The following is a 72,089-nucleotide window of genomic DNA, read 5'->3' on the forward strand; positions in this document are numbered from 1 at the left end:
TTCTCTGTCTAGAGTAATCATTACTTATTAAAAGGTTTATAGATGCACATGGAGAATAAAGCATGGCCAGTGTGGTGTGATACAACAAATTATTAAAGTTCAAATTGCTGCAGACGTTAATGGTAGTTCTGGTAGAACAGTGTCACAATATAAAATGGTTGTTGCATGCTGTGTATGGGGCTCCATAAAGGGAACAGTACAATATTAGACAGGTTGTCACTGATTGGTGTATGTTCCACCAGTTGAGATGATTATCGTGGTTGGTTGCAAGTTGGATCATAACTGTTTAAAAAGATCTATAATGTTGACATTTCTTCAGTATGTGTAGTAGTTTGACTTTCATAGATAGCTTATGAAAAGCGAAATTCACAACTATTGTTCCGACATTCATTTCGGATTAAGTTGATAGCACAAATCAGAGCCTACAGGTAGTTGTGGAGAGTGGAATATAGCAGAGAATTGGTAAGGCTTGTTCATCTTCTTAGCCTTGACGTGTTCCACCTCAAGTTAATATTAGCTCCAGAGTGTGAGTGCACATCTTACAGAGAAGTCAACACAAAACATTTACCGTAATTGCAAAAATGTATCTGTTTTAAATATAACACATATAACAGTGAAAATAATGTAATAGAGCTTTTTTTGTCGGTGATAAATCAACTGTTGCTGAAATCCAAACAATTTTAACTTGACTGTTCAAATATCTCAATTTCTCCCACAATTATAGCAAGGAGAACAACCAGACTATGAGCGCAATCTGAAGATGTATGCATATTTTGTTGTTTTTATCATATTTGGAGCCTTCTTCACTCTCAATCTCTTCATTGGTGTCATCATAGATAATTTCAATCAGCAAAAGAAAAAGATAAGTATTACAACCACATTCAACACTATTTGAGACATTTGGACTTGCGTTATTTAGCTGTGATTTAACATGCTGCTCATGCCCTCTTTACTTAGGAGGTCAGGACATCTTTATGACAGAAGAACAGAAGAAATACTACAATGCCATGAAAAAGCTTGGCTCAAAAAAACCACAAAAACCAATTCCCAGACCATCGGTATGTAACCTGAACTATAACTGCATCTGTTTTCTATGCGTGTGATTTTTATTTTTTTTTTAAGTATCTGAAATTTGTTTGTTTTTTATCTTTTTCAGAACAAGATTCAAGGATACATTTTTGATTTCACTGCAAAACAAGCATTCGAAATTGTAATTATGGTTCTGATATCACTTAATATGGTTGTCATGATGGTGGAAACGGCTGACCAGTCTGATGAAAAGAGCAAGGTCCTCGGCAAGATCAATGTTGTGTTCATTGTCGTCTTCACTGGAGAGTGCCTGTTAAAGATGATCTCGCTTCGCCAGTACTACTTCACAAATGGATGGAATGTGTTTGATTTCATCGTAGTTGTTCTCTCAATCATTGGTATGTCCTACCTGTATTTATTATTTAGATTTTTTTAATTGTTCAATTTGTCTGGCTGCCTCTCTTGTGACATGTTTGTTTGTTTGTTTGTTTTTTCTTTCAGGGATGTCGCTCTCAGAGCTGATAAAGCAGTATTTTGTTTCGCCAACCTTGTTCAGAGTCATTCGATTGGCTCGGATTGGCCGTATTCTTCGCCTTATCAAAAGTGCCAAAGGAATTCGCACACTATTGTTTGCCTTGATGATGTCACTTCCTGCCTTGTTCAACATTGGTCTCTTGCTGTTCTTGGTGATGTTCATCTATGCCATCTTCGGCATGTCAAACTTTGCTTATGTCAAGCGGGAAAGGGGCATTGATGACCTTTTTAATTTCGAGACTTTTGGCAACAGCATGATCTGTTTGTTCCAGATCACAACGTCAGGAGGTTGGGATACCCTGTTATCTCCCATTCTTAACAGACACGAAGATGATTGTAACGCTAAACTGGAACATCCTGGCAGTTCTGTTAAAGGGAACTGTGGGAATCCTCCAGTGGGCATCGCCTTCTTCGTGAGCTACATCATCATCTGTTTCCTCATTGTGATAAACATGTATATTGCAGTCATCCTGGAGAACTTTGGTGTGGCCACTGAGGAGAGCGCTGACCCGTTGAGCGAGGATGATTTTGAGATGTTTTATGAGGTGTGGGAAAAGTTTGATCCTCATGCAACACAGTTCATGGAGTACAGTAAGCTTGCAGATTTTGCAGATGCGTTGGACCCGCCACTACGCATCGCCAAGCCTAACAAGATTGAACTGATCTCTATGGATTTACCGATGGTGAGCGGTGAACGCATCCATTGCCTAGACATCCTGTTTGCATTCACGAAACGTGTTTTGGGCGAGGGTGGAGAGATGGACATCTTGAGAGCGCAGATGGAGGAGCGTTTCATGGCTTCAAATCCTTCAAAAGTATCTTATGAACCCATAACCACCACCCTCCGTCGTAAACAGGAGGACTTGTCTGCTTTTATCATCCAGAGAGCTTTCAGAGAGTATGCAAAGCAAAATCTTGGAAAGGCCATCAGGCACTGTGAAACATCCAGTGTTGACATTCAAAGGAATGAAAATCACAGTGACAAAGAAGACCTTGTCACAGAGAAACTTAAAGAAGTTTCTTCTGCTGATAAAAGTGAACTGACCCCTTCAACGGCTTTGCACCCTGAAATCAACAGTGCCGCAACAAATGGTGACAACAAATATGAAAAAGACAAAAGCGAAAAGGAGGTTGTGACCAAAGATGTCAAAGAGCAAGATAATTAAACAGAAGTTCAAGAGGCAACAACAGACATTTTAACCAATGGCAAAATGTTTACAACTTTTGAAAGTGACTATGAGATCCATTGGACTCCACCGATATGGATAACTATGCCAAACTGACCGTGCTTACTTGATTCTCGAGGTTGGTGCCGACATTGGAAAAGCGGGTCATTCACGCTGTTGTGCAAAGCAAGGATCTCCTTCGGGTGTGTGGAGATGGACAACGTTATTCAAAGTGTTCTGAAAGACACAGTAGTTGATGCTTTAACTTCTATTGCAGCTAGTTCTGCTATCCAGTGTCTTTAATTATTGTTATATCACTATTGTATTACTTAACCTAATTATTTTTCACAAAACATATTTGTGGTTATTTCTTTAAGAATTTATAGTTTGATTAATTGACTTTTTATACATTTTTTTACTCTTCAAAAGGGGTCGTTCCTTCAGGTATAAAAAGCTGCACAGCGTAGAGGCTAGCCTTGCTAACTAGTTTAGCAAATCCCGGAAACCATGCCACATTATTGGTTGATTAGAGATGTAAATCTGCATGAATGTCTCCATGATTATGCATGTAAGAGTGTGCTATTTCCAAAATGCTCTCTTCTCATCCAAAATGTTTAATGATGCAAAGTATAGTCATGATATGGCTGATTCTAATGCTTTACAGTAAAATCACCTCAACCTACAACCATTTGAACAAATACAGCCAAGAGTGCTGATTATGTTGATCAGTGTCAGGGCAGTAACCTTGGCGGAAACAATTTGCACATTGTTGAATCACCAAACCCTTCACACATGTCACGTCAGTCTCCTGCATCCCACCCGTGTGCCATTTACAGCACTCCTTAATATGTTCAAACTTTTATCAGCGAGACTTTCCAAACTTAAGACTCTAAAAAGTGGGATTTGCACACTGGAAATAGTGACTCCAACATAAGGTTAGGAGTACTGTGTCTTTGGGAGACGGAAGCATCCATTCAAGTTGAATAGTTCTGCAAAGTTCACCACTTCTGTTATTCTTTTTTTTTTTTCTTTCTTCCATGTTTATTTGTCATTGTTGGTATTTTATAAAGAAATTGTGACATATACTGGGCAATTCATTTCAATACTGGTTATTCAAAAGAAAAATTACCGTACCAACTGTGTTCGGGTGTACTGAGGAGACAGTAAAATAATACATCCGGCAAAGTCTGCATTTGAAAATGTCCATTAAGACTACAGCATTAATGGTAATATTAGTTCAGAGTAGACAGCCCTATGTTAGACTACTGGTGATAGTTATGATTTATGTATTTGGGAAATAATGACGAAAGGATTAGATTTCTGTGCTCTGTAAACTGCTGTTTCACAGTTTACAATTTATTCATTTTATTTATCATGACAAATATCTTGGATGGGTGAACAATGGTTTTCAACACTCGAGTGATCTCAAGGATATGGCATCACACATCTCATGTGCCCTTTGCTATTTCCTAATTCTGTTTACATTTTCTATTGTTGTGATATTTGTCTCAGTTCACTCACTTCCTACAAGGCCCACCCCAGACTGTGTCACAGCTGTATCTGTCGATCCATGTTATAGGAGTGTAATTCCATTCATGTAACTCTATTTTGCATGTAATTAAAACGTTCAGTAGCTATTCTGTACTTTATACATAATGAAAGAATGTTTTGATTACAAAGACTTTAACATCTTCCAACATTTATATGCATAATGCTTGTAGTGTATGACAAAGTGCATGAGAGACACTGCTATAATCAACTTCACTGAAAACCTGAAAAATAAAGATGTGCATCAAGCATGCCTATAACATTCATTCATTTCAACATTAAAACAGTCATGCATGTATGCATCTTAAATACAGCAAAAATATCAGTATCGCAACCTGGTCACTCTTTTTTATAACCTTTCGAGAGAAAAAAAGTCTTTCCTTTAGCATTTGCCATTGTTTTCTTTCACAGTGTTATTTAACACTTTCAGTCTCTTTAAAACTTTGTTGTGAGCAACAAACCATTTTCTTATGCCGTCTGCAAGTTGCGGTTTTCAGAAATGTCCATTTGTATTTGTTTTGTTTGTTTGTGATGTTTGTTTCATGTTCAAACACTAAAATGTGTGTAATGAAACGTGTGTAGTATTCTAGTTACAGAGCAGCGAGCCAGTAGGAAGTGGTGTTCTTTCATTCTCTCAATGCTGATTATATGTTCAGGACTCGTACTGCTGCATTTGACAAAGAGCGTGTGTAGCTCCCCTCAAGTTTAATCACGGACGACAAGGTGTTCCCTTTCATACAGACATTTATTCCAGGCGTCAGGTTGAAGTGACGAAATGCCGATGTCAATGCCGTGAGAACTGAATAAATAAATCTACAAACATACACGAGTTTAAACACATATTCAGAAAATGACAATTACAAGAAATGCGTAATAAACAAAACAGCACAATATAAACATAGGCAGAAGTTTCATACCTCATTGGCCGCATAAACTTGGGGAAGAAAACTTCCAAAGGAAAATATGCACTCTTCTTCAGCACTCTTAGTCTTTCATCGTGTAAACAGATACGCTGCTCCATGCGGTGACTGATATAGTGCATCTCACATAAATCACCTGACCACAACAAGGTAACATTTGTTCCACAGAAAGGTTCCACTTCAAACAATATTCACCTTTGTGCTTCTTAACCTTTTTAACATATTTATAAAACAAATATAATTTTATGAACTAAATTATTCCTGTTTTTAACTCAAAAGCAATTAAATGAACTTAAATTGCATAACTGACTTTGATGACAGCTACAGCGTGCGTGTGTGGGTTGGTCAGCTGAGATCCAGCCGTCATACCACCCTGAATTGAATAGAACTTCATGAATAGTTTTTGCTCTCATTTGTATTTGATTCATTGTTATGTTCATTTGCCCTGAACATAGTTTCAAAAACATGAATGCCTTGAGAGAGATTTACTTGAGATGCAATTTTTAGCTTGCAGTCTTCTACATTTTTTTAACTTGTTCATGTAAAAATGCTGCCATCATGTAAGAGCGGATTCTTGCTCATTGAGTGAATTTAATGAGCAGCGAGACATCCGATGGCATTAAAAATTGATCTAAAGTGCCACATGACTCAGAAGCATAAAGCACCAGCGTTTACAGTAATAAGCTGTAGGACTGTTACAATGCTGATAGCAAGCAAACCATAATCAGCATTATGGTCACTTCAGCATCTGTAAAATGTTGAAGTTACCAGTGTCCATTCATAAAATGTAATGAACACTCACACTGTAAATGGTTACACTTCTGTTAATGTATTCTATCCCTTGGGATACTGACAGCATTTGTGAATGGCTTTCAGTAAATATGTGAGAGTGACATGACTGTACACTGTGTGTAAACACTTCCTCAGAATGCATCTGTCACATGTGGTCTGAGGAGAGCTCCAATACTTGGAAATATGTGCTCGTTTGAGGTTTGTTTTTTTTCCTTCTCTTCATTGTCCATCCTTTTTCAGCAAAGATCTGCAAAAGAAAATAATATCTTGATTCTGAGTGCGCTTTGTGGCTTCCGGAAACTATTAGTATCTTTAGTGGATGGAACATTTTATTAATTATTAATAATTCTAAGATTCATTATAGTCCAGCATTGCTTTTGTGCATCGTTTCTGCTGAATACTGAGGGCAGTAAACAAGAGCCAAAGTGCTGATTATTCCTGCTGTTCCTTCTCAAACATGATGTGATGAGATTATCACAATCCACCCCACCCACTGGCAGTACCCTATTACTCATGTAGTTTCCTGACAGAGCCATCAAAACAACAACTGAGCAGTGTGAATAATGTTACGACACGGCTCTGCTAGGAGAAGGTGTGGGAAATAACAACCACCTTGAGCATTTGGGTGAATTCAGGGTTTTATTGTTAGTACTTAGGTTTACAATACTCAAACAGAAACCCAGGACACATACAACAACAATACAATGAATGAAGGCCAAACATTTGCTGCTCAACAAAAATGGAAAATGGGAGAGGCATTATCTGATCGTGAACTATACAATGATGGGTTTAATATAACAAGGCAGCTTCTTCTTTAGAATTCCATTCACTAAAACAAAAACGCAGCTTCTTCCCTCGAAGGTTGTTAAAGTTTCAAACAACACAAATTTACTAAATACCTAATTAACTCAAAACTAACACCTGGTACCTTCAAAAAACTGTTTGACATTGGGTCAAGTTGATGAATTGATAAACACAATTCAAACACTCAAAGGTCAGAGTGGAGCCAGATTCAACAGTTCACACAAACTAGTCCAAACACATACCAAGGCTCCTCAAGGCAGACTGAGCAGACATTTCCCACATCAGCTGCCTTGAGGATTCTGCTGGAGCTGTTAAGTGGCATCAGCTGGTGGGCGGAGCTGAGCCAATCAGCCGTCATCCTCCAATCCAAGTGCTCCAACTCAGGACAGGAGGGGGAGGAAGTTGGTGAGGGTACCTCCTGTCAAACAGCACCCTTTAACACACACACACACACACACACACACACACACACACACACACACACACACACACACACACACAAGATTCCTGTTCTATATTTTTGCCCATAGTCATCCATCACCTGATGTAGGAGTCAATGCGTCATGAAATGTAGCCTGTGACTGAAATCAGCACACAGCTTCAACGTTGGCAACATGTGGGGTTACAAACCCTCTGTTTTAATGACCAGTAAATCAAAGAGTGATTCTGCAGATTCTCCTCACCAGTTGCCCAGCAACGTGACATCAAGCTCCTTCGTTGGAGTGCATTAGTGTGGAAGGTCGGAAGTTGATCTCCCTTTCCCATCGCAGGAGTCTAACAAGCTGGCCTCTAGCATGCTCAATGCAAAAGGATGTATTTGTGCCTGTTCACATGTCTTTAGGGCTCGCCACTTGTAATTGGATCACCTGAAATGCATGTTTTGTTGTTGTTGTTTTCTTCTTTATCTTAGACACCTCAGTTTCACATATCCATTGCGTTGAGAGCTCAAAGCATCAGTGATCATCATGGGTGAAAACTACATAGTTTCAGTGTTTCTGTGAAAATGGACGTTATCAGAATGTTGCTGCATAACCGCAAAACCTTTCTAAAACTAAAACACAAAAAAACGATGCTTTTGTAGGTTGCCGTGGAAATGGGGCCTAAAAGATGGCGCGTCACTTAATATGTGTGAAAGCTGGAGAAATACACTTGAACTTCAATGATTTCATGAAGTAAACAATCAATGGACTAATTGAAGCTAATTGGATGCTTCTGCTCTCATATTTTTGAAAATCATAACTTCATATTACAAGCTATGAGGTGCAACACAGGTCCCAATCCTGTGTCATGTCCTCAAGTCAACAAACCCTCATCTGTGTGTTTTTCTCACAGTGTAAAAGCATTAACATGTGCAGTTACACAAATACAAAGTTACGGTTAAAAGCGTCAGACCACACTATTTCAACTTCTCCTCTTCATGTGGAACTGTGGTGGAAGACAAGTAAAGAGTCTTTCTCACATATTTATGTCAAATAATTGTTGGCATTAGAAAGAGTTGGACAGCAAAGAGACATAAAAACTAAGAATAAAAGACTTGTTTTATATGTGATAGTTATTATACCTTACTTCTTTAAATTGGCTTGACCATTTCAGGTCAGTGGGTTTATTTCATGTTTAATTAGTGTACAGCTATTGAAGACCACTTACTGATTAATCAGCTGTTTGGAAAAACAGCCAAACTGTCGGACGAGAGAGAATAACATTATAAAGACTACGGTCTACAGCCAGGCCCAATGCCTGCATGAAATGACTGAGTAGACTGTTTAAAACCCCTAGGGAGCAATTATGTACCCATCCATCCATCCATCCATCCATCCATCCATCCATCCATCCATCCATCCATGTTCTATACCACTTCATCCTATGTGGGGTCGTGGTCACTGGAGCCAATCTCAGCTTAGCACAGAGTACACGCTGGACAGATGGCTAGCCCATCACAGGACAAACACAGAGAAAGACAACACACACAAACATTCACATCAATGAGCAATTTCAAGTCACCAATTAAAATTGGATACATGTGTTTGGACTGTGAGAGGAAACCAAGAGTACCCGTGTACACTGATGACATTTAGGTATTACATATGAAGTGCTTTACTGCAACATCACTGTCCCAGGATGCTCTCTTGATGCATGCTATACACACACTATAAAGCCTTTGTGGTCAGATGCATCCCTGATCACCCCAGGAAGCGGTTGGAGTGAAAGCACATGGGTGCCTGTTCACACTTGTCTTTGGGGCTTGCCACATGTGATCAGATCACCCAAAACACATTTTGATGTAAGGTCTGAATGGGAACAATGATTTGCTTGGAATCTTGCCACCGGTATGCACTAAGGGGTGAAAAAAAGGCTTCAGAGAGAAATCTGAGAATGCTACCTATAACAGCTCTGTAATATTATTTGCTGCAGATAAATGGGTAGAAAATCTCATTAGGTTAGGTGGTGGTGAGTTCCCCCTTACGTTACCAATGCGCTAATAGACACCCCCCCCCCCCCCCCCCCCCCCCCCACACACACACACACACACAGACAGCACTGTTTCAAGCGATCCACTCCATGTGTCACTCAAAACAACACCTTCAAATTCATTCAAATACTTCATCTTACAGACAAGAACTTGAAAAGGAAACAAACAACAAGACCAAACAATTTCTCGTTTCATGAGTTATCAGTTACATTACATTTAGAAACCATAATCTGTGAAATACTGTAAACATGTATATGCATGAAGATCTGCAATAAAGTGCACATTAATGATATCTGAAGCAACTGCATATTTACACATATAGAAAAGGAAATAAAAGAGTTCATTAGCGAGTGAGCTGCTTGTATTATTGGGCATGGCACTTTGATCAATAATGGTCTGTACAAACCACAATGGATATAGCCATTAGAATGCTATAGCAATATATCCCAGAGGGACCATATTCCATCGTCTTCCTCTAATAGGTTTTCAGATGCATTCTTTGAAAGTGCAACAACACATGAAGTATTTATTGCTTTTTGCTGAGTACAACACCTCAGTTGTCTGCAAAGTCACTGCTCTGGTAGAATATTATGGAAGGAATCATTTACATATTTTATTTGGTTTAAAGAGGAACAAAAACCCTTAGTTTTTGCTTCTTCTTTTTGTTTAGTCATTCATAATTACAAGATCACAAATTCAGATTGTTTTTTTTTGTTTGAAACTGAATGCAACACATAGACATTTCCCATTTCTGCACATACAGAGAGCTCAATACCAACCTGATTTACTCTTCCATTGATGTGTGCTGCAGAGAGTAATGATTATGTGCCAGAGTTGGCGCTAAATAGTATCTGACAAGGCATGGAAAGGTCTCTCCTGGAACAGTTGCACCCATGGCTGCTCCTGCACACTGTAGACATCATAAGAACAGTCAATGCATGGTGTTGCATAACATCAGATCACCAATTAACAGTGGCTGAACAGAAACACTGTACATTTCCATTGCACAAGTGTTAATTTGCGAGAATGATCACAAACATGCATGTTTCAAAAAGGAGAGATATAATAAAGCTTATATCAGATGCATTCTTATAAAACTCGATTGGTTGTCAGTGGTTTTGGTTTGTTTATTTTTTTTTCATTGGAGATGGCAAATTGTAGAGGTATGACAATCAGAAGTCCTACAAAAAGCCAACCACATTATTCCAATCTTCGTGAGAGCACCACTGAGCTGGCGCAGGACATTTCCATTTATTCAAAATGTGTTAAACCTACTATGACCTTTGACATGTATTTGTCTTTTTGCTGCACCAAGATAGGAACAATGGAAGAAATCCTCAAATGTATGAATCAATGTTTATATTCATATCATTCTATGGATTCAAAATTGTTGATAAAGCAATAACACACCTATATGTCTTTTTCCTGTTTTCAGTTCAGTTTCAATTAAGCAGTATTTGTAATAAGAATAAGAATAAAGTATTATTATTGTTATTACTAGTAGTAGTAGTAGTAGTAGTAGTAGTAGTAATAGTAATATAGTAGTAGTATAATAGTATAAGAGTTGTAATAAAATGCGTTTTGAGAGCTGCACCTGACGGGTTACATATACAATAAAGAGATTATGAATTGTATATCACTTATATTACTATTATTATACATATGGAATACGTGATACGGTTCAGTATATTTTCACGTTGTGTCTAAAGCCGCTGGAACAGAACGGGCGTCTCAAGCGACAGGCAGGCAGTGTGCGCTCCCATGGACGGGAATCAATTGTTTGCAGGGAATCACTTTTTGGCATAACACCGGCATGTTGAATTACAATGTATTAAAAAACAAAAAAGGACGGTTGCGCCCTCTACAGGAGTAAAGACGAAAGTAGCTCAACTCAAATATAAAGCCTTGCAGCTCGAGAGTGTGTTTTTTTTCACTGTGCATTGTTTCTCGGGCTTCTCGTCTCACTGGAACCACTGTGCTGCTCTGCAATTCGTCGTCCAACGCGCTTTACCAAGCATATATTCAACATTTTAAGCATATTCGTGAATCATATTTAAATTCTGACCAAAAGGTATATGTGGAGAGATTAGAAGTACATACTAACCCTAACCCTAACCGGTTCATTCATTTTAATTCATTCAGTAGCCTCTTTTCATTTGATTTCAATTAAAACTTTGTGATATTTGACATTATATCAGCGTTTAGAAGCACAGGGGAACGTGAACGATGCGCCTTTTGTAGTCCATTTTCAGGTATTTGTAGTTTGTTCCACCACGGAAACGTCACCAATCTGCGCAGCCGTCGCATGATTATTACGTCACCTAGTGAAAACGCTGTCCGACGGTCGCTAAGGACTTGGTGCAAGATGGCGACGTGACAACAAAAACTACAACTATATCACCTTTATTCTCGATAACAGAGTAAAAACGTGCTACTGACCAAACATTTACATTAGTGACAGTTTGCCGGCGTCGCAGAAAATTGTATTATCCAATATGGGTGACGAAGACACAACCCTGGTAAGCGGCCACTTTAGCAAAGGCGATGCTGCGAAAGCTGCACAATAGTAATAAAAAAAACCAACAAAACAAAACTTTAAAGTAAAATCATTAGTTACTGTTGTAAAATAACGTAGTGGATTGGTGGTTTGGTGTGTTATTAATGTGCTGGCTGAGGCGACACCTTGTGCGTCGTGTCGTTTACAAGCCAACATTGTTGTTTCATTGTGTCTCCTCAATGTCTTCCCCAGGCTTTGATCAGGCACTATTGCTACGAAAAGTATTATAACCACGCAGTCAATGCTGCAGTAGCTGCTCAGAAAACGTACAGCAGTGATCCCGTCTACAGCTTTTTCCACGCATATGGCAACCTCATGCAAGGTACGCTTTCCATCTGAGACATTGCTGATTACTTGCTGGACACTAGGCGATTTTGTGTCACGAATATTAAATCAGTTGTTTTCAGTCTCACATAAAAAAGTCACAAAAATGGTACAACTCTCCTCGTCTGTTTATAAAGATGTCTTCGTGTGTTTTTCATTCGTATTTCATCTCAGGTTGTGTGAGATGTTGCCATATATTAGTTCCATTTTAATTTTAATGTTTGCATTTTTTGTTGATTTACACACATTACATTAACTATACAACCACAAATGTAATTAAAAAAAATATGTTTTGAAACTTGACCTGTGTTGTTATGCCACCTGTCATTATTTCACTCTTTTTTTTTTTTTTTTTTAATCACAGATCAAATTCATGAAGCTATGATGGAGTTGGATACCATCAGAGATCATCCAGATGTGTCTCTCTGCACTTTAATGGCTCTTGTCTATGCAGAGAAAAAAAAGACACACCCAGGTAATCCACTCCTGTGCTTTTATTCATCCTAAGAAGATTATTATTCAACAATTAGTGGGCTTTTTTGTGCACTGCGTGGCTCTCAATCACTTTTTCTAGTTTCTTAGTTTTTACCAAGAAATTTAGCAGAGGTCAATTTTCCTAATTTCACTGGAATTACAGAATTATTTGTTCCATTTATTTGGAGTTTTTTGTAACTGCGTAGCTTGTTAACAACTTTGGTATTTTTTTAGGTTTTAGGTTTTTCACTGAAATATGACAAGTGTAAGTTGTAGTATTTGCCAAAGCATTTTCTACTGACACATGTTCACAAAGTCCTCCATGCCATTTGCACCGACAGACAGAGAAGTTATCCAGGGACTTGATGCTAAGGTCAAAGAGGATCGGAAAAGTGCACCACCAAAACGTTTGTACTATGCTGGCACATTTCTCTGGCTCATCGGTCGAAACGATAAGGCAAGAGAGTACATCGACAGAATGATCAAACTCTCTAATGGCTCTCGTGAGGTAAGGTTAATATTTGAATCACATCACTGCAAAATGCATAGATGAGTATACAAAAGGCTTTGAGTAAATGACACTATTTTCAGGGGATCGTCCTTAAAGGCTGGATAGATGTGACATCTGGAAAAGATGCCTATGCCAGAAAGGCTGGAAAATACTTTGATGAGGCACTGAAGGAACGCGCAGATGTGTTTGCCCTGATGGGAAAGGTAACATGGGAAATGCGGATCGATACGAAATAGCCTGCCTCAGGCACAGCTGCAAATGCTGTGATCCTATAATTTTCACGTTTGTGGCACATCCTTCACCTTCTAATTTAACTTAAGTTTAGTTTGAATTTTCTTTTAAAGATGTTTTTTTCCAATGCACATCATTTCTATAGTAGTAATAATGTAAATACTGCTTCCATTTGTGTCTAGGCTAGATCTACAGTCTCAAAACATTGTCATGTTTATTCACTGTTACAGTAATAAGCTTTTATATATTTCTTATGGCTTTGGGTGTCCTGCAATTTCAGTGGTATTTCATCTATTCCAGGCACAATACTATGAATATCGTCAAAACTACTCTGGAGCATTAGAGATGGTTAATCAAGCCATTGTGAGTTTCCCCACCTTTTTACCTGCTCTTGTCAAGAAAATGAAACTGTTACTGAGTCTTCAAGACTGGGATCAAACCACCGATGCGGCATACAGGTAACCTCTCATTGGTGTCAGTGATGTTTCCTTAGTCATACACAGATTTGTACCTTTTCTTTTTTTTTTAAGAAAACCATATTTTGAGGTCAGTTCCCCAGACTCAGAATTTTAAGTAACGGTAACAATGTCTCTGAAGAGGTCAGAAAGTGCAGAAACATTTAAAATCACCACCAGGCATACAAGGAAAGGAAGAAGAAGAAAAAAAAAACACAGTCCGCCTTTACAAACAACCCAGCATTCAAGTGCAAATGAAACACCAACGTGATGCCTCAAACCAGTGCATACTGACTAAGCCATTGTTTGTGCTCGCCACTCTGGATCTTCGCCAGTACCAGACAGCATAAAAAGGCCTTTGAGCCAAAGTGCTGGGATCACATACAATCCCAAGGAGGTGCAATTGCAGGTTCGCTGAACATTAGGAAGGCCCGATTCCTCAGATTGCAACACGTTCAGATCCGCTGTGGTTCCCTCACTGTGACGTTGAGGATCGAGAGGGGGTGCAAACTGTATTCCTTTCAATGCCTTCACTATTCCTTTTAGTTTTGATGTAATTTGTCTGGAAGCTCAACACGCTGCTGCAGAAGTATCAGATTTTATATTACTATCAATAAAAGAAATTCCAGCGTATTAACTGTGGGAGATTGACTTTGTTCACTGCATCTTGTGTGTCATGTTTCAGGCTTTTACAGAAAGATAAAAATAACCTTGAGGCACTGCAGATGCTGGCTATACATTCTATATGCAGAGATGGGAATATCAGTGAGGTAAAGTTCACTAAAGACAACTCGGCATCAATCACAATCCAATTAATTCAGGATAGAGGTGTGGCGAAATGTGGCAACAGTTAAATGATCTATTTCGATATTCCCTTGTCCCTTGTTAAGTGTGTGAAGCAACTCTCCAGCCTCATCAGCAGCTTGGAGATTGAAGAGCCGCACAACCCAGATCTTCTCTACAGGATGTCTCTGGCCTTCACCCGTGTTGTATGACAATTCTCAGTTTCCTTTCGAAATTTGCCACGGAATTGGTCCTCTATAAATTCTTCACTGGCACAGGAATACAACATTTCCGGTCTCTTTACAGTGCGGACGAAATGAAAAAGTGATTGAACAGACATTCAGAATGGTGGACCGAGCATTTTCCTTGGCATCATGGGACTCTGATTTAGCCACAGAGTTGGGCTACCAGATGGTCCTTCAGGGGAGGATCAAGGAAGCGATGAAGTGGTACAAGACTGCCATCTCCAGCAAAGAAAAGACAAGTGTTTCAGCTTTGACAGGTGACATGTTTTGTTTTTTTTAATAATTATACTTTAAGTTTATGTGTGGCATTTGTAAAAAAAAAAAAAAATCTTCAGGAATATATATTGTTTTTTGTTTTGTTTTGTTTGTTTTACTTAACCCAGGAATGATTCGCTGCCAGCTGATAGAGGGACATCTTGAAGATGCAGAACAACAGTTGGAGTTTCTCACAGAGATTCAACAGTCCATTGGAAAATCGGGGGTAAGGCCCTTTCAGAGGAGCATGCTAGAGGGAGAAGCTTTTTATAATTTAGAGCTGTTTGTGAAGCATTAGACGAGAGCTCAAGCAGGATAAGCAGCAACTGTTCCAGTAGGTCTTCGGCATTTTCTCCTCATTTCTTCTTCGTAGGTGACTCGATTTAATGGTGGTGCCTGTGATTTTTCTTCTCGTCGACATTTACACAACACTCTTATTTAATTAGTTTTTATCTCAGCCTTCTGGTAGTGGTCGGAATTTTCACATTCGTTTTCTGCTTTAACAGGAATTGCTCTACCTACGTGCTGTGCTGGCTCTGAAAAAGCGCCAGCCCCAAGAAGACGTGACGAATCTGCTGAACGATGCAGTGGACACTCATTTCTCATCACTGCAGGGCCTTCCCCTTGGAGTGGAGTATCTGGAGAAGCTGAATCCCGATTTTCTTCTGGAGATCGTCAAAGAGTATCTTGCCTTGTGTCCCGCTAAGGTACTAATGCAAGCATCATTAGTGTCATTGTGCTGGTCCATCAAGTTGTTGAAGGAAAATCATAGCCTTATTTATGACTAAATAACTCCTATGTGTGAATGTGGGTGTCTTTTGGTTTTCCCTGTGATGATGGACAAACAACCTGCCTTCACACATAGAAGGTTCCTAGTTACAGCAACCCGAAGCTAAATATAGGGGATTCAGGATGTATTGTCAACATCTGCTAATGAGAGTTATGTTTGAAAAGACTAAACACAACCACTTTTCCTCTTCGTGATGATTCAGCCTCCTGCTGAAGGTCAGCCTCCCGCTCCTCAGCTCCAGCACTGTGCCACCTTGTTGGATACCGTAGTAAAGATTGTACCTGGTCTGCTTCAGGGGGTTTTCCTCCTGGCCAAAGTCAGATATCAGTCTGGTGAGTGCTGCTGTAGAAATGAGGTCGGTTTATTATGAAAACAGTGTGGTTTCATGTGATTGCATGTGTTTTGATTCAGGTGACATTGATGCTGCTCAGAGTAGTCTAAACCATTGCCTGGACCAGTGTCCTTCTCATGCAGATGGTCATCTGCTCATGGCACAGATCCATCTGCTGCAGGGAAACGTGACCTTGTGCTCACAGTCTCTCGAACTCTGCCTCAGTCATAACTTTGCGGTAAGCACACCGTGGAATGTATTATGGGTTGCGGATTTAACATTTTGTTTTTTGGTTCTTATTCATCATACTGTCGGACTCAATATTATCTATTTCTGCAAGATTGAGCACATTAGTATGAACATCGAAATAGTACAATGAGCATAAAAGCAGTGACACTATATAAGGGTAGCCGTTTTTTTGCACAGATTTTCGATGTGTAGACTACTATTAAGAATGGTTCCAAATTTGTTGTTGATTTCAGATTCGGGAGCATCCAGTGTACCACCTGATTAATGCTCAGGCTAAAAAGAAAATGGGCGAGCTTACAGAGGCAATACAGACTTTGCAGATGGCTATGAGTCTCCCAGGCGTTCGCAGAGCTGGATCCTCATCCAAGTCCAAAAGCAAGAGGTCTGACGTGAGCTCTGCTGACTGCGTGTCTGTCTTTCTTGAGTTAGCTGAGGCTCTGTGGCTTAATGGAGAACAGGTCAGAACTGAAAAGGCTTTTCATGCTTTCACATGCGTCTCGCCTTAGAGGAATAAGCACAGTGATCTTTATGAACATGTTTAATGTTTCAGCATGAAGCAGCAAAAGTGATGCAAGATGCCATAAACGAGTTCTCAGGGACACCCGAGGAGCTGCGTGTCACTATCGCGAATGCAGATCTGGCTCTGCTGCGTGGTGATACCGAACTGGCACTGAGCATGCTCCGAAACATTACCCCCGAGCAGCCCTACTATATCCAAGCCAAGGAGAAGATGGCCGACATATATCTGAATCACAGGAAGGAAAAACGCCTGTTTGCAAGCTGTTATAGGTGAGCAGTTTGATCTGTCTTTCCCAACAGCACGTCGTACAGTACAAACATATTCTGTCTGAATGTCACTGTGTTTATCAGGATAGAAATGGCTAAATGTTAATGCAATACATAACCCTAGAATCTTCAGTCCTTGTGCGCCCACAAGTCATCCGGTTAAATCTCTTGGAGAGTTTTGGAGACCACATGGTTAAGGCAAATGTGTCTGATGTTACTAGTTACTTACAATTGAGACCTTGTGAAGACCAGCAGAGACACACTGTATGTCTCCATATTGATGTAAACCATATGTGATATGAGCTCTCTATCTTTTCTTTAGAGAAATGGTGGAGAAGCTGCCCAGCCCTCACACATATCTGCTCCTCGGTGATGCCTACATGAAAATCCAAGAAGTAAGGGTATTTTTTAAATAAAAAAAAAAAAAAGTTGGGGACAAAATAAGCTTAACAAAAGTGAAAAATAAACCAGCCCTTTTATTTCCAACCTGTACACCTTATCTGGCATGTGTAGTTCTCATAACCATAAATCTCAAACTTTTAATCGTGACAGTTTTTTTCTAAGTACCAAAAGGTAATGAATTTGAACTATTAACTCATGTGTCAGTCATTATTGTGGCCACAGGAATTTTGCAACATAATTAGTCACAGGCGAGATTCACCAGTGTGTAACACATTTGTGTTTGTAATTTCACAGCAGTGAAATAAACAGGTATCCTGAGTACAATTATATAATTACATTTATTATACGTAAAAGTGGGGAAACAGCACATGTTTAACACATAAGCAACACTGTCACATTTCTATGCAAATATGTCCAACAGGGAATTTTCTGGGTTTTTAATCTGTTAAGTGTGTGGGCAGATGTTTGACAGCATCAATAAAGAGTAAAAACTGAATGTAAGAAGGAGTCACGTATTGCAAGTTTCTCACAATTCTATGCCTTAAAACTCTTTCCTCTTGGCTAATCGTGATTAGTATCTGAAATGAGCCACTGGATATGCTTCTTGTAACCTTCACCTAAGACTTTATAACCGTAAGATGGAATGTTTTCGATGTGGCTCTGTTTAAAGCTGGATGTCCTGCAGCTACTCAGTACAAGTTATTATAATCAGATATGATACATCAGAGGGAGAGTGGGTGTAAATATTCGGCACTCTTACTGGAACTTAGTAAGCAAATGTATTTTGCCCTTCGCATTGAGTGAAAAGGGATTTAGATCATGCACTCAATAGCTTGTATTTAGAGCTCACCCAATTTTGTTCCATTTCACTTGGATCGGTGGTAACACAGGCATTGATGATCCGTCGTCTTGTCCCTCTGCTGGGAAGAGAAATGCCGGTTGAAGTATGAGATGAGCAGCTGTAACCTGAATAAAGTGCTTCCGTCATTTTTAATCACAAATAACATTGCTTTACTAACAAAAATCAAGCTAAAGGAATAGCAAACGTATACAGTATTTTTTATAACTTAAAAATGGAAACATGGAGAATGTTTTCGTAAAATGGAACGAAACCTGGTGTTGTCACCTGCACATGGTTCCTGAGTTTCCTGAGGATGAGTCATGTTGACACATACCTTAGTTGTGATGATTTGTTGAATGACGTTATTCAAGACCACAAATAGAACCTCCAGATCTGACTATTGGACATTTGGACCTACATTAAAGCTCTTAGTAGCTTTAAATTGTTTAAAACACATTCACAACTATTCATAATATTTACAAAGAATTGTGACCTCATTGTTTTGTGTTTATCTTCAGCCTGAGAAAGCCATTGAGGTGTATGAGCAAGCTCTGAAGAAAAACCCCAGAGAAGGTGTTCTCGCCAGCAAGATTGGAAAAGCCCTGATCAAGACTCATAATTACATCAAGGTTTGTCTGGGCACTCATTTAAAGATGAAACACAGGTTAGGGGCAGACAGAATTGTGAACCCAGTCTGGTGTTACGCAGGCGATCAATTACTATGAAGCGGCTCTGAAGACGGAGCAGCAGAACTTCCTGCGCTATGACCTGGCCGAGCTCCTGATGAAAATGAAGCAGTACGAGCACTGTGAGAGAGTTTTGCTTGATGCTCTTGCTCATGAACCAGGTACTTCAGATGTCTCTATCTCATCATGTTGTGGTGATTGCACATGGTGACAAGATACTATGCTACCTGCTTTGATTCAATATGAATATCTGACTGTGATTAAGGATGTAAACACAGTTTTAAAGCACCTCAGTTTTTTGGGGGGGATAAAAAGATTTGTTTTGTTTTTTTTGGTATGTTTATTGTGCTGCGATGATTCTAACCAACGTTTTGTTTTTGTTTTTTTCACTCAGTGAATGAGCTTCCTGTGCTCTCTGATGACTGTCGTTATCTCGTGCTTTTGGCAAAGGTCCAAAATAAAGTGGGCAAAAATGAGGCCGCATCACTTTCCCTACAAAGAGTAAGCAGTTTCAGTTATTTGGTTCCCTGACATGTGATTTCACTGAAATGAAATAAGCGTACTGGTATATGTGTAGGATTCTCTTTGGCTGACAAAACAGCCCTGATCTTCCAGGCATGGATTCCTTTAGATCTCTCAAATATTCCCAAAATGTGAGCAGGAGATGTATTGATGTCCTCTGACTTGCTCTGACTACCCATGACCCTGATGCCTTTTTATCTTTTACCATTTACCAATTCGAACAGATAGAAATAGATAGAAAATGACCTCTGCCGACTATAAAATCCCCACAAGATTCATTCCTCATCAAACTAATTGACAGAATAATTGACTGGTCCCGCTAGTGGTCAGAATGTTCTGTCTAATCAATGTATATTTTCCATTCCTAGGCTCGAGATGTGCAGGCGAAGGTGCTGAAGCGGGTGCAGTTGGAGCAGCCCGACGCCGTCCCCATACAGAAGCAACTTGCTGCTGAGATCTGTGCCGAGATCGCCAAACACTACACAAGTCAGAGGGGCTATGAGAGAGCAGTGAAATTCTACAAAGAAGCTCTTGTGTATTGTGAGACAGATCGCAAGGTCAGTGCAGCCGAATCAAAAACCTTCTGTGTATTTACTGCAGCTGTGGTTAAACAAGCACTCGTATCTCTTTGAATCTAACTCCCGTGTTCTTAATATTTTTGCGATCTTAGTTGTGGATAGCCCATTTCAAACACAAGCCCTTAATTATCTATGTTACATAATTGTCTTGTAGGTGATGCTGGAGTTGGCACGTCTGTATCTTACACTGGATGAGGTGGAGGCATGCCAGGAGCAGTGCAGCGTCATTTTAAAGACTGACCAGTTCAATGAAGATGCTACTCTGGTTTGTTCCTTCCGCCAACCCAATTTTGACTATAGCTTAATTAACTAATACACCAAACTCACTTATATTACACATTTCTTGTGTTAGATGATGGCAGACATCATGTTCAGGAAGCAGGACTACGAACAGGCAGTTTTCCATTTTGAACAACTCTTGGAGCGCAAACCAGGTACAGCATCTTTTATTAAACAATGAATAGGATTGGCGAAATGTAGAGAAATGATTTCAAGTTCACCAATATATTATCTAATGTAGAGCCAAATTAATTTCATTCATGGAATTGAAAATTCTAAAATGAACCCATATTGTTTTTCAGACAACTACCCAACTCTGTCACGTCTTATTGACTTGTTGAGAAGAGCAGGGAAGTTGGAAGAAATCCCCAGATTCCTTGATGTGGCAGAAAAACATTCCTCCAGAAGCAAACTGGACCCTGGATTTCACTACTGTAAAGGACTTTACCTGTGGTGAGTTAACAACGTGGCCTTTGAAGCTAATTGAAGGTGTTTGTTTAAAGGTGCAATATGTTAAATGTCAGCAAAGCCACTTTTGTGCATTGGGTGGCAGTAGTGAATCACTGCTGCATCCAGCATGCCCACAATTCACTTCTGAAAGTTTTGAGAGCTTTTCTTTGTCCTTACTTCTTGGACTGTTCAGCACTGACTGAATGCTAGAGAAACATATGAACCTTTCCTATGATGCAAAGCAATGTTCCACGACGAGAAAGATTGGGGCTTGTCATTATATTCAATCCACGTCAATGTTGGTAGAATATAGTTAGTTGAAAAGATTCGATACAGTACTTTTAAAAAAACATGTGTACTAATTTTAGTTTTCTAATCAGGCACACAGGAGACCCAAATGAAGCTCTTCAACACTTCAATAAGGCACGGAAAGACAACAATTGGGGTCAAAACGCTGTGTATAACATGATCGAAATCTCCCTCAACCCAGACAATGACATCATGGGAGGTGAAGTATTTGAGAATTTGGATGGTGAAGTTGTGTAAGTGAGCTTCTCCAGAATTCCCCGCAATATTCAACGATAACGGGCATGTTCGAAGCCCACAGTTCACTGCCTCCTTGCTTCTGATTCACACACTCCTCGTCTTTTCTCTCCAGGAACTCCACAAAGAGGCAGGAGTCAGAGCAGCGTGCTGTAGGAACGGCTGAGAACCTGCTGAGAGAGTTAAAACCTCAGACACCAGGCGGACACGTTCAGCTCCGCATCCTGGAGAACTACTGCTTGCTCGCAACCAAACAGAAGGCCAATGTAGAGAAAGCCCTGGGTGTTTTCACAGAGATTGCAAACAATGAGGTAGGTAAACTCCAGATGGTGCCCATGAGTTACATCACTCTCCTGTGTAAACGAACCAAAAACTAGGAACCGTGCATTATTTTAGTCTCTCTCTCTCTCTCTCGCTCTCTCTCTCTCTCTCTCTCTCTCTCTCCCCCTCTCTCTCTCTCTCTCTCTGTGTGTGTCACACAAACCATTTGACTTGGAACTACATATTAGTGTCTGAGCTTTGATGGACTATATGCACCGTTTATAAACCCAGGTGTAAAATTACAATGCACTGAGGTAATTGTATGGTGCTGGTTTAGACAAGTATTATGGCTTCAGCAGATTCCTTTTATCTCTGATTTTAGAAAGACCACGTGCCGGCTCTGTTAGCCATGGCCACAGCCTACATGATGCTGAAACTGACCCCCCAAGCCAGAAACCAGCTGAAACGCATAGCGAAGATGAACTGGAGCATTATTGACGCGGATGAGTTTGAGAAGAGCTGGCTGCTCCTGGCAGACATCTACATCCATTCGGGGAAATTCGACATGGCTGGAGACCTGTTGCAGAGATGCCTCAATCATAACAAGGTCAGCCAGGGAAAAAAAAAAGAAGTCACTGATTGACTATAACAGGAACTCCCATTTCTGTGTATGTTTTTTGAGTTGTTTTTTTATTTGACACTATGCGACACTTTCCAGTGCAGAAACTAACATCAATATATTTGTAATAATAACAATTTGTAACTTTTTCCCAGTCTTGCTGTAAAGCGTATGAATATCGGGGCTACATAATGGAAAAAGAGCAGGCGTTCCGTGATGCAGCTTTGAGCTACGAGATGGCGTGGAAATTTGGAAATCGCACAAACCCAACCATTGGTATGGCCACTGAACTCATGTCGTCCAGTTTTTTAAATAACACAAAGACCATCACGAGTAATACATTTCAAATATCTGTTTTCATTTCAGGGTACAAGCTTGCTTTCAACTACCTTAAAGCAAAGAGGCACGTCGACGCCATAGACGTGTGTCATAAGGTATGGCTCTTGTGGATATTCACATTTTAATTTCTTTTTAGGGGTTTTGATTTTGCTTTGTTTTTGTTAATCACCTTCATCTCTGTCCACAGGTCCTGGCTGCTCGCCCAGATTATCCACGGATGAGAAAGGACATCCTGGACAAAGCTCGCACTGCACTGAGATCTTAGTGATGTGTGTGTGTGTGCATGTTGGCAAAGTTTGAACTTTCATTCATTCATTTACTGGGTCAGTTTATACAGTCAGATATAAACCGGGACAGTGTGGCTTCCAATGGAGTGACAGCACCTTGCATGGCAGCAGCCTCCATTGGTGTGTGAATGTAATTAACGATGTAAAGAGCTTTGAGACTTTTCACACAGTTGAAAAGTGAGTGTAATATTAATATTTTTGCTGGCTATTCAAAAAGTCCAAATACATTTGTCTCACAACTACAAAACACATTTTTTTAAACCACAAAAAGAAGCTAATAAGTGGGACTTTAGGCTTTATTTATATATATGTTTCAAATCAAGTCTATTTCTATTTTTTCATATACTTTTTTCAAGTCCCAAACTGATTGATTGTCTTGTCAATACTTTCTTCCGATAATGTTAATAGTTTATGTTTTCATATGTATTAACTATATATATATATGGTTGTGTGTGTTTTTCCCCCCACAATAAATAAACGTATTTTAAAGGACGTTGGCGTTGGTTTTCTCCTCAAAGTTTATATGACGTGTGAAGAAGCCCGTGCAGCCGTGATAGAGGAGGATCACACCGCGTCTGCAGACGCTTCACATCATCAGTATCCACACAGACAAACGGTTACAAGCGTGACTGGAATCAAATGTGGGACACACACCAAGCATTTCAACGGACACAATAAAGTGGACGCCTGCCGTGGATAGGAAGCGGTGGGGAACACAGTCGCTACAGATGGATGTCACTGTGCGAGTCAAAGGCAGAGAGACTTCAAACCGGGCAGCAGGGAGAGCAGGCTCCCTGCGGCTCCGCTCCCACAAGCATCCAACTCTTTTATCAACTCCATCCGTTTGTGGGGAAAACCCTGGACGCTTCAAGGAATAGATTAAAAAAAAAAAAAATGCACACAGCCGCGGTGAGTGCCAGCTTTTCTTTTCTTTTCTCTTTTTTTTTTTTTACTACTTTTTATTATCAGTAGAAACGAGCGATCTGGTTAATCATTCACTCGCAGCACGCTGAACGAACGCGTAACTTTTCCCAAAAAAATTCCAGTCAGGACCAGGCGCGCGTTTATTTAGTTTCTTCTGAGTTTATGGGTTGAATCTGCAACGTATGAGATGAGTTTCTCAGGGAACCTGGTAGGAGGCAGTGGTGTGGATCGCGTTCCTCTTTCATTTGTAACCCAGCAACTGCCCCATGAATGACCAGTTGAACAAATCCTATTAATGACACCAATACTGAATGTGAGCGACTCCGGAGCAACAATATTCCTCCAGACGCCTTAACGCTCGCATCTAAAGAGTTCGATTTGAACTCAGATGTACTGTTTTAAACCAGCTTTTTTTTTTTTTTTATTAATCCCATTTCTTCCAGGTTCGGGTTTTGCTTGTGGAAGTGTTATTCTGACGCGCAACACAACTCCGCTCTGCGCAAGCGCGCCGGCGCGTCATCGCCGTCTACCTGAGGAGCTCCGCACACCTGGATCCAACGAGACGGAAGTCACAGCAAATCTTTGTGTGTCTCTCCACCAAAAGTTTCTCTGGTCTCCAAAGACATGAACTGTGACGGTCCTCGGCTCAAGCAGGATGTGTGCTCCTGAGATATCGAGAGCAATTTAAAGGACTTTACCTGCAGTGCAGCGACGCATGGTACGTGTTCTTTGCAGGAATCAGAGCCGTGTGAGCATTTCATGAGCTTATTTTGAACACGAGATTTGTAAATCATAACAGAGGTCTTTGAAGTTTTGTAGTAATAACCATGACGTTCCTGTTTTAGGTCCTAAATATATATATATTAAAAAAACAAAAAACAAGCAAAGGACATTATGTGTATAGTACAACAGTGCTGTAATGTTGTATATGACCTTGTAATTTTCAATGTATTATTAATGCATAGTTAAACTGTATGGCCTTAGTTTTGTTTTTCACTTATAAACAATGACAAATAGAGAATATTTTATGTTATTATTGTGGACCCATGTCACAATCGTGACATATACTGTCTCAGGCAAAACAAATATTCAGGTGAAAGAATGACTCCCTTGAGGAAGTTGTCAAAACGTCAGTTTTCCCTCATTTAACTGTTGAATCTATGCATTTATTACAGCTGAATCTCAGTCCAGAGTCGGCCTGCCTTCCTCTCAAGGAGAATGACAGCTCTTCGCCGGTTGCTCCGAAGGCGGCTGCACCCACTGAATCTGGTCATAGTGGTCCTCATCTTTGTCACCTTCTTGTTCTTCATACAATGGGAAGTGGGAAGTCAGACCCAACAGGAGGACCCCTGGCTGAAAGAGATGGCTGTGAAGCGGGATGCCATGCTGGGCATGGTCATCGGAGCTGTCAATAACTTCAGGGATGCGATGCCAAAGTTGCAGATCAGAGCTCCCGTACGTCAGCCGGATAAAGCAGATGACACATCTTGCCTGCCGGGTCACTACACCGCTGCTGAGCTCCGGCCGGCTCTGGAGCGCCCACCCCAGAACCATCTTGCTCCCGGAGCTGCCGGGAAACCTTTCCACACAGACTCGCTGAGCCCAGAAGAACAGAAGGAGAAGGAGCGGGGTGAAGAGAAACACTGCTTTAACTTGTATGCAAGTGACCGCATCTCTTTGAGCAGAGATCTGGGGGCAGATACAAGACCGCCAGAGTATGTCAAGAGTTTGATAAAGATATACAAAGTGTTTCCTGTTTACTAAACTGTACACTCACAATGAAAGCACATAGGTGATGAAATGTTGTTCATTTTATGAAATGGATGGATGGATGCGTTCAGAAGAGAAACATGTAGTTGCACCACCTGGTGGATATAAATGCAGATCTCTACATGCCCTAATCTGTTACAGGAATAGATGCATTGAACCAACAGTCAGCATAAAGTTATGCTTTACTGACAATATCACCAAAATAAATGGGGGTTATGCAAAACTTACACCCTAATCCAAAAAAACAATTCCTCACATTTGTTTAATGCAACTGGGGGAATGTGGAAACCGCAGAGATGATTGCTTCAGCATGCCCAGCCAACTTCATGAAAGAACACAGTTTCGTTTCTCTAATTACAGTTCATCTCAGTACCTGAGTGTCCAAGTAAAGAGCCAGGACACAACACAGACACAAAGCCTGCCCATGTACTGACCATCTCATTTGGATGAATAACAAAGTCTCTCCTCCGCTAATATGGCAGGTGTTTCAAAGGCCACCACACATGCAGTGTCACTGCTGAAACGGACTCCCCACAGGGGAGAACCTGCAGATGTAATAACCACACTGTTGTGCCACTCAGGAACGATACAGGATAGTCAAATCTTTGTGTTCTTTTTTTTTCTTCCCCTCCCTCTTTGACGCAGATGCATTGAGAAAACTTACAGGCGATGCCCCCCTTTGCCGACCACCAGTGTGATAATTGTGTTCCACAATGAGGCTTGGAGCACTCTGCTGAGGACAGTATACAGTGTCCTCCACACCTCCCCTGCCATTCTCCTCAAGGAGATCATCTTGGTGGACGACGCGAGCGTGGACGGTAAAACTCAATAGGGCCCTTCAGATCGGCTCTTCTCACTTCTGGGTTTGATTTCATGCAGCGTGATGGGTGGGCAGTTCTTTGTGTGCCACGAAGCATTCGGAGAGAAGCTCTGTACTCCTTCTGTGGCCCATGAAGGGAGTTATGACAGGAAGCAAGGGGCTGCTTGTGAATACTTTCCTGAGAAGAGTTAGCCGTAGTTGTGCTTCGACGTGAGTCAGAGTTAACGCTTGTAAATAGGTCAGATGTAAGAAAAGGAACAAAATGCTGGAGAGGACCGAGGTTTCAAGGGAATGCAGTTATTTGTTGAAAGCAGACCACAAATGTCCAACATGTTTTCTGACCGTCAGCTCATCTGAAGATATTGTGTTTTTAATGATTTTAAGATGTCTTCCAGACGGAGAGCTCTAAATGTGTTCTGTTTATCATTCTGTCCCTTAACTATTTACTGCATTCAACAGATGCTTTTATCTCTAACCGGGACTGTATTTCTGACGGATGCTTTCAGATGTGCTGAAGGATGAGCTGGATGAGTATTTGAAGCGGCTGAGCATCGTGCAAGTCGTCCGCCAGCGTGAGAGGAAAGGACTCATCACTGCTCGGCTGCTGGGCGCCTCCGTGGCCACCGGCGACACCCTTACCTTTCTGGATGCGCACTGTGAGTCAACACTACCGACGTCACTCGTAATATTAAAGCAACTGGACACGCCCGCCCACGGCTTTGCGAAACAATGTGTGCTTTTCCTGTTTGTCTAGGAGTGGATATAGATTCTAAAATGAGGTATTAATTATATACAGAATACTCTTATGTACAGTGATGCAGCGTCCTTTGCCGATGTGTCAACAGGTGAATGTTTTCACGGATGGCTCGAGCCCTTGCTTGCGAGGATAGCCCAGAACAACACGATAGTCGTGAGTCCTGATATAACCACCATTGATCTCAATACCTTTGAGTTCATGAAGCCATCCCCATATGGCCAGAATCACAACCGGGGCAACTTTGACTGGGGTCTTTCTTTCGGCTGGGAGAGTCTACCAGACCTTGATAAACGGAGGAGAAAGGATGAAACATATCCTATCAAGTAAGCAAGAGTTGTGAAAAATGTATTAATAATTGTATATTTATTGGTGTGAATATTTAAAGCCACCACTGGGATTTTTTTTTTTTTGTGTCTGTTTTTTTTTCTACAGGACCCCTACATTTGCTGGTGGTCTCTTTGCCATCTCAAAAGAATATTTCTATTATATTGGAAGCTATGATGAAGAAATGGAAATCTGGGGAGGGGAAAATATTGAAATGTCATTTAGAGTAAGATGTTGTCTACCTGTCATTTATGTACAACCACTGAGTCATTTCATTTCTAGGTCTGCTGATGTGTGTCTCACTGTATCTCCTTTTTCCTCCGTTCTCCTCCGGCCTGAAGGTGTGGCAGTGTGGTGGCCAGTTGGAGATCATCCCTTGCTCTATTGTCGGCCATGTTTTCCGGACAAAAAGCCCACACACATTTCCTAAGGGCACACAAGTCATCGCTCGCAACCAGGTGCGCCTGGCTGAGGTCTGGATGGACGACTACAAGGAGATCTTCTACCGTCGTAATCAGCAAGCTGCTCAGATTGCAAAAGATGTATGTACTACTGCAAAAATTAACTTCTCTGATCCTTTTATTAAGAATCATTGAACATGCTGCTGCAGCTTTATCTTTTCTTGCTACCTTGCACGGCTTTGTGCAAGCGTTTTTATGGCGGCTCATTAAACCCCACCCCCTTAAGACAAGTTTGAGCAAATCCAGCTCCTGTCCGCGAATTACATACAAGCATTAAGTGTGATTATGACTTGCTTTACAAAGTCTGCAGGGGAATGCATAGAATCGCAGTCAGCAGGAGCAACTGTAGCATTTTACAATCGAGGTTGAACTTTTCAAAAATGAGTCACAGTCCTCTGAGTGAGGCGAAATAGATCCTCTATTAGGAGATGAAAGCTGCTAACTGACAGAGAAAACAGGGCCTGGAGGAAGTCGGCTCTTTTAAATGACACAGTTTCTAGCTTTTCCCAACATGGGGTCCCCAAGGTGCCATAAACACCTCCCCCAGGGCTTTACCTTCGAGAGCAAGCCAGCCCTCTCCTGCTGACTTCAAACAGACAGGCTGTCGTCAACAGGCTGCAGAATCTACTGGAGTGGCCATCAGTGAGAGCTTGTGTGAACAGCGTCTTCATCATTATGGCAAAAGGCTCTCATTATCACAGAGCATGAGGCGCCTGCAAGTCCGTTTAATTGTGCCGTTACGCATTAGTTAAAAGGAGCGACGATCAAATGTCTGCCGGTGCTTGATTTCACATGAATCATGGGAACATGGTCACTCGTCATGGACACGTGATGTGAAGCTCATAGTCCAAGTAACATTTGAAATATTAAATATGCATGTTATTTAGTTGTATTAGTCAGTTACTTTATTTTAAGATTACATTTCTCAACAACTAATGGATGGACTACACTGCTTTTAAAATATAGATTTGTATATCACCCTCAATGTCAAATTACTTTCCATCTGTTCACTCACTTTTCCCTTCAGCGTTAATGTTATTATTTCTTTATGATCAGACACCTAATCATCAAATTGCTTCTAATAGTAACCTGCAACATGTCTTAAGTTTTTTTGTTGTTTTTTTTAATTTAAGTCGCCAATTTTCAATTTGACAATTTTATTAAAAAAGAAAAAATTTATTATTGGTTCCATCAATATTACATTTCTGAATTAATCTTTGTATTTCTATCCTGTCAGGATTTAGCATGCAGATTTGTGCCCATATAATAGTCATTATGGTGGCCTCCAGGACTGCTGCAGTATAACTGTTGAGTCACGGACAAGGTTCACCAGAGAGGCGTTATCCCATAACACTCAGTCATGTTTGAGAAATGCTTGTATTTTGAAAAATAGCCAGACACACTCATATATTCCACTTTTTTTTTTTAACAATCCTACAGCCATAAAAAAAAATCACTCAAAACAGCACAAAACATAAAAACAGGTGGCCTGAATGTATCTGTAACACGGTAAAACTGAACAAATAGCTCATATGTAACACATAAACAGTTCTCACATTTCTATGCAAATATGGCCCATGGGAATTTTCAGGGTTTTAGTCTGTACAGGACTGTTTGAGGCAGATGTTTCACAGCATCCATAAAGATTGAAAACGTAACATGAGAAGTCAAGACAAGTATTCTTGCTTTGTTATCCCCCCCCCAGTTCGCATAGCCGTATAACCTTCCCTGTCTCCCGCTCTTGTTACAGAGGTCTTTCGGTGATACCTCGAAACGCATGGCACTCCGGTCAAGGCTTCAGTGCAAAAGCTTCTCCTGGTACTTGAACCACGTGTACCCAGAAATCTTCCTGCCTGATCTCAACCCACTCCGCTTTGGCTCGGTAAGACCTCACACCCCACCTCCAGCTCTGCTCTCTTTCCAAACCTCACAGCTCTGTCTCGCCACTGCGGGTTTCCACTTAGGATCTCCAGAGGCTCCTGAGCAGTTCCAATGAAACACCGCTGAAAGCCCTCCAGAGGCTAAAGTTGTTTGAACAGCTTGCGCTGGATGTTAGTTTTTCACTTTGTTTCCTTTCGCTGTTTTTCCTCTCCCCTTCTCTTTTTCTGTAGGTGAAAAATGTGGGCAAAGACTCATGTCTGGATGCGGGAGAGAACAATGAGGGGGGGAAAGAGTTGATCATGTACCCGTGTCATGGTCTCGGAGGAAACCAGGTAAAAATCTTCCCTCTATCTCTAGTATGAAGAAGAAGAAAAGAAAAAATACTCTTGAGCACATTGCTGATTGTCATTGTTCCCTGTGCCGTAGTATTTTGAATACTCCACACATCATGAGATCAGGCATAACATTCAGAAGGAGCTGTGTTTGCACGGGACGGAGGGGGCCGTGAAGCTGGAGGAATGCCAGTTTAAAGGCCGGAGTACGTTTGTACGAACAGAACAAAAGTGGGAACTAAAAGATGTGAGTTTTGATCTTTTTGCTTTTCATGCAGGATCCCTCCCAATTTCAAATCTTTTGACAGGAAAATCCATGTTTTTTTCTTCTTCTTCTTCTTATAGAACAAGTTATTCTACATACCAGGATGGAATATGTGCCTGAGTGCTCGTCATGAGCATCCCTCTCTGGTCTTCTGCAACCCTTCAGACAGATACCAGCACTGGTCTTTTGTATGAGCTACGTTGTATGCACGGACATACTACAACATACATGTAGTATGCAGTTAACCTGCAACCTTTTCTTTTTTTTCTTTTTTTTTAGATAAAAGGAATACACTGAGTTTTAATTTATTTTTATACATAGAAGAACTGAACTGTTGCTGCTGGAAAGTTTTTTTTAAGGAAGAGTGACATTCTTGGATGATGTGCCGTGTTGATAAGTTTCTCTTTTGTGTCAAAGATGTTGTCGCTATGCCAAGTCTTCACAACCAAAACTAGACTGTACTGGACATGTGCAGGCAACACTGAATATTTCCCACTGGGACATATCGACTGAGAAGAAAAACGTATTTTTTTTAACAAAAAAACAAACATTTTCAATGTGAATCCGAAATGTCCAAATGGTTGCACGCCAAAGAAACATAGGGAAGACTTGACAAAGCATTTAACATTTATTTTAATACTATGCCATGGATGTCAATTTGTTTCCCTAGGAGAGGAAATAGGATGAGGGAATGGGTGATGGTGTGTGATCAAGTGTCTTCAGATCAGGACTGAAGTTGGTACACTTCAGTGAGTTCCTAAAGTATTTTGTAGTTTTCAAACTTTTGCTCTGCAAGGTTACAGTAAGGAAGAAGAATGACTGAATTCCATTTCGAGTCTGTTTATTACAGTGAGGATAATTTTGTTGTGTTTTATACCAGGATTAGATATAATAAGTGCTCATATTTTGCTTTTTTAACAGTAAAGCATATTGAGCCATTTAGCGTGATTCACTCTAAAAACATTCTCAACTGAACAATGTTTTTGATTATTTGTTTTTTTTTTTTTTTCCTTTTTCTTTTTTTGGAGGAAGCTTCAAAGCATTTGTACCCAAAAAGAAATTCTTGTCTGTAATCAAATGCCAGAAACTCTTGTTTGTCTAAGGAGGAGTATCACAAATGAATTTCTGGTGCAGGCACTAGTATTTAGTTTGCTGTGGAAACTTGTGAAATGTTTTGGGTTTGCGACTGGGTGAAGAGCAGATTGAATGTGTTTGTCTTGCTTAAACAAAGCTGATGTTGTGTTGGATGTCTGGGTGTAAAGATGTTATTTTGAGCTCATTAAATTCAGCTGGGTAGTTCAGAGCCTATCTGGTTGGTGTTTCTCTCTCTGGCCTGCAGGGGGCGGTTCGCACTCACAAATTGAACTGCAAGCACGTTGGGTAATGGTGAATCAGTGGTGGGACGTGTGTGCATCCATGTGACATTATGAGTGACAAGTGAATAGGATCACGACAGAAATTTCAATAAAATTTATTTGAAAATAATATTAAAGTGAAACGACTAGAAATTAAATTGGTTCTATCTACAGTTCAAAACACGCTGAAAAAAACCTACCAATTTGTGCAAAACGTATGCGTTTCACAGAATATGAAACAGAATTAAATAAATCAGGCACATGAAGCTTTACAACTCACAACCAGCATGGAACTAAAGACAATTCTTTCTTTTTTTTTTTTTAAGATAGTGAAGCAATTTACTCAATACAGACTTTTAGTAAACCACAATAAATACACATTTCAATATATCATTCATAATAAATACTGAAAAAAACAAATACAGGATTCCTAACTGGATGCAGTGTTATTATACGTAGCCTTCCCACACAGAATGCTTTGGCACAATTATTCTGTACTATACGGGCTATAGTGAAGCCACTGATTGCCTGGAAGCAGTCCGCGCACAACCTCGACCACCAAAGTGCCATAAGAGGTCACAACGGAGCCACCAAAAATCCCAGTAGTTAAACCGTCTGATTATAATGAAGTTGCAGATATTTGCAAGCTTGAAAGAGGGGCTGTTTTCTGAATTCATGCAGAAGCAAAGAGCTCAAGGTAAAGAACTTCAGTACAACAGTAGTAGTATTCACAAAATTATTGCAGTCCCTCATTTGCTGAGCTTCAAGTTTGCCTTTCAGTAATTTTATAAATATGCATTAAAATGTTATTTACACATTTTTGGTAAACAATTGCTTTTCACATCTGGCTGTCAAGTCATTTTGATGGCTTACAGAACTCATACTGTCTAACTTTACACTGCTTCTAGGTAAAATCACATTGGGAGGGGGCTTTGATTGTCAACCTTGAAAATCTGTTTACCCCATATACAATTACTAAAACTGGCATATTCTTTAACAAACTCACTGGTGCTTTGAAAACAAATGTTAAGTGCTACAGCAGTCGATTAAAGGCTATCTTAGTCCACTTTGTTGAGGTTTTTTCCTCAAGCGAGGCATGTGTGTTAATGAGCGCGTGCATTTCAACAAAGCAAAATCAACGTCTCTCTGGGATCAACATCTTGGATGTTAAAAAGTGGAGTGCATATTACACTGCATTCAAAATCAGAAATCCAATAACCAGCACTGACAAATTGTTTGAATCAATGTTTTCTCTTCAGCGACGTTACATTTCATGTTCAACCATGTCTGCCGATTGTATGATAATCATATGGTTCTGTCATCTCTGAGCTTCTCATAAATATATCCCTGTATTAATGAAGTGCTTCAGAGAATAAATCTTTCCGCTGACACATGCTAATTATGAGGGGGGGGGGCACGTTTTTATAACCAACTGCATGCCACTGGACCCCTACACATCAGTGCAAAAGGCTGTAAATTGATTTCGACATGTCCATTGATATTCTAAATGTACAAATAAGTCTCAGGCTTTTTCCTCATGCTTTTCAAACCATAGAAAAGCATGTAATCGTGACAAAAAGAAGAAGAAAAATGAGCATTATGTATCGAACACATTAGTCATATAAAACAGTGGCAATCTTTTTCCCAAATGTCACTAAGATTCCCAAAACAGCATGCGTATTGTTATCAAAACATTTACAATATATAAGTATACACAGAATCCAGAAACAATAAATAACTGACAATAAACCTTTTCTTTTTTTTTTTTTTGCACATTTGACACATACAATAGACATAAAAAAGTTCCATCTACGGTACAATATCTGCTTAAAACTAGAACTTTACATCTGAAATTACAGGATACATTGCACATCATGACATAAACTATGTTTCAATGTTTCAGTTCAGCCAGTCTTCTTTGCAGTTTAACACTTGCCGTCGTGGAGAAACCTTAAGAGAAAATGGTTCCTCAAAACCCTTTTCTTCATGAACCTATGGCTTCATAGTTACAGATGAAAACACATGTCAGTGCTGCAAATTGCTTTGAAATTTAAGGTCAGATGATGCAAAATAAATACAAAATAAGAAGGCCATATCCATATTCTCCTAAGACACCACTAAGTTAGGCTCAAGTAAACACGTAGTAAAGAAAGAACACTTTAAAAAGTGAGGCTCACTAAATGGCTGTGACCTCGGGGCAATGGTCTGGTAAAGGGAGGTTCTTAGTATTGTTTGCTAGTAAGGTCAGGTCAGAATGTCCATTAAGACTCGATACCTGCGGGGGCTCATCAGCCGTCATACATGAGGTGTGACTGCTGTAGGAATCCTGCTTGTTATTGTTCAGGTAGTTTTGAAACTGTGTCTGGTTGCGGTTCTCCGGCTGCTCAGCAAATGCCGCTTTGGACGAGATCTTCTGATCGGGTGCAAAGCAGGTCAGAGGGGTGGAAGGAGCCCCACTGCTCAGGGTAAAGTGATGACTGGCTGTGTATTGTTCCTCAGCCTGATTCGAGTAGTCTGTGTACTGCTCAGCAGACACACTGAATGGTCCCTGGGCCACGCTGCCGTTGGTCGTGTTCACTGGGTCGTGGAATGCTAAGGCTTCCCTGTAGGGTTCACTGGCTTGGGAGATTTGGCCATTGGAGATGGCGCCGGAGCTCCCCAGCTGATAGTACTCAGCTGGGGAAGAGTTCATTAGATAAGTGTTTCCGTTCATGTGGCCATCACGCGCTCCGGACTCATTACTGTAGCACAGCACAGACGACACCTCCGGATGAGAACCTGGTGGCGTCGGCATGCCGTCGTCGAAGTTCTCGGGCTTCTCCCCGTCCTCGTCTCCCTCCTCGTCCTCAGAGTCGCTGTTGGCGAGGCTCTGCGTGCTGGAGTCGGACAGCCCGCTGCAAACACTGCTGCTGTCCTCCTCGTCCTCGTCCTCGTCATCGTTCTCTTCTTCCTCCTCCTCATCATCCTCGTCCTCTTCCTCGTCTTCGTCATCCAGGGGCTCCTCTATCTCCTCTGGGGCTTGCAGGTGCATGCTGGCCGTGGGTACGGCGTCCGACAGAGAGTACTCCAACCGGTGTTGTGACTGAGCGAAAGGATTTCCGCCTCCCAGGTCATTAGTTTCACTATGGTAACCGTTGGTCGGGGACGGCTGCTGCTGCTCACGACTCTTCTCCAGCTCCAGCTTCATTATTGTGTGCAAAAAATGGGTTCGAACGCGAATGGGATTAAACTCCACTCTTCCCGTTGAATTGCTGCAACCTTCTTTTGTACAGCCGCATGGAAACGACATACGGTCCACCTAAAAAAACACACAAAAAATCCAGACATTAACACTCTTCTGACCCCTCATCCTGTCGGTTCACAGCCAGGTAAAGGGTTTGAGTGTCGAGGGGTTTACCTGGCACTTGATTCCTGCGATGCTGCAGGCGCAGGTCTCTGGGTCGCAGAAAACTCTGCAATCACAGCCACAGTCCTCCCTGGACATTCGAATGGCCCGAAGTTCGTGTTTCTCATCCACGTCTATCTTCTTCACCCCAGAGGTACGCAGCAGTGCCCGGCGCTTTTTAGTGGTAAGAGGCTGTAAAAAGAAGTACTCGTCTACCTCGGTGTTGTCCAGGTCGATGTCGTCGTCAGAAATGTCCTCGGCCGTGAGCGTGTTGGCCTCGTCGGACTCCACTGTGCCATTCTTAGTGAGCTGAGACAAGATGAGGGGGAAAAAAACAAACAAAAACACAAAGTATTTTTACACAAATACTGGTGACCAAGACCTATAAGGAATATTGCTTTACTGCGAGACGTCATCTCAAGTTATGAACACAGAGACACCTTGATGATGTGCAGAAGCACTATGTAAAAGGCCCACTTAATTGTATGTTTACAAATTAGGATTAGATTAGATTTACCAGTTGCTTCTTCAATAAATTGCTGTATCATTTTACTGGTTAAGGCAGGTAAAAGCCAGTAATTATTTGAAAGAGCAACTCCCCGAGAATGTCATAATTTCTTATTTGCTCATTAAGTTCAGATCAGATATGGGCTATAGGTGGCTGTATGTGGACCTCATCTCCATTCTGTGCGGCTTGCTGACCAACGTCCACAAATCAGTAAATCATCGGTTTCACAAATGATGGAGGAATGTTAGTTCAACCAAATTCTAACCAGATGTCGATTGCAATTAGTTAATAATTCATGAAATAGTAGCAATGAGTCAAAATTTTAGCAACAAAACAGCTGAGGCAAACTACCAACAAGCAGACAAGTCTACTAAGACAAGGTAATGATTATATAATGCTGCACATACGAGTAACGTGTACAGTCAGACGTCTTTCATATTCTGTCAGGAAGACCGAGCTCACTTAGGATTAATCAAACAGGGATTTTCTTTCAACATTCCCACACATCCACAACACAAAAAGAAGCTTCTTTTTTTTTTACCTTCAGTTTGATTGAGTTGAGCTTCTCCTCCTTCAAGTGGTCTCTGAGCATGTCTCTGTGGATCCGCTCCTGCTCCAGGGCAAACTCACCCAGGGAGTACTGCCTGACCCAGCTGTGCCTATTGGACATGCCCAGTGTGCTGCCACCCTGGCTGGGCACGCTGGTGAAGCCCTGCCGCCGGCCGAAGTAGTAAACCGTCACCTTCTCAAAATGCACCCGCCTGGTCCGCAGGCGCTTCTCTCTCTTCAGTATGGAGTCAGCTGCAAAGAAAGATGGAAATGTTAAAGAAAAAAATTTTTGAAAAAAAAAAAAAAAGAAGACTCACACCACATGATTGCCATTTTTGTTGTAAAGTGTTTCTGACAATACATTCATCTCATGTAGGATGAATTAAAGCCCCACAACCAATTCGCCACGTCAAGTGCACTTAGAGTACTGTTGATTTTCCTCTCTAACATTTATATGTTCTTTTATGTTGGAGTACAACACTTTTATAGCCATGTAAAGCCTGTTAAGATAAATGACATTCTGCAGCGAGTGAGGAGTACAGTTTTATATTGTCCTTAAATGCCAGGAAAAAAAAAAGAAAAGAAGAGAAAATCTTCTCTTGTCAGCTTTACAGCCGGCTCCAGCATATCTTTTTTGGTAAGGTTCTCTGCATTTCTGTGAGCTTCGGCTTGGCATGCTCGTCCTCAGTGTGTCTTTTTAAGGAGAGCAGCTCTGTAAGGGGGAGGTGCAAAGAGGAGGGCAACATTGGAGCATAAATAATCCCCTGCCTGGCCCAGAGATGAGGAGTGTGGGTTCAGGGAAGCGGTGCCCCCCTCCCAATCAGACAGACAGGACAAATAGAAACCATCTGGTTCCAGCAGCCCTCCTCCCCATGCATAGGGGACAATGCATTTCATTACAGATGTAGAGCTCTCAGGCTGAAGGCACTGAGCAGAGCCGAGTTTCATTATCTACAAAAAGAAATGAGAAACAGCTTGCTTCAGGTGTCAAAACAATTAACAGCAGCAAAGGGCGGGGTAATCAGCTTTCTATATAAGAGCCTATATGAAAAAAAATACCCAACATCTTACAGGTTTTTTTGTTGTTGTTTTTTTTAAACTCATGCTTTTACCCTTTAAAGGCTTCAAGACCCTGACAAGCTCTGAGAAAGAAAAACTGAAAACAAACACATTACACATGTCTTCCTCACCTCAACACCACAACAAGGAATGTAAAGTAAAGCCGCTCAGGACTCCACCGTTTTATCTGTCAGTCTCTACATGCACACGTCCCTTCACAGGAGTCGCCTCCCTCAGCCGCTAGCTGACCTCCTGCAGGCCCCGGCTACCAGCGGCTGCAGCTGCAGCTCACACCGAGGCCAAGTGCAGCCTCCAGGGACGGAAAACACTTATGTCTCGAAAGCTTTATCGCCGCTTTCAAGGAGGCCCTGTCACCAGTCTGCGCGTCATTCACACAATCTGCATCTCTGCATCATTACTACGTACATTGAGAGTTGACGCTGTGCTGAACTCGACTGGAACAATTTAAATGACAAAATGTCAGATGGCATTTGTGTGAAATGTGTTCAGTTTCTTCCATAAAAAACATTTAAAAAAACATGTCATTTAGATTTTACTTAAGTATCAGAATGTGTTAGTGTGATGAATAACTATTAGAAATAATCTTTTTCACTCATGTTCACTTTCATATAAACTCTTAAAATGAGCCACTTATCACTTTTTTGCCATTTTAATCTTTAGAACCTGTAGAGGACACATGATGTGTGTCTCATTTATCTTCCATTACAACTGAATTCCCCCATTAAAAGTCACCTCAGGCCAAAAATTATTAGGGAAACTTTCATAAATGTAAATTCATAATTCAAAGTGGAACCAGAATATTCCGTCGTGACTTTTGTCTTTACAAATCAAATTTCTGATGTGTGTAATTATTGCTTCATTTAAATCATCTTTTAACAACTCCCCTCACACATACACATTTTTTTTTCCCTGTGAAGATATTATAAATGCATTATATATAGATCACTTCACACATTAGCCTGACCCTCGTATTTTTGTTTTTCATTTATTTTTTGTTGGCAGACATAAATAAAAGCTGAGTAAAATACAATTAAAACCTACAGTATGCCAACAATAATAATGAAATGCATTAATGTGCTGAGAGGGAGCCATTTTTAGGTAGAATAACTTGGATTCTGTAAGACTGTACGAGGTAAGTGGGCAAGGTCAGCTTTTATTTTAGCAGTCTCATAATGTTCAAATCTAAAAGCCGATATATTTGACTCACTTGAAAAGGACCTAACCTTTTCACCTTTTAACTGGATTAATTATGGTGGTTTATTGTGGCATGTGTTGGCTTATGAGAATATTTGCTGCTCTTCCATGTTCAATGAGCTTCAGCCGTGTGCAGTTGTTTTACTAGAATGAGACATTGAAGATATACCACATTGACTGCTTCTAAATAATTAATCACCCTTAGTTGCTGCACTAGCCTTTGCCCACCATGCATCAACTAGAAATACGTCTAGTCTATTTTTCAAACAGCGCTATTTAATTAAAGAAGTTATATAAGCAGATATTTTGGTTCAGACAACAGGCTTGTGTTTCGCTGCTCATTGCTCTTAGAGAGCTCTACATCTACACGTACAGTGCCAGCAGTGTTTCACACACAGCTTGAGACGGTGCATCCACTCATTCATCTGGCTGTGCCTGTATACTGATACTGTTCCTAATGAGGGAGGCTGCCAGTGCATGTTTCCCCTTTATTACAACACTAGACTCTTAGCATCACTCAGCCTCCTCTCCTCTCGAAGGCACAGTCGCCTCTGTATATTCATGTTGTACTTCCTTATCAACAGACATGCAGATTTGTTTCCTTTGACCTGCATCCTGCTCCCACATATTCAGTCTGGCTCTGAGTGCTCGGCCCATCTTGATTAAAAACATTTTTTTTCCCTGTGCTTTCGCTTTGTTTTCCTGGAGATGAAATGATGACATTAATCTTATTGTCAATAGCGCACACTTGACACACTGAGCACTATGCATGAATTTAAGTGACAGAGGCACTCACGGGTGAAAGGGCCCGAGGCGGAGGGGTTGACACTGTCGCTGCTATCCCCACTCTCACTGCAGGAGACCTCATCATCAGACTCCCGCACGGAGGAGCATGGGGAGGAGGAGGCTTCCACCTCCTCAAATTTCCTCTTCAGTATTCCACTCATGGCCCGCCGCATCTGCACCTGAAAACGGAAGACAGCAGAGGGGCCACACATTATTTAATATCCAGGTTAGGACCTCCATAGTCCTCAACACACTTAATTAGCAGTGGCTCCCTCCTCCCCCAACGCCCACCACAACCACCACCACTGTCACTCTTGCACACTGTCTGCTGCCCCGGCTCCCAGGCGCTCCCCGGGCCATTGATCACCTTGGCACAAAGAAGTGGAGAGGAGAAGGAAGGAGAAGGCTGCTAATTACATACTACGTCTGGCTCACAGAAAGTTAATTCTACTGTCTTTGATTGAGCAGCTGAAGGAGAAGAGAGACTAGACCGACTCGTCCTGCTCTGTGACCTGTCATGGGGAAAATTATACACGATACGAACAGGTATAATCCACATGTCTGATGATTAAATCCAATTCCTGCATCATCTAACAGGCAGAAAAATGATAATACACTGGCTTATAACTTATTAAACAGAAATAATAATAAAAGAAAAAGAAATACAACAGAGGACAAATAGCATTGTGACAGATATCCAGTACCTGTAATGATCTTATGTTAAGTCGGATATGATACAGTAAACTGGTTTTGTCAAAATTAAAATCAAATTACGATTATAAAACATCAATGGGTGGTAGAAATATCATCACACTGATGCAGCATACTTTTCATTGACAGCTACCATAGTGATGAAAATTTGAACAGCAGCTCAGGGCGCAGCAATGTTATGCACACTTCACTAAAAAAAGAAAAAAGGATGTGCATATTGCTCCAGCTAAATGTTGGTAGTTTGCTCTTCTCATGGAGGTTGTTGTAACAGAAGTGTTAGAGACCACTTCAATGTCAATTGAGAGGGTCCATTAACTCTGTCTGACTGATGATGCAATTAGAGAAATAAACAAGAACAAGCTCATCAGTCAAATACTCTACACTAATTGCTGTTACACTGAAACTGGCTCTAATACAAACCGCAGCACAACTACCAAACAGTAAATCATTTTGAATACTGCTTTTTTCCCCCCCCTCACTGTCAATAATTTCCTGCTGCCACTCAACACGCAATCAAATGTATTATTAGAGGAATTGTTTCTAATATCAGAGGATGACATAGTAAAGATGGTATACATTTGACTGCAGAGCCTTGCTTCCCAGTTTTTAAAAGCAGTTGCTGGAACATGTAATGTCACAATTAGAAATAAGAACAAAAACAGTCCTGCAGTTGCACAGCACGGATTGCAATGACTGGCAGCTTTTCCCTCGTTGCTTTCTATCTCAGAACCTGGATTCAGTAAAGACAGCGTGCGTCTTCACCCAGTCCCACTCTGTCTATCTGCCAGAGCAGCTTGTGGGGGTGTTCCATTCACAGACAGCCACAGCGTTTCATCTGGGCTCTGCTATCAAGTCATTACAGATGCAAATGCTGCCTGAGAGACACGCTGCCTGAAAAAGAGGTGCAACCCAGAGAGGACTAGTGCTGCCAGCAAGAGGGTCATTATTCTCAGGAGGCTGTGCTTGTTCAGTGCAGTGACACGGCATCGCCAGCATTTGGAGAACCTCCAGAGTCAACAACTCCACCTACAACTGAGGAATGTGAGGCATCCTCCATCTGGGAGCAAGTGGAGGAGAGAGGAGTCACTCAGGGTAACCTCACTGAAATGAAAGAATGTCATTTGTCAGAATCTGCAAGAGAAAAAAGAGGCTGCACCCTGATCTTAGTCAAACCAACAAGAGAATTACCCCACAAGCAGTGGAAGATCAATGTACTCTCTACTGAAGAAACTTGACATAAAAAACTAACTAAATAAAGAATAACATAATTCTGATTTAAGAGATTGGAAATTGCAAAGAACCCTGATGCCACTGATAAAGAGAATTATTTCACAGCGCATGTTATAGAACAGGAGTGGAAATTTCCACCCAAAAAATGACCTGAGCAATTTTATCCCATTTCCTAGTGAGGGTCCTCATCAGAGACCATTGTTGAAAACATTATTCGTATGTTTAGCCCTCAGCTGATGCTGCACTAAGCTTTGATACCAAAAGTGGTTTCCATGGAGATTCTAATGTACTCTCACAACTAGTGCTTTCCCATATGGCAGTGAGTCCCGTGAAGCATACTGTGTATGGGGAATGATCACAATAACACACTAATGTTAGGCCAGATTGAGCTAATATCTTAAAGGGAAGCAGATTTTCACAGAATGAAGCACTACCAGGTCATCTGCATCCCTTTATGAAAAGTTCAAATCCAGCCACTAAATGGGCATTACATCACAAACCACAGAGCTGTGGGTAATCTCGGGTGAACCTCCCTCATCATGGCTAAATAAAAAACACAGATTGATGCTCGTCTCCAACAGCTCTTTCTTTGTCTTCATTGTTGCCTCACCACTAATCACGGCTGGGCAACATACACTATGTTACAAGGGAGAAAATCCCAGAGAAAATAATGCAGCAAAAGCTAGCTTGGAAAGCCCCTCCCTGTGTTTGCCTCTGTGTGCACACATACATCAGCTGTGGAAACCAACTCTTCTCTTTAATCAACTGTGCTCACGGAGCTGGAGCACGCTTGCATTAGGCAGACAATTATTTTCCTCTCGTCATTCACAAGATTCCCTCAATCACAGTAAACCCATCTGACAACACGAGGCTCAAAACACTCATCCCAAGTGATGCCAACAAGCCGATGGCATCTGGAGCAAGTCATGACACATCAGTCCTACAGTGACCAGTGTGTGTGTGTGTGTGTGTGTGTGTGTGTGTGTGTGTGTGTGTGTGTGTGTGTGTGTGTGTGTGTGTGTGTGTGTGTGTGTGTGTGTGTGTGTGTGCGCCCTCACAGTAACGACTGACCTGTATCCACTGGCAGAATGTGACTCCTTTCACCTCTTCTCACAACAATACAGCCACCCAATCACAAACGTGGCTATTCAAAAAAGGTGAAACATGATGAATGAAGAGATTCCCATTTTGTTTCAGTCCATTGACTTGCACAGACCCCTGAGTTCCACGGGCATTGGGAAAAAAAAAGGTTGCAGGAGTGTATGTGTGTGTGTGAGAGAGACAGAGAGAGAGAGAGAGAGAGAGAGAGAGAGAGAGAGAGAGAGAGAGAGAGAGGAGAGAGGAGAGAGAGAGAGACTAGTAATTTTCCAGCTCTGACTGCACTGTCCGTACCATATGCTTTATTGTTGCAAGACGACAGTCTTTCTCACTTTACCTCCCTCTCTGTCACTGTGTTGCTCTCTCCCTCTCTCTCTCTCTCTCCCTCTCCTTCTCTTTGGCCACACAAAGGCTCATTAGCTGCAGCTGGCTGAAAGGCAGGAGCCTGACTGGAGCAGAGTGGAGCAGAGCTGAGACAGCCTGTGAGATCACATGGGTGGGATGTGAGAGAGAGAGAGAGAGAGAGAGCGAGAGGAGAGAGAGAGAGAGAGAGAGAGAGAGAGAGAGAGAGAGAGAGAGAGAGAGAGAGAGACAGAGAGAGAGAGAGACAGAGAGAGAGAGAGAGTCAGGCGTGCCTCTGCTCCTGCTGTCTGCAGATATTTTTACCAACATGAGCTGGGGAGGGGAGGGGGCAGGCAGGGGAGTGAGGAGGTGTAGTGGGGGAGAAAAGACAAAATGTTGAAGAAATTGATAAGGGAAGGTGGTGGTATATGGAAGATGTAGGGCCGCAGGAAAATAGGGTGATAGGGTATACCAGAAATGTTGGGAGGAGGGGGACTCAGAGGGGAATAGTGAGTGCGTGGGGAGGAGGAGGGGGGCTGAAATAGAGAAAGGCCAGAGATGAAATAGAAAAAGGGACAGATGCAATGCCAGAAACAACACTAAGAAAGAAAGCAGTGGCTGAGAGAATAAAAGCACCAAAATAACAGCCCAACTTAAAGGCACAACACATGTAAGTAAATATCTGACACAGCCTCGAAAAATCTGCCTGGAAATGTTTCTGTGAAGACACCGTCTACCTGGAAGAGGCTGACTAGTAAATATCAACATTACCTCGCTCGTCCACAGGAAATAGGATCTGTCAGGCCTCTAGTAAATATGCTCACAACACTTCCTATGGCAGGAAGTTCTGCTGAAGAGTTAGTGGAGGCTCGGCTTGTGTAGTCAAACGGCCATGATATCATTCTTGCACTCAATTGGATCGTATGTCAACATAAAAGGTCCTGTGCTTCCTCTCGCAGGATGGCTTTAAGCCTGGAGGCTTGTTTTCAAAGCTCGATCACAGTCATTAGAAACAAATGACACCGTCTGTGCACAAATGGAGCATATAAAAACATTACACATTAAAATTGCGACAAGGACACAAAACGCGTGATGAGAAGTGGTGACTTAATACAGTTTCGTCCAAAGACATCCCTCAAAACACTACACATTCATATTTCGTATTTCTAAGCAGCCATTATAGAGATTGACAGATTCAAATATAATGATTAGCACTGTTTCTTTGTTCTCGAAGACTACTTTTAGTTGCCACTGCAACGTTATGCATCCTCACCAGTGGCCTCACTGAACCTCAGCTCTACAGCACTGCACTCCTCCTCCTCCTCCTCCTCCTTTATCTCCGTCTCCTCTTCCTCACACAACCTCTCTCTTGTATACTTTACATCACAGTTAAGCCAGAGAGACACATTACAAAGCAGAAACGCATCCAGTCCATCTTGTGTCTTCGTAAATCCGTATGAATTTTAAACAGCTTTTTGCAAAACACATCTCAACAGCACGGAGCACCTGTGCTCCACGTTGCTCTTAATTCTTTATTGTTCTTAATTTCATTCTTTCATCATTATTCTCAACTTTGAAGCAATTTGAGCTCCATTTCCACCAAACACATCTGCAAAAGTGTTAGTGGTAAAGGGTTTATATTCATTTATATCCCCTGTAAGTCATTAAGATTAATTTTGTACCATTGGAATGACTCCTGGGTTTGCACACAATGAAGCCAAAGCACAACTACTGACTTCACTCTGACAGTCTCTTCGAGAGATTTAATGACAGTTGGTCATTATGACTGAATCAGACGGAACAAAAGAACAAATAAGCATTTAAACACGACTGCAGCCCCTAGCAGACTCTACATAGAATCACAAGGGCTTGTTCAGTTTAATATAATCCAGTAAGATAGCACTCCAGTATGCTGTTGCATTGTATTCTGGAGCTACTGAATTGGTCTGGCTCGCTACACTGTAGCCCACCCACTTTAGTACAGCCTGCTCTGGTACCAGACGACGACAAAAAAATAGCATGTTCATATTCGATAATTCCAAAGAGGTTTAATGACTGTTCATCATAAGACATTTAAAATGTGTGTCTCACTCCACTTTTAATGTTACATGAAAAGGTTATGCTATGATTCTGTTACAGTGTGTTTCTGTCACCTATTGCCTGAGAAAATATACACAAAATATCAGGACTTAGATAGTATGCACGCCGAAGTATACAAAGTACAGAATGTGAGTGGAACAACAGAGAGAGCTACAGTACGTGCCCTATTGCAAAACGACTCGCCAAGCTAAAATTCTTCATTTACATATAGTTTAATTTGGGGCTTTTTATATTTTCCAAAGCATGTAAAATATAATTTCCCTGTCAAATAACATAATCTAGCAAGTACCCGATGTATACATTATCTTAAATTGAACCACTTCCACAGCATTACTACAAAATGTTTCTGTCGTATTCAGATAATGGCCTCCGATTTAGATCTGAATGTGTTTTGTTTCCCTGTTGTATTGCATTCATGCTGAATAGGCCACAAGATGGTGTAATGTTGGTCAGCTATCTCTACTTCTCTGTGGACCAATATATATTTTTAACGGCTCGTCTTTACAGTGTTGCACAAAAGGTTGACATCTCTTGTAATATTGCACTATAGTTTTTTTGATGCAACGTGAAATCTATACCATTACAGTGCAAAGATATGTGTGCTTCAGAATAGAAAGTAAATATCTATTAAAGTGCAACAGAAATGTTGCAACACAATACTGACGCGTATAAAGATAAAATAAAACCAAATAAAAACACCTACAGTTCTATTTATGTATGAAGATATCCACGTTTTTGTTGTGAAAACACACTTGTGTGCCTGCTTATATCTGCCAATCGGGATTGTGATTTAAAAAAGAAGAAGAAAAAAGTCATTGTATTTTAAGAACTGCTTGTTGAACTTTACTACCAAGCTCTGAATTTTAAGATGGCATTTATTAGGCAGGAGGCCAGCGAGCTGGATCCACTTCAAAATTCAATGGGTTTTTCCTTGGCCCAGGTTACACCCATCTATCAAGTTTCATAAAAAATAATGTGGCTGGGAGTTTCGCTGCAACGCTGAGAAACAAACATGCTCAAACAAAACTACATGCACGCACCACTTTTTGTTCAACCTAGTTGTTATCCTAATCACTTTCCCCAGATCTCTTGATGAAATGTGTTATTAGACAACCTGATTTGCATTCTTTTAATGATTTCCCAATGAACAACATCACACACACATTCTTCCCTATTACATAAAAATGCAGAACATAAGCTGCAGAGATGGCATTTGTTACACCATTACGCCAGTGACGGTGACCTATATTTGCTCTGACTTCAAGAGGCTTTCTTATCGCATTGAGGAAAATTGAAGACAGCAGGCAAAAATAAACAAAGGAATGTTTGCAAATAATATCATTTCATTTGTGCAACCATAGTATAATTGAGGTTATCTGTGGTGAAATAAAACACAACGAAAAAGATAAAAGAGGAGATTAATTTGTGTCGTTGTCCTTTAGACATTATAACACCAGCATGTTGAGGTAAAATAGCAACATTTTTAATCTGCGTTTATCGAGGGTTTTCAGTTATTTCACGCAAACATTAATCCGTCTGACTTCATGACAACATATCGGCAACTCTTTAGCTACATTGACCATGAATCACAACCTTTAATGAAAGAAACAAGACTGAACCAAGGATTAATCGCTGCACCCACCTTGTTTATCACCTTGAGCACAGTCGTTATCCCTCCAAACACCCTTTTCACAGTATGTTCAAATTTCATACAGACCAGATGGCAAGTTTATCTTTTTATTAGGTTATAGACCAGGTGTCTCCATCATGCATTCATCAGCCGGACACTGAGGTATCCAGATCAAAATGCCATCTGTCATCATTGAGGGGCAAGATCTGCAGAAGACCCTTTGTGCACTGTCACAGCCATGAGACAAGTAGACAGATCATAAACACAGTGAGTGGAAACAAGTATGTTTAGGCTGTAACGTTCCCTCACCAGTGGTTCACAGTTTGTCTCTCCTCCAAAGCCGATACTGGCACAGAAATACATCATCACATCAGCTATGCAAGCAGGGCCAAGTCCAAGTCCGTTCCCTGAGCCGCAGCCGCACACACAATCTCCACACCTTGCACACAGATCAGAGGAACCTCCTCAAATCAAGGACATCCCTTCAGAGAGAAATCCACAAATTTTGGTACAGTATACAAAAAACAACAATGCAGACTCAATTTGAGCCATAAGCAATCCAGGACAACAGCTTGAGTAGATTGAATGGTTAAAATGTGTTGGCATGGATACTCCATCACATGCTAACCAGCACACAGTTCTGCTTTTGAATGACAGAAAGAGCATGGAGAAATAGATATTTAATAAAAAAAAAAAGACCAGTATACCTTTTTGAAAACAATTTAAACTACTGGCCTGCTAAATCTGAGTGATTTATAACCAATATTGCAGAACATTTCTTTCACGTCACCATCATTTATACAACAAAAAAAACAAAAAAATCACTATTTTCATATTTTAGGTGAATGAAAAACTGCTATTAAGTTTCTTCAATGAAAGATGGATGTTTGAAAGCTATGATCTGAGGTGGTGCTCTGCTTCTTCCTATAAAAGCTGCTCAATGGGCATTTTGCTATTTGATGTTTTTTTTTTGTGGTTTGGGGCCAAAAAAGAGATCCCCTCCCTTGCCTGACAATTCATAACAAATCAGTGGGATAAAACAGATCATGAACATATCTTCTATAGATTTTGGGAGTTTTATTACAATGAATGGATAAAATGCTAATCACACAAAGGGATCATGTGAAGAGACGGGGAGAAAAGAGAAGGAGCGAGCGTAACACACGCCACCTGACTAGCAGGATACCAAAGATGAGAGTAGACAGTTTCTTGAAAATAACATCTGTCAGTAACAACCCTCCCTACATGCAGAAGAACACAACACTGTTGTTAGGATGTCAAACGTGTCATTTGATGAACAAATGCGCTGCAATCTCACCCATTCCAGAGGCTCCTTCTATCGAGGGAAATGATGCCGGACAGTTACTGTAACAATCAGCATCCAGCAAATCGGCTCTCAGAGTGGACACCAGCTGAGATGAGATGGTCACAAATTAATCTTGAGCAAGCATGACAAAACAAAACCCAAGAAATTCAAGCTTCACTCAAAGGTAAGTATGTTTAAAAAAAAAAACATGCATGTAAAAGTTTGCCTGTATTGCAATTGTTGCTTGTTTATGCTCCTGAAGTTGAGTTATTTCCAGGAGCAGTCCTGGAACGTCTTGTTAAGGCCGTGAATGACTGACGTCACATCGCAGGAGCACATGCGAATGACAACATTAGATTGGACTATTGGCTTATTAAGTCCAAAAATAACATGTGTGCTAACCACTATTTCACTCCCAAATGTCTGACGTAACTTCAGCGGAGGTTAATGAGTGACTCAGTCAGACCCACGCAGCGCTGACAGCTCAGCTTTCATGTCACACCAACACTACAGTGATACAACTATGCGCGAAATATTGAGAAAGAACCAACTGAGGGAGACTTTTACCAAGCAAGTACTTTTTATTTTTACTAAGCAGCAGGCTGAGGGTGGCTGACACCAACAATGATGCGGTGGGGGTGGATATAGAACATATGTGAATGGAAGTAGCTCAATTCTATTCAATTCAAGTGAGTGTGTGGTTATGTTTCATTGTCATTGTTCTGTGACTACCCAGATGCGCCCCTGCCTTCACCCACAGCCATCCAGAATCAGCGACCATGGATTCGTTAAAGCGGTATAAACGATGGATGGAAGTACTAATTGTGGAATGAGTCATGTGGGGTGTGTGCATGCGTCAGGATTTTCCTGCACTGAGAGCCTCCATTGGGTCCGCGGCAGTATGGTGTCAAGTATTTTGAAAACTGGACACAATTCCTGAAGACAAGAAATAGGATAGCAAAAACTAGACTGACAGGTAGCCAGAAATGTGATAAAAATAGACATAAAAAAAAAACTATTTACATTAAGGTTGGTGAGGGAACAATTTGTACATTGTTTTCTGCATGTGTCACTACATCATGGCAGTTTATTATAGTAGAGAAACTATGTTAGTCAATATGCCTTGTTTCTACAATTAAACAAAACAAAACACGCTTGTATATAAAAAAAATACTTTGGGGACATTTCCCAAAGCTAAAAATATTATCTTAAATGTACAGTATACAATTGGAAAATAATGTAAATATTGATCAACGTATATATGTTATCACATAGTTCATGGTAATATCAATAGATAGTGAGTGAATAAATAAAATATTTGCACTTTTCCAAAGACACAAGATTAACTGCTGAACGTGCATGTGCAGTGGGAAAAGGTGGAGCATGTATGGATCGATGGAAAATGTGCTTTCTTCTGCCGTCTGCGTACACCAAATGTCTTTGTCATTAAATATAGCTGACCACATCACAGCCTGCCAGCATTTCCACAGTGACGACACACACATTTATACAACTCAGACAGCGAGGCGGATCTCTTCATCTTAATTCTGTTTTTATTGAATTATTTCGTTTACTGCAAGTGGACTCTTCTTGGTCCACTAAAGGTGCATTCCAGTGAAATCCAATTGATGGAATCAAGAGAGCAAAGACAAACCCTGAAACCACAAAAGATTCTCGGCCATGCAGCCAGTCTGAGGTTGTGTTCTCATCCATCACTGGTGTCACACTCAGCCATAAACGGCAACCTTGAAAGAGAGAGAGCGAAAGCTTGGCAGCGAGAGAGAAATAAATAGATAGAGGCAGAGAGAGAGAGAGAGGCAGAGAGAGGCAGAGAGAGAGAGAGAGAGAGAGAGAGAGAGAGAGAGAGAGAGAGAGAGAGAGAGAGAGAGAGAGAGAGAGAGAGAGAGAGAGAGAGAGAGAGAGAGAGAGAGAGAGAGAGAGAGAGAGAGAGAGAGAGAGAGACTAGGTCTCAGCTGGACTCCCCTGAGGAGAGGCTGTGGCCTGGATGATTATACAGCTACAGATGATGTCAGTGGAGGATCCCTGCCACTAAGAGAGCACAAACACACTGCTCACATATTCATTGACACTGTTTTGTAGAAATGGTGAGGCCGGTTCCTAAATTATGCATGAAAAGGCCACAGCAAGAAAGTGTTTTATGAGGGGTCAGGGGGTCATCTGCCTTAATCTATATGTGCTGCCGTCATGTTCTGGAAAAATTTAATAAACATACTGTATTCATTTGCTACTGTCTCTTCAGAGCAGATACACACACACACACACACACACACACACACACACACACACACACACACACACACACACACACACACACACACACACACACACACACACACACACACACACACACACACACACACACACACACACACACACACACACACAGATACCACAGAGCAAACATAAATACACGCAATGGATGCTCAACATAAAATAAATGGAAACAAAGAAAGAAGGAAAGAATTATTTTAGATCGCACAGTAATTTGAATAAGTGTGTGTGCAACAACAAGTATCGAGCAGTAAGAAATTCCTGTGCAATAAAGGTCAGATGGACAAATCGTGCAAAGGAATAATGATAATTGTCAAATAAATGTAGTGATTTCCATTCTCAGCTTTGAAGGAATTACACAAGGACATGCACAAGGAATAATAATTTGAAAAGAATCTACAATTAAACACAAAGGAATCCATTTATGGGAATGTTGCGACATCTACAGATTTATGCAAATGAGACTTCACATGCGCTCTGTACATTTGTTAACTTGCACTTGCCTGAGGCTGCAGACAGATCTGCTCCACACACATGAAAAGGAGGGGTGTATAGGAGAGAGAGGGGGGGGAGAGAGAGAGAGAGAGGGGAAGGGGGAGGGAGTGTAGCCCACTGTTCAGCACTCAGCACACGGAGGAGCTGCAGCCTGGTGATGCCTGCTGCAGCCTCTATTCTGCAGCTACAGTACAGACCAACACTGGGAATCATTGATCTGCTCTTCCTGCTCAGAGAACAATGGAGGAAGCAGGTCTCCCGATTAACCACATGGACACAGGGAAAAAGAAAGTGGCTACTGCTGAAATCGCAAATACAAAAACACACCAGTTCCTGCCGTAATATCTTAATAAACCCCAATGAGACGTGTGGGGGGGGGGGGGGGGGGGGGGGGGGGGGACCAGCAGTCTTCTGAATTGTAAAACTGCACTGTGGTAAATTACTAATGAGAATATTCTGGCAAGAACTTGTTGAGAGCCGAGAGCTTGTGAACTTGTTTGGCTCCAGACAAGACGGTGCATTTGCAATACAAGGTTCACACCAAGCAACATGTTTTGTTTTTTTTCCTTCTTCTTTTTTTATTTTTAGAAACTACACGCCTAGATAGAAAAGTAATCTTCAGGAGGACATTTCATGCAACATCTTAACCATCTTTCTTGTTACAAGCGGTGATCAAAATCCACCATAGCAAACAAGTGCGGGCGAAGACGCTCCGCATTCAGACTGATGTTTTGATTTGCTGTAATTCAAGTCTCACACTGTGGAGGCATAATCAGGTACTCTCACCCTCATGTCAATCACAACGCTCACCTAAATTATTCATGCCTCTATATTTTATTTATGACTGTATTTTCCCATGCCACCTGAAAGTTCGCAAAAGCCGGTTTTGCTGGCAGAGACAGAGCTGCCAAAGCATTTCACAGAGACGAGGTTGCTTTTATCTTTCACACAGGCTGGGAAAGCTGTGGGATGTGGAGTTCATATTCTGCAGACAAGCCTTATCATTTATATATAGCCAGTATCATGTTGAGATCTTGAATAATTTTTTATATGCAAAGCATTCACACTGTTATCTGAGAAAAATGGTGAAGTAGGCCAGCTTTGCATGTGACTACGGTGTACAGTGAAAAAGCAATATAAAAAAACCACATATGACACATAATAGACCCTGATAGGAATCTATTGTTAACCAGAAAATGCACTCAATTCAGGGAGTGTTATCCAATGTGTTGTTATAACAGATGATATAAATATAGAATTTGATATTGCATAAAGTAAGATTTTTTTTTAGAAGTCTGATGAAAGTCTTGTTAAAAGGTGATTATGAAAAAACCCAATCAAAGCTATGCTACATGCAATGGTTAATTGGGATTATGAGTGAGTGAATTAGTAGCTGTTATGCTAATTTCCACCTATAGATGATAGGAAAGAATTAAATTGCCAAAGAAAAAGCCCAGTTTATATGCTACCATCTGTAGCATTAATAAAAAAAAACAAAAAAAAAACCTATTTGTTTTTAGGTTTGTTTTATTTAATTGGAATTAAGCTTTAAAAAAAATTATGCTGGACTCTATAGAGAACAGCAACAACATTAAATTTAATAGCAGCTGTTTATACTTATTCTTTAATGTCACATTATTGCTTTGTCAAAAATGACTGTAAGACATAAAATAATCAGACCTTTAAACTGTGCTGCTGCTTGATAACTCAGATAAACTTCCTCGACATGTACCTCTATTGGGCACAAATGTATCATCATTGACTTTAATTCTCATATACAAAATAGTTCATCAAATGTCTTTGTTACTGCAACAAAAAACGGGGTGTATATTAAAGTCTGCCGATCAATGGGAAACACTGTCGAGGAAACAAATGCTTTTGGCCTTTAAGGAGGTAACAAATCCATATTCCCGAGTCACATTGTACAAATGCATATCACATGCTCTTTGTTCATCACCGTTTTACCAATCTAAGAATAAAGCATCAGGAACAACCTTGCATGTTTTAGACACCTGATTTATATGACAGTAATTAACAAATTAATGTATTACTATACAGCTATGTTAAATAAATACTGAAATGAATCCTGTGTTGAAAAACCCCACCATAGAAATCAGAATAACCTCATTTCATTTGAATGACCGAGATTTCATTTGCAATATAAAGCTGTTATGTGATCGTTTACCATGCACTGACAAATAAAACTCATTAAGCCAAAAAAAAAAAAAACATGTCTCTTTTTTTTCCCCCTTGACATCTGATTAGCTGCAGACGTACAAAAGATTCCAAATAGGTGTCATGGCAACATGTGAAGAGAGCACAATCCTGGACCGTGAAAGCCCAGCGCCGTTCAGCCAGGAAGGAGCCAAAGACACAAAAAGAGTCACATCAAAAGCTCCTAAATTGGAACCGTGAACCCTGCTGAGACACACAAAACAGCGATGTCATCTGAAAGGTTGATATCAGTTCACACACTGCTGCTCTATATTTCATAGATGCTGCAAATTATATAGTGTTGCTGAAGGAAAAGTGTCAAAGTGTTAATATATACAGTGCCGATTAATAGCAAACATATTGAAATTTACATGCGTGAGGGAGATTTGACAGTGTTTTGCTATTGTTTATGTTTTTTTTGTGAAGATGTACCACTGTTGCTTTTACCTGCCACAGAAATGACTCTATTTACCCTTAAGAGTCAAAGATATTTCACACAGCAATGGAAGGAAAATCCTTCCTGGAGTGTGTGTGTGTGTGTATATATATATATATATATATATATAGTCTTCTGCTCAAGACTTTACAATCTGACTTTTAATCATTAATCTCGCTCAATAAATGTCTGTGAGCCTGCAGGTCAAGTTGAAAGCCACAGATTCTTGTCGTCCTCACATAAAAGGAAACCAAATAGATTTATCTGTGCATATGAACCTTTGTGTGCTGACAACACACCCACACCAGCCTCCTGCAGGGAGACTCTTCATCGGGCTAAGCCACAACACCTTTCCTGTGAATCTTTAATGGACTACATTTACTGTTATCAAGCTCTAGCCATCTGTGCTACAGTATGTAACACCAGCATGACGGAATCACTTATTCAAATAAACCAGCTTAATGGTGCAGCTTTTCACAAGTAAATACATCTACTTAATGTTTCAATGTCCTTTAACTCCGTGCCACATGTACTAATTAAATTCTGCTCCTCTGAGAACTGGGTGCTGATGGATTGAGGGAACAGATGGATTGAGGAGGAAAAATACACAGTCACAAGAAGAGAGGGCCCCTCTCCTCGAGCGTGCGCACACGCACACGCACACACACACACACACACACACACACACACACACACACACACACACACACACACACACACACACACACACACACACACCTTTCAGATCTCAGGCACAAATATGGAAATGGATGGGTGATTGTATGTGCATGGCCGCATGCTGGAGTGCATGCTTGCACTCAGCAACTGATTGTTGAATTGCCTTTCTTCCCTGACAAAAGGGTCAACCAGAGGAGCAACAAAGAAGCCAGCATTGGATAACGTTGCAGCCATATTCCAAGAGTGAGAAAACCATACATCCCACTGAAAAAAAAAAAAAAATGTCCACAATGCATAATATGCTAAACTATTTGTTTTTGTTGCCTTCATATCTGATTTGCTCACAAAAACGAAATATCAAACAAATAATGCAACATAGTCCAGAAAGAATATGCCTCTTTTTTCATCATTGTGATATCAGAGGCATCTCAGTATAATCCAGTGAGGATAGCACAGCTGTCTGTATTGACAAAACACTGCTGTCTGCATCAGCATCACATCATATCATGTTATCAGACAATCTTTGTAGCATCATAGCAACAGTTGTGCAAGCTTTGAACGCAATCTCATAAGCAGGGATGATTTCAGCATGTTAATGTGTTGTGACTATGCTAAATGCTTGTTCAAATAGCAACATAGAAATAAAACAATAACAAGGTTAGTCTTACCTTTAGAAAACTGTGTTATGCTGCAACGATGCGCTCTGTGAGGAATAAAGAGGAGAGATGTAATACGTATTTATTTATGTAATATAAAAAAAATGACACAAGGGACAAGTCATAAAGATTACACAATGTGTTACTAGGAAATGTGGTTTTATGGTGTTTGTTGTATGAGCTTGACATAAAAAAGATCCTAGCAAATTGTTCCGTTATCGTACTTGGGGAACTTTGCCATTTCAGCAATGACATATGAGTGATTGACAGAGCTTTATCTGGATCTCTTTGTTAACCACTCTACCCATTTTATAGCTGAGGGAAGGGGGGGGGGGGGTATTCCCCATGGAGAAATGGGGGGGCAGCCCCACTGCCTCCTCCGCAGGGAACTAACTCTCTCCCCCCAGTGGTCCACATGAGAGGCCAATTGGCCATACACCAGCCTGCTGGCTCACACTATAGCCGTCTGTGTGAAACACGTGTGTTCTCCAAGAATACTGCACTGTGGCACAGTAGCTGTGACACGTCTGGCCCTGGCAGCTTCATGTGATTTCACAGATATATGTACATCGAGGGTGTCCAACTCATTGTAGTTCAGGGGCAACATAACGCCCCAATATGACAGTGACTGGGCCGGGCTTGTAAAATGGCAGCATATTAACCCTTACATATTCTCTATTTTCTCTTTTTGAGAACTCTGAGATTCACATTTGCTTGAGTGCAAAGGAGTTATGTTACAGCTTTAATAAAACATGAACCTGGAGGTGGTTTTCACTGATCTCTCAGCTCATGAACCTCTGTCAAGTTATCTCCACTAGACTTATCAAACACTGCTTTATCAACAAAGCAATCTTTAAAAAAAAAAGAAGGAAAAAAAGCACTTCAATATTGGTGTTGTCTTGGTCATTTCTACACCTTGCAATGTCATCCTGTGAGCCTGAAGGGACTCTCAGCCTGGCCAGTTGTGGCCAGGCTGAGAGTGGCCTTATGTTTGACACATCGGATATAGTAAGAAATGTGGGATTTTGAGCACAAATGTTTCAGCAAGGAAATAATTCATAGAGTGATCAATTTTCAAAGTGTTGAACAGGACTCCCGGAGAGCGTCTGAGTGGAGACAAGGGAAGAAACAGTTGGGCTTTTGAGGGATGATTTGTCCCAGTAACACTTTTCTTTCCTTTAATTTTTAAAGGAGTCCTCACAGTTGCAGGCTACATTGGCATGTACTTTAAAAGCCTTGCACGAGCTTTAGAAGCGTTAGGCTGATAACAAGGCTGCTAATAAAAATAGTAATATCTTATCAAGAAAAAACTGAAGAAAGCAAGGTTTGAAATGCACCCAAAAATAATGCATGCACTAGAAAAGCTTGACATCTTTTGGAGTATTTCTCCAATTTGAATGATACTTGGTTGTATCAGATGTCCTGAGCTGGATGTTCAGCTGAGTTTGACCATTGGACCATTGAGGTAACCACACAATAGGCCATCACCCAGATGTCCTGTCACTTACTGCTACACAGAACCAGAAGAAGAAGAAGAAAAAAAAGCGAGAAACAAAGATCTGGTGTGTCACGTGCAGGTCCTGCTACCTGAGATTGCTCACACTCACCATTCATTTCCTTACGATCATCAGTATCCAGCCAGTGACGCGCCTCTCAGTGGACTTCTCAGTTTGGCTCCCAAACCTCCCCACGGATGTTTTTCCTGTGTGGAAACCTCCCTCTTCCTCCTCCTCCTCTTCCTCCTCAGTGACACCGTGCACACCGACACCGGGCTCCGGAGCAGCTCTGGACCTACCGGCACCACTGTCGCATGCAGCAGTGCCTGAAACGAGCCGCGCTCCTTCCGGCTGCTCAGTGCTCAGGAACAATGGTGCAGCAGCGGACTGACAGAGTCGACGGACCACGTGACTCCCCCCCCCCCCCGTCCAATAAACGGGTCCGCAAACCAGGAATCAGCTGCAGAGCGTGGCTGCCTCCGCGAAGCCGCGACGCAAATCTCTGCGTAACACTGCGTAAATCTCTGCGTAACACCGCGCGCGTCGATGTCCAGAGAATCGTAGCTTAATGAATAATGGATCAATCATGACTTTAATACGTCTCACCAGGGAGGGGGGGGGGGGGGGGACTTTAACATGGAAAAGACCGTGCAATTACGAAACCTTGATCGCACGTGTGTTCAAAGACTCCCATTACGACTCAACGTAAAGCCGCTGATAATCAAAAAGGCTGTTTGACTGAATCCAGCAGGAAACACGTTTTATAACACACTGCAATCATGTTCCAATAGTAAATATTTTGCAAATTTCTTTGATAAAAAATCTCCTTTAGGAGTTTAGTGATCATAAAAGCTAAACTTTCCTAACATTCCTGCATTTGCCCCACTATAATAAAGCTGTCTCTGTAATTAATAGATTTTTTTAAATATCTCACAGTTATTTAAAAAAAAAATCAAATAAGGAGCGTTACATATAATTTAAGACTTGAAAAACCGTGAATTTCTGAAACGCCCATCCAACCATTAAAATTAAATCAGAAACAAGCAGATAAAATGTATAGGTCAGATCAGATTAGTTAGTTGAAACAGCTCTTGATAGAATTAATAAGATACTTAACTTTTGGTCTTCTCAATTACTTTTTCAGAGGTAGAAAGTTCAGGAGTCCATTCTGCCATCTTGTGCCGATCATGTAAAACTGCAATTCATTTCCAATAGAATCGAGAGATCAACATTATAGGAGCTTCTCTACATATTATAATTTCACTGCAAAGTCTTATGTTTAGTCAATTATTGCGTGACTCACAACATTTAAATAACAACGATATTAATATTTTATCTGTGATAAAAGAAAAACATAATATGATCATGTGAAATACTTGAATATTTGGTAGTAAAACTGTGATTTTCGTCACTTAGAAGTTATTATGTTAGTATAAAAGAAAAAAGGCTTTACATGTTTAACTATATATTCAAATATATGGAAGTTCCACTGGGAAAATAACTTTTCCATTGTATTTTTGTTTTATATTCACCACTGTTTAGTCATATGATTAACATGTAACATACACATAAGCAATGATTGTTGTTAAGCAGGACTTGCAATAAAAAAAAAGTGTGTTTACATCACTTTGCATGTCTATGCACCATTTTAACCATCATTTTATAGTATTGTGACAAGATTGAACTGCAAATGATTTGACTTTAAATCACAGCAAATAAAACAAATTATGATAAAACTATAAAAGAGTTTTTTGATTATGCATTTGAAAAACTAAGCCACTGAAATTGTCACATAGTTAACTAATCACAGTTTGACTAGGCACGGAAGAATTTGTCATACATTTTGCATTGTTTTTTGGAAGCGAAGGAGAAGTGAAGTTTGCATTTGAAAAGTTTTGACTGGACTTTGATGTCTAAACGACACATACAGTTTTATTCACTGGACTGATAGTATATCCAGAGCCTCTGTTGATTCTGTCTGAAGTCAGCAGTCTGAAATCAACACATATTAATGCATTACATTCATCTTTAGCCAAAATGATTTAGCATATTCTTCTTGGTGTTATACATCAGAATGTCTGTAATGAAAAGAATGGCTATATTTAATATTTCCTTTCAGGATTAATACCCTTCATCCTGTCTCCGTCACTCACTCAACCTGTCCTCTCAAGTTATTATGGCAGCCCTGTGTCCTCAGATGTCTAAATAACGGTGAACTCATTTAACAAGGTCAGACAGAATAACTGCGTGTCTCACCGAAGTCAATAGGTGGCGCTAAAGAGCTACTTTTTATTCACAGAGCCCTACAACCGTGAGGAGGAATTGGAAACTGCACTGAATCAGAAGAGAGAGGGTTTCCTGTTTGAGTTGTACAAAGGCGGCTTCATGCTGAAGTTTTCAGTTTCACATGAAGGTCAAACAAACACAGAGTCTCCATGGCAGCACCTCCAGTTCTCATTGCCTCTCTGGGATGTCAATTATTGCATAAAGCACTGATACTTACAGCCTGATATTGTATCACAAAAAGGAAGCAAAACTCAAACCTGAAAGAAATTCTAACAAGTATAGAACTGGACTTACTATGTTATTTTGATCAGTTTTATACTTCAAAACAGATTTGATTTTAATATTAATAATGATATAATAGTAGTAATACTCAATTTGTATAAGTATATTTTTGAATAACAGACAAAGGGTTCAATCCTGATACATTACCACAAAACATTCTCGAGCTCTGTGGCTTATTAATGAGTACATTAAGAAATGTACACACATGCTGCTGTTAATAATTTCGATTATAGGACAGCCGTCATGCCTCCTTTTCTGGAGCATTTAAATGGGGGAGGTTTAATGGCAGTATTCACACACACGCACGCACACACACACACACACACACAAATATAAACACACAAAATGTGATAGAAAACAACATCATGTAAGGTCAGTGCAGTGTTGCATAGATATCTAATTTGCACAAAGTCATGGTTTTTGACTGTAACTTTCCAAGAATGAAAATTTTGCTAGAATATTGCAAAAACAGCTACAGTTCATATTTGTGGAATTTGTTCACTAAAAACATTAATAACTATTTTGAAGCTGTTAATAATTGTGACTGCATATGGCTGTTTGGTTCTTGCCTCATTTTAATTGTCTGGTATTTTGTTACTTGTTGAGTCAAATGAAAGAACTGCTCCAATTAACCAAGCTATAAAATGACTGCACAATAAAAATGTCATTATGGAGCTACATTAAAACTGCACAATTATTTGTGAAATATATTAGGCTTCAAAGCATTACTTCATAAAAATGAAAAATAAACCAACGCTATCAGTAAATTGGGTTATACGATTTCGACACTGAACCAACTGGACTAACATTAAATGTCGACATTTGAGAAATGAAATGATTTTCAAAAGTTTTATGCTCCCAAATGTTTCCTTTCAGTGTGATTCTGTTTTGGCTTTGTTGTTAGTGCTGATGAGAATTCTGTGTCCCCATATGGCCTGCCGGGATGACACTTTCTCAAGCCCAAATAAATAAATAAATAAATAAATAAATAAATGGATGAGTGCACCTACAAAAGTTAACTTTCACAAGAAAGATGCCATTCTCTTGTCAGAGCCTTTTGTGATTGAATAGTCCAGGTTTCCTGTGAAGGAAAGTGATCAGCTGACAGTCAAAAGCAGCAGTGTAACCTGATGGCTGTGAATGGACAAAAGGAGCAGGCTGGATGTGACACTCCACTCTGGGCCAAGATGAATTATGCAATCCTCTCAGGTTCACAGAGAATATCTTGTTTCCTTCATTGAGCACATCACACTGGACAGATCCACCATGAATATTTTCATCATGTATTTCCTTTTCTCTGCAGCCGCTACCGGGGAACTCTTTGAAATCATTCAGAGGAGAAAAGTCAGTCTTAATGTGTGAAAGATTGTTTCCACGGGGCATTATTCTGTTTTGTCCTTGTTACTAAAAAAAAAAAAAAAAAAAAAAAAGAACAACAAAATAAAGTCCATGTATTGTTCTTCTGTACATGGGCATGCATTTAGATCAGCTAGAAAAGCTCATGCTCACAATGCCAATGGCAAGGCTTTCCAGAGCTGCTGATAGAGGTCCCTAAAGCTGCAAGGAAAGCAGAGCTGTGTGAAGTGTAGTGACCTGTGTCCACTCCCTCCTGCAGCCAGAGTATACCAGGTGATACAATAGCACAACGGTGGAAATTCAATCAGGGGATGGACCAGAGTGACGAGCAGCAGCTCCCCTCTCCCTCTACAACGCCACTGCTCATCGATCAGTCATCCTGAAGGAGAACTTTGGTCACACCTGGATTAAAGAGAGCTTAAATATTGGAAACTGGGTTGGAGAGAGATCGTCCACTTCCATGTCATTGTATGTGAGTAGTTCCTGTTGTGTTTGCATCCATGTGTAAGTGTATGGGTGATGATGAAAGCAGTGGAGCTCACGGTGTCAGCTCAGTTTACATGACGTGTCGAGATTATTTCCACCAGCCAAAGCCTTTTGGAGTAAACATGCTGAATACCACACACTAATTTACCACTGGGTTTCGATATAAGATGGACCAATGCACCTGTTGAACAAGTTATTTAAAACATAATTTCTGTGCACGTGTGAGAAACATGGCAACACTTCTTACATTCATCTTTACTGGCTCATTACCACCAGTAAACTTTGGCTTTTAACCACTTTGCTGGTTTGCTGGTGTTTCCTTTTCAGTTCGCTTGATTTCATGTTTTCTTCTTTTTAATTGGCTCTTCTCGGTGGAAAGCCACTTTGCGTGTTGGACGTTTGATTAAACAGGTCAAATAGAAGTTTCACTTGCTACCCCCACCCCCAGATATTGAAAAGAAACATCAATGTAGACACAGATGAAAGACTTATCAGATCAACTGTGTCTGTAGACATACTCATAATGTTCCTGGAAGACACTGATAAGAAGTGACTTTAGCTATCATATCTTTCTGTGCTGATAAATATTTCACTGTCACAGTGTATCAAATGACTGGGAGCCGCAGGGAAAGACCCTTCGTGTGGAAGTGGTGAGGTTGCTCTATTAGTTACTGTATAGAAAAAGTATCGTATTAAGTAGCCGATTGTCATCCTTCATTGATACAGTTCTAATCGCGTGTCCATCGTTGTGTTGTTGTGGTGTTGTTGTGGTGTTGTTGTGATACTGTGCTGACTTGAGCTGTCTGCACTGTGGGGGTCAGTTTAACGACTGAGCCACTTTTCATTACAGCTGTTAGAGATAGATAGAGGAAGATCAACCATCTTGTGTGAGCTGCTTTTGCAGGAAAAGAACCAAACAAAAATCTGAGATAACCGACGAACACACAGACAACTGTTATGAAGGTAGGCTTATAATTATAATACATCACAGGTGCCGTGGATACAGGCCAATTTCAACATTCACAACTGTGACTCAGTTTTGACTCATTTTCCAATTTCCATATTGGATGAAATGTGTCGGTTCTGCAAATCAATGAGCGTAATGTGATGGTTGGCTGATAGGGGACAGCAGCTCTGCAGCTCTTCAAATGTTTTCATCTTTGCCAAAAGTGATGAGCTCACTGAAACTTGAATAACTGGGTCTGTCACTAATTTTGTAATAGTTGGTGGGATCAAAGCAGAACAAAAGGAGAAGTTTAAACTGGACTAACATTTACCAGATGAGTGGAACACGACTCCAAATGAATGTCAGAATTGCTTTTTTCTCTCAATGTTTGTGTTTGTCTGGGAGGTCCAATAAAAGCTCTGTTATATATTAGATTTTATTTTCTTGCAGTATGTTTTGTTTATAAGGGATATTTTCCACTTATGAGTCTGATAAATCAGCAGTGATTCAGAGGTCAGTGCCAGCTGATTGCCTTCATTATGATGAACTCCCCATGCAAAATGAGATGGATAGGAAACACGGGCCAAAAGGAAATGGAGCTTCAGTGTGTCATAGGAAATGTCATGAGCGCCCCACTGGCCTGTAAGAGGCCCAGCCAATGTATCATGTTCACGTCTCAGAAGCATGTGTACACACTGAAGTTGACCATTTTTAATCTCTTTTACTTTGGGCAATGAAACTCCTGAATTTCTTTACTAACATCATTTAGTAAAAGATGTGCATTCTAACTTCGTGCATGCTATTATTATTATGGGTGATTTTATACAGTGAAAAGAACAATGAGCATAATCAGTCTGACATGAGTGATCTTAATAGAGGAAGACAAGCTGGCAGAGTGCAGAAATGCATGATTAGCAGCATGTGGGAACCAAACACATCATATGTGAACGGCTGATGAATTTGAATGACAGGGTATCCATGACAACTATTTAAAATGAGTAAGAGCACAATACTATAACCTCATTTAGCGTGAAAGAAGCAGTATGCATGGCAAATGAGCCATGAAGAGCATTAGCACTCTGGATTGACATTTTTCAGATCACTGAGCTCATATGACAGCATGCACAGCTTTTCTTTGTCATAAATGATTGAAACCAGTCATACTGGATGTGCCTTACATTGTGTTGGGTTTTAGGGCAGTGAATTTTTGTTCAATACAGAATAGATTGGTTCTGTGTGTGCAGCTTGTTAGCATTCAGACTGGAACAACAGGCCTGAATTATTACTGTTGATCTGATGCATGTGTAGATTTCATTATTGCACAAAAAGAAAGGCTTTTGTTGTTTCAGCATCAAGTCTGACAGTTAATGTGTGGCCAGTCTTGTGTTGTGTGATCATCATGAACTCAAATTACTTTGTGTTTAGAGTTCATTGAGTGACACTGAGGTATCTTTCAAATCGAGGTAAAAAAAAAAATGTAGTGACTGCCTTTTACCATAAGATGGCGTGTAAATCCACGCTGAAACTGGCTTTAGTTTTGTTTCCCATAACTTTTTTAATATGTATGTTTATATTTATTAACCCCCAGATAGTTTAAGTGACGGCTTTAACCTACCACAATAAATAAATAAATAAATAAATAAATAAATAAATAAATAAATAAATAAATAGACCAGTTGTGCTTCCAACCCAAAATGTATAAAACATTCATGACTCATCTGACTGTTGTAATAATGTCTCTGTTTTACATCAAGTTAATGTGACTTTTGATATAGTAGTTATTTGAATATGCTTACTCCACAAGAAAGTCTCAAAGCAGCGGATTAATTAGGCATGATACATTTTGCATAATGGCCGCTTAAATTGAGTAAACAATTTCAGTTCCCATAAATCACTCTGGTAAGTTGAGTAAATGATGTGAAAATGGGATACATTTTCAAGGGAGTCTCTTTGCCTCAGCCTCGACAGAGCAGAATCACAGCTTGTTGCAGCTTGGTGCTTGTTCTCCACCTAATCTAAGCTATCTGTTGCTAACCCTAAACTTTCAAGATGCCACTTAATGTCACATTCAGTTCGATGGCTGTGAGACTGACCCATTGTCGGCATATTTTCAGTTATGCATTTTTTAAATTTAAACCCTCTAAATTTGAATGTCAGTTTTACCAGTATAATGAGGCACTGGCTATTTTCATTCATATAAAACCTAATGTTCAGTTAAACTGGATGGTTTTATTTTAAAATGTAACCAATAAGCAACTGGAATTGTGTTGTGGTTTCCTAAAGGTCAGTATATCCCCAGAAAGAGTTTTACTGCTAGACAGAAAGTGCCTTAAGACAACTATATTCCATAAATCTTAACATTTCATTAATCTCAAAACAGATGCAGTTAGCAGATGGTACCTTTTCATCTTAAAATTAGCAGATGTGGAAAAAAAATCTATCACCAAAGACACAATCTATTTATTCGCAAAATCATTATGACACATGTTCATCTCCTATGAGTGCTTTTTTTATCTACAGTGCATAATTTACACATTAAAGAATCCAAGCTTTATTTATTGCTTTATGATTTGCTCTCTTTCTGTAATTACAGGGATAAATGCTCCATTGATCTCGAAGGAAATCTCAGTAGTAATAATCATTCTTGCAAGAAATGAAAATAACATCTGAATTTATCTCCAGCAGAAAAAGGTACCCAGGGACAAATTCAAAAAATGTAATACAAAATTCGAGCAAACAGCTGAACACACACATTTTCCACAGATGACCACAGAAAGATGAAGTGAATAACACTGAATATCCGATTATGATATAATAATGAGAGAGAGAGAGAGAGAGAGAGAGAGAGAGAGCGAGAGAGAGAGAGAGAGAGACGCACATGCAGAGTAAATCCTGGTGTTTGTAGTTTGATCTAGCAGACGAGCTGCTGTAACTCAGTCTGCTGCAGAACTTACCGCTGGTTCTGAAATGAAGAAAAGAGTCCCTCACAGTTTCTTGTATATGGGGCTGCAAACCAGTGAGCTAATATATTGGTGGTTCCAAATATTATATACACACTATAAACTATATCAATATATGTTGAACCGTTTTAAAAGACTGTCTCAGCAACTTACATTAGTTCTTCAGCAAGTACCTGTTACTCATTATAAGCAAAAAAAAATTAATTAGTATGTTTTATCGTTCAAGTGGAACGACAGGAAGCTACTACGGTACTCGGAAAACAGTTTTGCTTTGCTTTGTAACCATCGCAGTCCATCGGCAATGACATTCCTGAATGAGCACAGCAGTGTGTTCTCCGAGACTGATGCTTATGATAGCAGCATGCTAATTTCTCAGCTTCTTGGCATTGCAGGAAACAAATGACCTCAGAAGAGATGGAACAATGCTATGTAAATAGATTTCAGACAGATGAGTGTGAAAGGGTTGACAAGTGGAGAAAGGACGGGACCCAGAGAAGATCAATAGACATCAACACTCTGAAAGAAAGTCAACGCTGACGTCTTTGATCGAGGTGACGTGAGGAGACAGTCAATAATTATTTTTTGCCACTGTTGTCCACTGAACCAAATGGTGTTCATGCTTCCAGACAAGTCAAAACAAATTCGATGATGACTTTAATTTTTCAAAACTTGAACGGCTGATTGCTTCTCTCTTGTTTGTTCATTTTGAAGAATTCTAAACCGAATCTCTTTTGTGGCTTCGTTCAGGCACTAAGAAATGTGGCCAAATTTCCAGGAGCCTGAAGTAAACATTTTATTGGCAGTAATGTGGGTCAGTCTTCTTTGAGTCATGGTGCTCAGTCTTTTGTTACTTGAGACAGTTATTTTTAGGTTCTTTTTGCGTTTCCGTCGTGGCTATTGGTGCCGAGGTTGGATGTCAGGCATGGCTATGTCATAGGACAAGCAGGGGCTAAATATATGCTCTGTTGCTATGAATGTTGGTGATGCTTTTTAGCAAATTGTCATTGTCTCTGTGACCTCTTTCACACGTATCCTCCATGAAAGACATATAAACACTGGCAGGTGAGTCAGCGGGGGTGTTTTACTGTGGTTATTCTTGAACGCGTTTCAGCACCGTCACCCGCCGCACATCAGCAGTTTGATTGTCGTTTCCCTCCAGCAGGTTTTGTCGGTTTTTCAGATCAAACACTGACTTTTGTCACAGCTTGTTGGTTTCAGCACGCGCCACTAGTTAAGAAACAAAGTCCTGTGAGATTGGTAGCAACACAAAAAGAAAGAAAAAAAGTTCTGGGTGATTATTTTACAGAAACTTGATCCCCTAATTGACTGACAGCAGTGGGTGAAGGCCGTTAGGAGAAGTGCACAGTGAACATCACAGGGAAGACATACCTGCCATTCCAGCTTAATGATGTTCCACCTCCACCAGAGTCGCACAGTTTTTGTTTGTAATGTTTTTTTTTTTTTTGCGGGATTTTGTTCCCTACATAAAAGTTGAGCTGTGTGTTGCAGAGCAGCGTAGTCACAGTAATGTGGTGTCATTTTAATAATTCTGAACAGTAATCCTCCAAAGAAAACCAGGTCACTCATTTGTTAATATTTCATAATCCTTCTTGGATATCACAGATCAAATTACAGCGTGGAACTCTGAAAAAAATCATCTTAATACTGCATCCTTTGTTTACTTAGATCCAGTTTGAACATTAGGTTGTAAGATATTTGCTGTGGCTCCAAATCAAAAGCAAAGATTTAACTGTGAAGTCTGGTTCTTTGTAGCTATAACACATCCCCATGGTGAAAGCAAAATTATTGAATATTGTCAGCAATTATTGAAGCTTTTCTTTTAGTTTATGAATGGAGGTCACTGAAATGCAGCCTCATTGCCCCAGTTCAGTAAACATATTGAAATATTTAAAATGCTCTGATGCATTCAAGTCGCATGTTAACTTTCAGAAGGAGAGAGAGCCAAACATAGCATCTATTCACTGCATTAAGTATTAATTCTATTTTTAGCATGCAATCAAAGCAATGTCAAGGTTATACTGACTTTATACTCTTCTAGTTTTTCAAAATGTTTCTCTTGCTGTCCAATTCCAACTCTTTTATTGGATTTTTCTTCTCCAAATTGTCTGTTGATTGGATGCTACAGAAAAAAGGATGACCTGAATTACAGGGGCCAAACACTTAAAAAAAAAAACTTGGCATACTTGTATGTAATAACACTCGTGAATATATTGCTAAAATGTTGATCCGCACCAAAAAGTGTGTTTTTATATATCTGTGTATTGTCCATTGTAATGCTGACATGGATTTCACGAAATCAAGTCCCCATGCATTCAATTTTGAGAAGATAAGTGGGGTTGAGTTAAGGTTAGGTTTAGCAGAAAACTTGTTACTGCTTAAAAGGACTGTGTACAAACTCAAGAAGAACTGAGCTATTATTTTTTCTCAAGGTAGCGACAACAAGCGCAAAGTTATTTCTTGCTTGGACATTTTATACTTAATGAGGAACTCAAAAGCAGACATTCTGGAAGGAGATGGAAAAAAAAAAAGAAATATTGATGGCAGGTTTGGTGATTCACATAAATCAAATGTTTGTTGGGCCAATCAAACAATAGTCAGACTCCTTATGTGTCAACGACAAACTGCCAGGACTCTCAAACCAGAGAGAAAAGAGAGACGTGATTCTTGACGTTACTGAACACATTTTTTTGTTCTTGCTGAGCGAGTATAAAATTGATAGGGTTGAGGTCAGGGGTCAGTGTTAGGGTTAAGTCAATGAGATGGCCCTCCAACACATCCTGTGTGCATGTGTGCTTGTTTGTTGAAGGGATTTGACGTCTTCTTCTCTCGTTCCACTCCTGTATAGAAAAAGCTCCAACAAACAGCCACATTAGTTAGATACCACCACGTAACACTTAATTGAAAAGGCTAATGTGCAGTGATGTGCTTTAAGTATGTGCTCCGCACCGAAACAACAGTTTTTATAGGATAGAAAAATATTTTTTTTTAAAGTAGAATGAAAATAGTACACTATATTACATAATTATTATTATTTTTTCACAAATATGTTTATTGAAATTTTCAATTTAAGGACAAAACATATAAAACACACACACACAAATACAACAAAATTAAATACAATCCCTCCCCCCACCCTGAAACCCACCCTTCACTCAATTACAACAAAATGATTTTCTATAAATCAAAGTCTTTTACAGGGCGTAGAAAGGGCAACCAAATGTCTTTAAAGTCCTCCAGTTTGCCTTTGGCAATATATGTCAGTTTCTCCAAGGCCAAGTTACTGGACATCATTTTAATCCACTGCTTCACTCCAGATAATAATAATTATTAATAATAATAAGAAGTGTTGAAGTGAATCAGATAAGGTTTTGCATAAGTCCATAACAAATCAGCTGTTGAATGCCATCCAACAATGTACAGTGATCACACACTTACCCACCCCATGATGAAATATAGCATTGCATTTATTCTCAATCTTTGAAACTGCAACTTATATTAGAGCCTGCAGTTTGATTTAAAGTGTGTTTTGTTCAAAAGAATGTATGATACCTCTGGTGTCAACATGTGCGACTGAGTGTGTGGACAGCGTGAGAAACCGAGGTAGAAATGTGGAAAGTGGCCTTATTTATTTGGATGTGTGTTATTTCTTTTAAACAGTTACTTCAGGTACAGCATCACAATACATTTTCTTCTTAATTGGCAATTTGTCTGTTATTGCATACAGCAAGACATCTGAATGAAGTGCAGTGTTAACTTCTATTCGCCTCATTGGATGTACAATTTGATCTGCTCATTAACCACATAAATACTTAAAAAAAAAAAAAAAAAGAAATGTTCTATATTTGTGAGCTGTACGATGACTCCAAAGCACAATGAGCACATAGACCCAATTATGTGCAGAATGATGAGATCATAAAACAAGGAAGAGAGTTGGAGAATAAATCAAACTTTTTCTCAAAGAGACTCACACAAGAGCTGCTTCTGTCTGTCCGTCAGCCTTCGCCAGTGAGGGTTTTCCTAAAGGCCAGCTTTGGACAGCTGGGAATGAGAGATTGGAGCTTTCAGAAAATCCTCCACTCTTCAGTGGTTTATAAGACACAAACACTCACAGCTCAGTCTCGTTCTGTGATGTACAGTAAGAAATAACAACTACAAGTCTCTAGAGACAAATCTGCAACCCTCATGTAGCTTATGTTCCTTTTGATTGTACATCATGTGAGAGAATATTTCAATATATAATCACTGTCAGTTTGTTGTATTGTAAACTGTAAATGTATTACAGTGGGTGTAATTAGTCAGGGTCAGGGCATACAGATGTATTTTACCCAGAATGCATTTAGAGACGCTGTAAGTTATTCGTAAATTTGCACGATATAAGTTACTGTCAATGTGAAAAGGCAACTTCATCAGTGAGCCATTAATTGAAAAAAATCCCCCAAAAATGTCACTTCAGAAAGATATGTGATACTTGATCATGAAAAACTGCAAAACATTTTCCCCTTGTAATGTTCAATATACTTTCCACTGCAGTGTGTTCTGTTTGTTTTAATGTGTGCAGATGCAAAAGAATAAAATAAAGCAACTGGTATCAAATATGAACTGGTATACATGCACAAAGACATGTTGAGGGGAAATCTCTGATTTTTAATTAGGTGTATAACAGTAAAAAGGCTTTGGGGGAGCATGAATGTACATCAAGCATCAATTCATGAATCGTTGAGTCTTAATGTTACGAGTATTGGAAGACGCCTCAAGACAATGTGGCCCAGGTACTCACTCCCCCGAGATCGGGCCTTTCGCGACAATGCCCAGGAGGAGTGTGTGGGGGCTTCCCAAGTCCCCCAAACTCAGTCCCAAAAACTCCTATTTGTTAGCTATATGAAAACTATAGTGTAACTAGTTTAACTGATTCATTTTTGTGAGTGCCCTCTGCTTATTCTTTCATTCAGTGATCCTGCTTGAAAAAAAACCTTTCTGCAACAGCCAGCGACTGAACACCAAACTAAATATACCAGGGACAAACATAGAAGCTGGGAAGCTTAAACTGCCCTCTAAATACTGTAAACTACTTCAGGTCTAAAACGAACATCTAAACTGCAGAGCAGCAGTAAAATGTCAGAAATAGGCATGTTGCCTTGACAGCTTGCTAAGATTTTCTCTATTGATGCCCCAAGCAAAAGCACCTGTATTATTTCGTGTGAGTGGTAGTGTCAGAAATATGTGATCACAGTGTCAATTTGATAGTTGAGCAGAAATGTTACCCATGGGTGAGTTAGTTTGTTCTTGTGGGAGAAGCCTCCTGGGGTTGTTTCTTGTTTCTCAGATATCTGTTTAGCATGTCCTCTTTTACAAGAATGTGACTTTCACCTTCTAAAGTGTTTTGAAGTGAGGGTTGATCTTTCTGTGAGAAAGTTTCTTGCATGCAGGAGAATGGTGCTGCCTCTATTCTAAACTTGATTGTCCCTAATTTTCCACAGAAAATATAAGGAAAAAGCACCTGGGGGGCTTTTGTTTTTCTTTTTTTTCAATTTCTTAACAATTTGGAAACCAAAGAAAAGGTGTTTAAGCCCTTTAGTGCCAATTAGCAGCTCAGCAGTGTATCCTCATAACTGCCTGTGAGCTGCCCCTTAAGACCATTTACCCATTTAATGATAAAGAAGTATGCTTATTATCTACTACCTGTGAAACTATGGTAGCAATAATACACTCTCGCCCAGGGTGGAGTTGTTTTCTGTTAGTGAAGGATTTTACTCTGAAACTGCAGGGGATGAAACCTGAAAAACACAATGCATCTTGTATGTACTGTAAGTGTGAATCACAAATCTCTCCCATGGGCTTTTTCCATAACTTTCAGAAAAAGAAAAAAAAGCTTATTGCCCTCTGACTCACCTCTTTTCTTTATTACTATATAATTTATGACTGCTATACTAATGAAGGTCTTAGTTGCAAATGTAATATGACTTAATTAATGCTTCATGCTGATGCAATCAATTGGTGTGTCTGTTGCAAACATTTCTTTGCTTATCCAAGAAGTCTGTAGTCGCAAAAACAGTGGAGACATTACTAAATTTGAGGTTGTGTGCATGGCATGTCCATTAGTCTGGAGCTGCAACAATGACTCAACAAAAATCTGTGTGTCACTGAATTAATGGTAATGCGGTGATTGTGTTATTTTGATTTTAAGACCAGGATTGTTCCATTATTTGGCTATGCAAATGTCAAATTTGATGCTGCCATTCTTTTTGAATATCATCCATGTTATTTACTGGTGGCAGAACATTCATTGATCTCAGCCTGACTGTCACACTTAAATGTCATTTTAGACAAACCTCTAATGCTAGTTTCTGGACTGCCAGAGGGACCCGGAATACCCACATGTACACCAGGATTACATGCAAATTCAGCAGAGGAAGACCCCCACTGGTGACCTGTACAGGGCGTGCCCTGCCTGTCAACCTGAAGTGGAGAAGTGCTCCAGAAAATGAGTGGATAAATATTCACTTGCCAATCCCTTGCAGCCTGGATGTCAAAATACACATCAGACTAAGGTCACTGCATTCGGCCTTATGATCAGTACTTTGAAAATCATGCACACTCAGTACATCAGCATATCCACTGCGATGATATTAACATGCGGATGATGAAGTAACACAGCTTACCGGTAAGTGCAGTGTAACATGTCTGCTGGCATTTGTATCAAACTAATAGGCTGGTGGACAAAATAAGATCAAAGGCAGCAAATTTTAGAAACTAAACTTGACATTGATTCAGTTGATTGTGTCACAGCATCTTCGACACGGGCCGGTGGACATACTACATGCTCGTCAGAGATTTATTCTTGTAATGTTCTTTGTGGCCCACAGGAGACATTGTCAAAGATAATATCCTTGTGATAATGAACAAATGGTTTCCTCTCAGTATTTCACCGTGTCTGTCTCCGCTAATAGAGTGAGTACCAATCAACAAAGTGCGTCACGATCATTTCCTCGCTTTGCTTTGATGTTGCAGTCTTTTGATTCAATTTGTTCAATGAAAGAATGAAATCTGCAGATTGAAAGCATGAAGATGATTCTCATCTGTCGCTTCATTGCAATAAACCCTTTTACACAAGATGAGATTTTTAACTGTAAACTGTGGACGTCGTCAAGGCGGTGTGGTGGCCTGTGGTCAGAGCACAGGGTGACGCTGCGTGTGTGTGCTACACAGGCAGCAGGACACAGAGCAGTGACTATGAAGAGCTGCTGCTGCTCTACATGATGCCACAGTGTACAGACACTTGGAGCTCATGACATTTCTTAAAATATAGCATATCACCACCCTCTCGTATACATGACATCATTGGTTAGGCTTGGTGGACTTTATGGAGGCCTTACGTTCGTCACCTCACCTGATACATAACTGCTATGTACATCTCAAGTTGAGGCGAGCAAGGTAATAGAAAATAAATTTAGCTATGTCTGAGTCAAATAAGTGCTGTAGCCAGCGACTCTTGAGCAAGACAGCAACCACAGCTAATAATATCTGATTTTGTCATTTTCAAAGCTCTCCTATTCATCACTATGTGCCAATCAAGATCAATGAAAGAACCCAAATCGGCCCCAAACACAAAGCCTTTC

At 40.3% G+C, this 72,089-nt stretch overlaps 4 protein-coding genes across 4 annotated transcripts in view; 3 read left to right on the forward strand and 1 right to left on the reverse strand.

Annotated features, from left to right (window-relative positions):
- The window catches only part of scn1laa (sodium channel, voltage-gated, type I-like, alpha), a gene marked incomplete at its 3' end in the record, with an annotated part of 20,110 nt that extends 17,381 nt beyond the window's left edge, over positions 1 to 2,729 (forward strand). The window contains exons 23-26 of the mRNA XM_080498186.1: positions 725 to 866; positions 958 to 1,058; positions 1,157 to 1,427; positions 1,531 to 2,729. Of these exons, the coding sequence (XP_080354312.1) occupies positions 725 to 866; positions 958 to 1,058; positions 1,157 to 1,427; positions 1,531 to 2,729 (1,713 nt within the window). The remainder of the gene's footprint in view (positions 1 to 724; positions 867 to 957; positions 1,059 to 1,156; positions 1,428 to 1,530) is intronic.
- Positions 2,730 to 11,694: 8,965 nt separating this feature from the next.
- ttc21b (tetratricopeptide repeat domain 21B) lies at positions 11,695 to 23,166 on the forward strand. Its single transcript, XM_080497912.1, has 29 exons — positions 11,695 to 11,782; positions 12,013 to 12,142; positions 12,509 to 12,619; positions 12,960 to 13,126; positions 13,210 to 13,332; positions 13,661 to 13,818; positions 14,501 to 14,585; positions 14,706 to 14,804; positions 14,905 to 15,100; positions 15,227 to 15,324; positions 15,605 to 15,805; positions 16,091 to 16,220; positions 16,300 to 16,457; positions 16,702 to 16,926; positions 17,019 to 17,257; positions 17,577 to 17,649; positions 19,016 to 19,126; positions 19,206 to 19,344; positions 19,578 to 19,684; positions 20,074 to 20,262; positions 20,438 to 20,548; positions 20,636 to 20,717; positions 20,865 to 21,015; positions 21,393 to 21,554; positions 21,671 to 21,866; positions 22,199 to 22,423; positions 22,591 to 22,711; positions 22,802 to 22,869; positions 22,962 to 23,166. The coding sequence occupies exons 1-29, from the start codon at positions 11,759 to 11,761 to the stop codon at positions 23,037 to 23,039; spliced, it is 3,957 nt and encodes a 1,318-aa protein (XP_080354038.1). The 5' UTR covers positions 11,695 to 11,758; the 3' UTR covers positions 23,040 to 23,166.
- Positions 23,167 to 25,203: 2,037 nt separating this feature from the next.
- galnt3 (UDP-N-acetyl-alpha-D-galactosamine:polypeptide N-acetylgalactosaminyltransferase 3 (GalNAc-T3)) lies at positions 25,204 to 30,789 on the forward strand (the record flags this gene model as incomplete). The annotated part of the gene is made up of 10 exons (XM_080497914.1): positions 25,204 to 25,700; positions 26,401 to 26,573; positions 27,082 to 27,231; positions 27,421 to 27,655; positions 27,765 to 27,882; positions 27,998 to 28,198; positions 29,868 to 29,999; positions 30,229 to 30,330; positions 30,425 to 30,577; positions 30,676 to 30,789. 10 exons carry the CDS (start codon positions 25,204 to 25,206, stop codon positions 30,787 to 30,789), a joined length of 1,875 nt encoding a protein of 624 aa, XP_080354040.1.
- A 3,337-nt stretch (positions 30,790 to 34,126) lies between these two features.
- csrnp3 (cysteine-serine-rich nuclear protein 3) lies at positions 34,127 to 39,625 on the reverse strand (the record flags this gene model as incomplete). Its single annotated transcript, XM_080497913.1, has 4 exons — positions 34,127 to 35,248; positions 35,348 to 35,644; positions 36,385 to 36,644; positions 39,463 to 39,625. 4 exons carry the CDS (start codon positions 39,623 to 39,625, stop codon positions 34,127 to 34,129), a joined length of 1,842 nt encoding a protein of 613 aa, XP_080354039.1.
- Between the last annotated feature and the right edge of the window lie 32,464 nt (positions 39,626 to 72,089).

The sequence above is a fragment of the Blennius ocellaris genome, assembly GCF_963422515.1.
Source record: "Blennius ocellaris genome assembly, chromosome: 6".
Taxonomy (NCBI): domain Eukaryota; kingdom Metazoa; phylum Chordata; class Actinopteri; order Blenniiformes; family Blenniidae; genus Blennius; species Blennius ocellaris.

Coding starts and splice junctions, on each gene's coding strand:
- ttc21b (XM_080497912.1), top strand. CDS start 11,759: ATGGGTGACGAAGACACAACCCTG. Junction 14,586..14,705: donor GAGATGGGAATATCAGTGAG/GTAAAGTTCACT, acceptor TCCCTTGTTAAG/TGTGTGAAGCAACTCTCCAG. Junction 19,127..19,205: donor AGACTCATAATTACATCAAG/GTTTGTCTGGGC, acceptor GGTGTTACGCAG/GCGATCAATTACTATGAAGC.